General features: G+C 39.1%; 1 protein-coding gene across 3 annotated transcripts; it reads left to right on the top strand.

Annotated features, from left to right (window-relative positions):
* The first annotated feature begins 14121 nt into the window (after positions 1-14121).
* On the top strand, positions 14122-55759 carry USP18 (ubiquitin specific peptidase 18). Of its 3 annotated transcripts, XM_047743016.1 has the most exons (10): positions 14122-14377; positions 16438-16534; positions 23649-23794; positions 31149-31228; positions 31520-31666; positions 32030-32125; positions 32840-33007; positions 42372-42503; positions 43518-43567; positions 55139-55759. In XM_047743016.1, the coding sequence occupies exons 1-10, from the start codon at positions 14320-14322 to the stop codon at positions 55182-55184; spliced, it is 1020 nt and encodes a 339-aa protein (XP_047598972.1). In that variant the 5' UTR covers positions 14122-14319; the 3' UTR covers positions 55185-55759. The 3 variants fall into 3 exon arrangements, with proteins under 3 accessions (XP_047598972.1, XP_047598973.1, XP_047598974.1); XM_047743017.1 differs by lacking the exon at positions 32840-33007; XM_047743018.1 differs by lacking the exons at positions 42372-42503; positions 43518-43567.
* The last annotated feature ends 16330 nt before the right edge of the window (positions 55760-72089 follow it).

Raw genomic sequence — 72089 nt, 5'->3', positions numbered from 1 at the left:
GCATTCCCACCAACAGTGTAGGAGGGTTCCCCTTTCTCCGCATCCTCGCCAGCATCTGTCATTTCCTGACTTGTTAATTTTAGCCATTCTGACTGGTGTGAGGTGATATCTCATGGTGGTTTTGATTTGTATTTCCCTGATGCCGAGTGATATGGAGCACTTTTTCATGTGTCTGTTGGCCATCTGGATGTCTTCTTTGCAGAAATGTCTGTTCATGTCCTCTGCCCATTTCTTGATTGGATTATTTGTTCTTTGGGTGTTGAGTTTGCTAAGTTCTTTATAGATTTTGGACACTAGCCCTTTATCTGATATGTCATTTGCAAATATCTTCTCCCATTCTGTCAGTTGTCTTTTGGTTTTGTTAACTGTTTCCTTTGCTGTGCAGAAGCTTTTGATCTTGATAAAATCCCAAAAGTTCATTTTTGCCCTTGCTTCCCTTGCCTTTGGTGATGTTCCTAGGAAGATGTTGCTGCGGCTGAGGTCGAAGAGGTTGCTGCCTGTGTTCTCCTCGAGGATTTTGATGGATTCCTTTCTCACATTGAGGTCCTTCATCCATTTTGAGTCTATTTTCGTGTGTGGTGTAAGGAAATGATCCAATTTCATTTTTCTGCATGTGGCTGTCCAATTTTCCCAACACCATTTATTGAAGAGGCAGTCTTTTTTCCATTGGACATTCTTTCCTGCTTTGTCGAAGATGAGTTGACCATAGAGTTGAGGGTCCATTTCAGGGCTCTCTATTTTGTTCCATTGATCTATGTGTCTGTTTTTGTGCCAGTACCATGCTGTCTTGATGATGACAGCTTTGTAATAGAGCTGGAAGTCCGGAATTGTGATGCCACCAACTTTGGCTTTCTTTTTCAATATTCCTTTGGCTATTCGAGGTCTTTTCTGGTTCCATATAAATTTTAGGATTATTTGTTCCATTTCTTTGAAAAAAATGGATGGTACTTTGATAGGAATTGCATTAAATGTGTAGATTGCTTTAGGTAGCATAGACATTTTCACAATATTTATTCTTCCAATCCAGGAGCATGGAACATTTTTCCATTTCTTTGTGTCTTCCTCAATTTCTTTCATGAGTACTTTATAGTTTTCTGAGTATAGATTCTTAGTCCCTTTGGTTAGGTTTATTCCTAGGCATCTTATAGTTTTGGGTGCAACTGTAAATGGGATGGACTCCTTAATTTCTCTTTCTTCTGTCTTGTTGTTGGTGTAGAGAAATGCAACTGATTTCTGTGCATTGATTTTATATCTTGACACTTTACTGAATTCCTGTACAAGTTCTAGCAGTTTTGGAGTGGAGTCTTTTGGGTTTTCCACATAAGTATCATATCATCTGCAAAGAGTGATAGTTTGACTTCTTCTTTGCCGATTTGGATGCCTTTAATTTCCTTTTGTTGTCTGATTGCTGAGGCTAGGACTTCTAGTACTATGTTGAATAGCAGTGGTGATAACGGACATCCCTGCTGTGTTCCTGACCTTAGCGGAAAAGCTTTCAGTTTTTCTCCATTGAGAATGATATTTGCGGTGGGTTTTTCATAGATGGCTTTGATAATATTGAGGTATGTGCCGTCTACCCCTACACTTTGAAGAGTTTTGATCAGGAAGGGATGCTGTACTTTGTCAAATGCTTTTTCAGCATCTATGGAGAGTATCATATGGTTCTTGTTCTTTCTTTTATTAATGTGTTGTATCACATTGATTGATTTGTGGATGTTGAACCAACCTTGCAGCCCTGGAATAAATCCCACTTGGTCGTGGTGAATAATCCTTTTAATGTACTGTTGAATCCTATTGGCTAGTATTTTGGCGAGAATTTTTGCATCTGTGTTCATCAAGGATATTGGTCTGTAGTTCTCTTTTTTGTTGGGATCCTTGTCTGGTTTTGGGATCAAGGTGATGCTGGCCTCATAAAATGAGTTTGGAAGTTTTCCTTCTATTTCTATTTTTTGGAACAGTTTCAAGAGAATAGGAATTAGTTCTTCTTTAAATGTTTGGTAGAATTCCCACGGGAAGCCGTCTGGCCCTGGGCTTTTGTTTGTTTGGAGATTTTTGATGACTGTTTCAATCTCCTTAATGGTTATGGGTCTGTTGAGGCTTTCTATTTCTTCCTTGTTCAGTTGTGGTAGTTTATATGTCTCTAGGAATGCATCCATTTCTTCCAGATTGTCAAATTTGTTGGCGTAGAGTTGCTCATAATATGTTCTTATAATTGTCTGTATTTCTTTGGTGTTCGTTGTGATCTCTCCTCTTTCATTCATGATTTTATTTATTTGGGTCCTCTCTCTTTTCTTTTTGATAAGTCTGGCCAGGGGTTTATCAATCTTATTAATTCTTTCAAAGAACCAGCTCCTAGTTTCGTTGATTTGTTCTATTGTTTTTTTGGTTTCTATTTCATTGATTTCTGCTCTGATCTTTATGATTTCTCTTCTCCTGCTGGGTTTAGGCTATCTTTCTTGTTCTTTCTCCAGGTCCTTTAGGTGTAGGATTAGGTTGTGTACCTGAGACCTTTCTTGTTTCTTGAGAAAGGCTTGTACCGCTATATATTTTCCTCTCAGGACTGCCTTTGTTGTGTCCCACAGATTCTGAACCGTTGTGTTTTCATTATCATTTGTTTCCATGAATTTTTCAATTCTTCTTTAATTTCCTGGTTGACCCATTCATTCTTTAGAAGGATGCTGTTTAGTGGCCATGTATTTGGGTTCTTTCCAAATTTCCTCTTGTTATTGAGTTCTAGCTTTAGAGCATTGTGGTCTGAAAATATGCAGGGAATGATCCCAATCTTTTGATACCGTTGAGACTTGATTTAGGACCAAGAATGTGATCTCTTCTGGAGAATGTTCCATGTGCACTAGAGAAGAATGTGTATTCTGTTGCTTTGGGATGAAATGTTCTGAATATATCTGTGATGTCCATCTGGTCCAGTGTGTCATTTAAGGCCTTGATTTCCTTGTTGATCTTTTGCTTGGATGATCTGTCCATTTCAGTGAGGGGAGTGTTAAAATCCCCTACTATTATTGTGTTCTTGTCGATGTGTTTCTTTGATTTTGTTATTAATTGGTTTATATAGTTGGCTGCTCCCACATTAGGGGCATAGATATTTAAAATTGTTAGATCTTCTTGTTGGACAGTTCCTTTGAGTATGATATAGTGTCCTTCTCATCTCTTATTATAGTCTTTGGCTTAAAATCTAATTGATCTGATATAAGGATTGCCACTCCTGCTTTCTTCTGATGTCCATTAGCATGGTAAATTCTTTTCCACCCCCTCACTTTAAACCTGGAGGTGTCTTCGGGTTTAAGATGAGTTTCTTGTAGGCAACATATAGATGGGTTTTGTTTTTTTATCCATTCTGATACCCTGTGTCTTTTGATTGGGGCATTTAGCCCATTAACATTCAGGGTAAGTATCGAGAGATATGAATTTAGTGCCATTGTATTACCTGTAAGGTGACTGTTATTGTATATTGTCTCTGTTTCTTTCTGATCTACTACTTTGAGGGTCTCTCTTTGCTTAGAGGACCCCTTTCAATATTTCCTGTAGAGCTGGTTTGGTATTTGCAAATTCTTTCAGTTTTTGTTTGTCCTGGAAGCTTTTAATCTCTCCTTCTATTTTCAATGATAGCCTAGCTGGATATAGTATTCTTGGCTGCATGTTTTTCTCGTTTAGTGCTCTGAATATATCATGCCAGCTCTTTCTGGCCTGCCAGGTCTCTGTGGATAAGTCTGCTGCCAATCTAATATTTTTACCATTGTACGTTACAGACTTCTTTTCCCAGGCTGCTTTCAGGATTTTCTCTTTGTCACTAAGACTTGTAAATTTTACTATTAGGTGATGGGGTGTGGACCTATTCTTATTGATCTTGGGGGGGGGTTCTCTGAACCTCCTGGATTTTGATGCTTGTTCCCTTTGCCATATTGGGGAAATTCTCTCCAATAATTCTCTCCAATATACCTTCTGCTCCCCTCTCTGTTTCCTCTTCTTCTGGAATCCCAATTATTCTAATGTTGTTTCGTCATATGGTGTCACTTATCTCTCGAATTCTCCCCTCGTGGTCCAGTAGCTGTTTGTCCCTCTTTTGCTCAGCTTCTTTATTCTCTGTCATTTGGTCTTCTATATCGCTAATTCTTTCTTCTGCCTCATTTATCCTAGCAGTGAGAGCCTCCATTTTTGATTGCACCTCATTAATAGCTTTTTTGATTTCAACTTGGTTAGATTTTAGTTCTTTTATTTCTCCAGAAAGGGCTTTTATATCTCCCGAGAGGGTTGCTTTAATATCTTCCATGCCTTTTTCAAACCCGGCTAGAACCTTGAGAATCTTCATTCTGAACTCTAGATCTGACATATTACCAATGTCTGTATTGATTAGGTCCCTAGCCTTTGGTACTGCCTCTTGTTCTTTTTTTTGTTGTGAATTTTTCCGCCTTGTCATTTTGTCCAGATAAGAGTTTATGAAGGAGCAAGTAAAATACTAAAAGGGTGGCAACAACCCCAGGAAAATATGCTTTAGCCAAATCAGAAGAGATCCCGAATTGTGAGGGGGGAGAAAGGGGATAAAAAGGGGTTCAGAAAGAAAGAAAAAAAAAAAGAAACTATTAAAATAAAGAAAGCCGATAAAGAAAAAATATAAAAAGAGGAAAAAAAATATATATATTAGATAAACTATTTAAAAAACGTTAAAAAAGAAAACGGTAAAAGTTAAAAAAATTTAGCAGAAGAAGAGAAAAAGAAAAAAAAATTGAAAAAGAAAAAAACATTAAATTAACTGCAAGGCTAAAAAATCATGGGGAGAAAGCCATGAGTTCGGTGCTTTGCTTTCTTCTCCTCTGGAATTCCGCCGCTCTCCTTGGTATTGAAACTGCACTCCTTGGTAGGTGAACTTGGTCCTGGCTGGTTTCCCGTTGATCTTCTGGGGGAGGGGGCTGTTGTAGTGATTCTCAAGCGTCTTTGCCCCAGGCGGAGTTGCACCGCCCTTACCTGGGGCCGCGCTGAGTAATCCGCTCCGGTTTGCTTTCGGGAGCTTTTGCTCCCTGAGCGCTTTCCGTAGAGTTCCGGAACGGGAATGAAGATGGCGGCCTCCCGGTCTCCGGCCCGGAGGAGCCGAGAGCCCGGGGCCCCACTCCTCAGAGCGCCCTGAGAACAGCGCCCAATGACTCCCGTCACCCTGGCCTCCGGCCGCGCTCCGAGCTGACCGAGCCTTCGACCGGTTCAAGGCAACCCCGAGCTGAGAGTCACTCCTCGGCTCTGTCTCTGTAGCCGGCTTCCCCGTTCTAATACCGGTAAGCTCTGCGACATTCAGACACCCCCGATCCTTCTGCGACCCTGCGGGACCTGAGGCCGCGCTGACCCCGCCTGGGCTTCACCCCAGTTAAGCCTCTGGAGCGATGTCCCTCAGTGGAACAGACTTTTAAAAGTCCTGATTTTGCTCCGTTGCTCCGCCGCTCGCCGGGAGCCGGCCCCTCCCCCTGCGGTCTATCTTCCTGTCGCTTTGGATTCACTTTTCCGCCAGTCCTACCTTTCAGATAGTGGTTGATTTTCTGTTTCTAGAATTGCTGTTCTTCTCTTCAATCTCCCGTTGGATTTGTAGGTGTTTGCAATCTTTAGATAAGCTATTAAGCTGATCTCCTGCTACCCGAAGTAGTCTCAGCCTGCTACTTCTTCGCCATCTTGACTATACACCACTTTTTTATCCACTCATCTGTTGTTGGACATCTGGGCTCTTTCCATTGTTTGGCTATTGTGGACATTGCTGCTATAAATATTAGGGTGTATGTGCCCTTTTGAATCACTATGTTTGTATCCTTTGTATAAATACCTAGTAGTGTAATTGCTGGGTCATAGCGAGGGTAGCTCTATTTTCAACTTTTTAAGGAACCTCCACATTATTTTCTGGAGTTCTATACCGGCTTGCATAACCACCAAAGTGTGAGAAGGTTCCTCTTCTCTGCATCGTCACCAATATCTGTCATTTCCTGACTTGTTCATTTTAGCCATTCTGACAAATGTGAGGTAGTATCTCATTGAGGTTTTGATTTGTATTTCCCTGATGCTGAGTGATGTGGAGCATTGTTTCATGTGTCTGTTGGCCATTTGTATGTCTTCTTTGGAGAAATGACTGTTCATGTCTTCTGGCCATTACTTGACTGAATTATTTGTTTTTTGGGTGTTGAGTTCAGTAAGTTCTTTATGGATTTTGGATACTAACCATTTATCCAATTTGCCATTTGCAAATATCTTCTCCCATTCTGTAGGTTGTCTTTTAGTTTTGTTGTTTCCTTCACTGTGTAAAAGCTTTTTATCTTGATGAAGTCCCAAGAGTTCATTTTTGCCTTTGTTTCCCTTGCTTTTGGAGATGTGTCTATTAAGAATTTGCTGTGGACGAGGTCAAAGAGGTTGCTGCCTGTGTTCTCCTCTAGGTTTTTAATAGACTCCTGTAGAGACCTGCTTTTCAAGTAGCAAGATAAAAGACCAGGTGTTCCCAATATTTTAACAAAACAAAAAATCAGGACCTACCACCCTCAAAATAATAATTGTTATTTTAGTGTCCACTAATTGAGAAAACATATATTTTTTAAATTTTTTATTTTTTCAGCATAACAGTATTCATTATTTTTGCACCACACCCAGTGCTCCATGCAATCCGTGCCCTCTACAATACCCACCACCTGGTGCCCCCAACCTCCCACCCCCCACCCCTTCAAAATTCTCAGATCGTTTTTCAGAGTCCATAGTCTCTCATGGTTCACCTCCCCTTCCAATTTCCCTCAACTCCCTTCTCCTCTCCATCTCCCCTTGTCCTCCATGCTATTTGTTATGCTCCACAAATAAGTGAAACCATATGATAATTGACTCTCTCTGCTTGACTTATTTCACCATGAGACTGTTTTTATAGTCATGATGGCATCTGCCTACATTTTGGCACATTTTGACAGAACACTAAAAGGCTGAGTTTTATTTGGTTACAGTTCTGCCATCTGACCCCCATCTTTACTTAAATGCACACCAATTTCAGTATCTTCATTGGAATAGAAGGATGGGAATATCTTGCAGCAGGTATCAATGAGAAATATTTGGATTCTCAAGAGGACTTTTAGTTTGATTATTCCAGTAGGTTTCAGTGAACAAATCTGAGGGCATTTAAAGTTTGTAAACTATAGCATTAGGCTTTTTTGGTGTGGTTAGAGTAGTCTTCTAAGCACATAATGTCTATCATTCCATAGTGCTTGAACATCTCATGTGAGTACCCAACAGGACAATTCCAAAATCTCTTTCGTATCAAATAGTGTGTGTTTGACTGATGAAGAACTGCTGTCTTTCTCCTTTGGCCAGAATTTCTGTTACATTTTTCTGTGCTATAATTACTTTATGAATATATACTGAGCAAATCACTATATGCAGGACAGGCTACATAACTTGCCAGTCCTATGGTAAAGTAAAAATGTGGAACTCCTTGTTAAAAATTATTAAGAATTTCAAGTCTATAACAAGGCAAGCATTAAACCAAGCCTGGATCTCCCGAGCATATGTCTCTGGAACTACACAGTTTGTACACTCATGAAGCGGGCCATGACTGTATGTTCATGATTCCTAAACAACTCATAGCTTCCACCTTGTTTGTTCCACTGTTGATGGTATTGACATTTTAAAAACTGGTTTTTCAGTCCATAAATATTTCTTCAATCAGATTTGCAAGGAGAGAATCCTGGCTGAATTCAATATCCACCATGCTCTTAAATTTTAAAGACTCTGGTTGTTTCTACCTGTTCAAATAGATACCTGATGTACATGATATAGAAATGGTACATTTAAAATATCAATTTTTTTGTGTGTGGCCAACAGAATATAATTCAGGAAAATTATTTTTAGCAGAATATTTTCCAGAACAATGTTGTCCCTAAGATTCAAAGTTTGGACAATTCTTAAAAGTTTCATTTCCAACTATCAAATTGAGTGACAATCTAAAGCAATAATTTGGATAACAGTTTTTAGCTTTCATAAGTAGACTAAACACTAAAAGCGCTGTGTGCTTGATTCAGTTTGTGTAGTATATGATTTTTGAAGTATGACTAGTGAGAACAAACTCTGTTATGGGTATCCCATTAGTCTTTAAACTTTTCTTCTTTTTTTTCAGATTTTAAAATATTCTTTATCATACTTGGATTTAGGGATGATTTATTATTGACTTTTTAGTATATGTTTTTGGGATTTTTCACCTCATGATAATTTTAGGTTGTAAAGTTGACATTCTGTTTTTAATTCATCTTCACAAGATGTGAAGAATTTATAGATAGGATCTTTTTCTTGAAAGACTGTGGCATTGGGAATAAATTATTAAAATTTAAATACAGTTCTTAATAATAAGTAGTAAAGTGTAACAGTACCATTGGAAAGATGTAGCTGATTCTGATATGAAATGTAAAGGTGTATCAAAAATAAAAAAATGGGAGTGCCTGGGTGGCTTAGTCAGTTAAGCATCTGCCTTTGGCTCAGGTCATGATCCCAGGGTCCTGGGATCGAGTCCCACGTCAGTCTCTCTGCTCAGCTTGGAGCCTGCTTCTCCCTCTCCCTCTTCCTATAGCTCTGCCTGCTTGTGCATGCGTGCTCTCTCCCTCCCCCTCTGTCAAATCAATCAATTAAATATATGTATATATGTGGAGATGTGCTGTCACAAATCTCTTATTGTAGTGTCTTCTAATGGAAAAAATTAAAAAGCCAGACCAAGTTTGGGTATGTAGGCACTGTCCCCCCTGTGGAATATGTAAAGAATATCCAGGTAAAAATGAGCTGAAAAAAGACTACCACGCAGTGTACCAAGTAAATAAAAATGAACACATATTAAACAACATAAAATAAAAGACATAATATGAAAAACCTAAAACATGGAAATATCAGTCACTCGCACCTATGGCCAGGACATTCAATGAAAGTGGCACTGTATCCAGAGGAATTCTAACCATTACATGAAAACTTAAATTTTTTAGACGAAGTAGAAAAGCCTGAAAGTGTGGCTTCAGTGTCATTATACAGCCAACATCTGCTCCTTGGCTTCAATTCTGGCCCCAGTGTTTGAAAGTCCAATTAATAAAACACCACTTAAGTAGCATTTCTGGTGTTCTTGGACTTGTGCATGATCAAGTGATCACATTGGTTACAACGATGTGTAATCAGTGTGACAAAAGGGAGGTCACATGGATTAGCTGTTAATATCTGAGTACATGTAGTGGCAAATACTACACACATGATTGAGGGTAGAAAATCTCATATACTTTTATGTTGAAATATAAAAGCATAATTTTTAGTGCATAAGTTAAATGTTGCAATAATGGATAGTTTGGGCCATGCTTTTATGTATAAAACTATTATTTTAAAATCTTAAAAAAGAAATTGAAAATTAATACATAAAGAAAATAAATTTGCTAAATAGTGTATGAGGTATCTTTTTAAAAATTTTTTATTTTTTATTACATTTAACCACTGAGTCCTGATGGTTTGTTCACACTGCACTGTCATTGTATAAACTGGTACAAGGCATTTAGCATCAGTATTAAGAACCTTAAACTTTGGGGATGCCTGGGTGGCTCAGTTGGTTAAGCAGCTGCCTTTGGCTCAGGTCATGATCCCAGCATCCTGGGATCGAGTCCCACATCGAGCTCCTTGCTCGGCAGGGAGCCTGCTTCTCTCTCTATCTCTGCCTGCCACTCTGTCTGCCTGTGCTCACTCTCTCTGACAAATAAATAAACAAAATCTTTAAAAAAAGAACCTTAAACTTTGTACACTTTGACCTTATAATTACATTTCTTTTTTTAAATTTAAATTAAATTAGCCAACATGTCATACATCATTAGTTTCAGATGTAGTGTTCAATAATCCATCAGTTGTGTATAACACCCAATGCTCATCACATCCTGTGACCTCCTTAATGCCCATCACCCAATTACCCCATTGTAATTACATTTCTAAGAATCTGTTTTAACGTTTGATTTAACATCTGGTTGTTTCTTTGCTTTCTTTTTTTTTAACAGCTGGTTGTTTCTAATGGTCAAATAAATTGGAGGGCTGCAGAGTTACTGGCATGGAGTCAGGGAAACAACTGAGGAAACCTTTCATAAGTGCCTCTGAGTGGAGAGAAGGGAGACATAGAGAAGACAATATAATTTATGTTTCCCAGCTTAGACCTGGGCACGGACCTGGGCACAGAACCCTGGATAGAGAGCAGTTGTAGGTGGAAATATAAGCCCTTTCGGAAGGAGTTCAGTGAAATCAAAGGGCACAAGGCAGTTGGAGGAGCTGGGCATGTATCCCACTTCCACATCAAGCCCCTACTTGGAAAGAGGAGGGAACCTTAATTCATTAATTGTTTTACTTTGCATTGCCTTGCAGTACTCCGCGGATACTCTGGAGTGGTAGTGGCAGTGTACAATAATTGTCACTTGTTCCAGAACACGTAAGAGTCTCCTCCTGAGAGTCTAAAATATGCTCGGGAGCATTGACAGGTGGCTGAAATCTGTGTTGTCAGGAGAAAGTAAAAGAGTAGGGGATTTGCTTTATGTGGTTAATATGACCTCATTTATAGCTAAGTTTTATTGTGTCCATGGACCTTTAGTTTGTATGAGGGACATCAAATATAGAGAAAAGTTTTATGCCTAAAAATGTTCACTATAGTGTATTTGTTATAATTGTAAAAAATTGAAAGATAACCAGAATATCCCACAATGTTTTATTGCTACATCAGTCATCAAAAGGTATTTATAAAGAGCTTGGGAAAAGTTATGTTATAATGTGAAATGAGAAAAACAGTAAAATATCAGCCATGTCAAAAATATTTAGGAAAGAGGACACCTGGGTGGCTCAGTTGGTTAAGTATTTTGGTTCTTGATTTTGGCTCAGGTCATGATCTCAGGATTGTGTGACCAAGCCCTAAATGGAACTTGGCATTAACTGTGGAGCCTGCTTGGGGATTCCCTCTCCCTCTCCTATTCCTCTCCTGCTCTCTCTCTCTCTCAAAAAAAAAAAAATACACACACACACACATAAATAAATGTTTGTTTGTTTGTTTGTTTGCTTATTTATAGGAAAAAAGATTGTTACATACCAAGTAGTGGTTATCCTTAGGTCCTGGGACAATGAGTGATTAATGTTTTCTTCATTTTGTATTTCTTCATTTTACAAATATTCTTCATAAGTTAGCATTATTTGAGAAAAACAACCTTAAAAATTATAATGAAAATCTTAAAAAATACATATATTTCTTTCCTTGGTGGGCATTTGTGTATGTACAAGGGAACTGTTTTCTCTAGGAACAGCAGTGATTTCTCTTTCCAGCTGCCGTGGTAATTTTCCAGAATACATAATTCAGTGGGACATATTTGAATGCTTCCACTTGAATTAAAATGAATAACTAGAAAGAATCACAGGCTTCGGGTTTGGAAGGCAAACGAGATCTCACACGCCACCCACCCTTCAATTCCTTTCTGCACTCTCTCTTTCAAGGGCTAGCCCAGCTTCTGCTTACTGACAAATTACTGCTGCTGGAGTTGACTTTCTTTATTTTGAAATTAAGTCTATTTCTTAGTAGTTTTCACATTTTAGGTAGTTTGACCTCCTCCATCCTCATGCCCCAAAGACAAGAAATCTAAGTAAGTCTAATTATATCACTTCCACATGATAGCCTTTTAAGTATTTGAACACATTTCTTTGTTCCATACAAGTCCTTATTCTTTCATGTGTTCATTCATTCATTCAGTGGTTATTTACTGAATGCCCACAAAACTCTGTGCTAAGTGTAAAGGAAGCAGTTGAAGAAACACACTCCCTGCCTTCCAGATGCTCACAGTTTAGGGTCTCAGGTCAGATGCTGAAACTCTGAGATGGGTATGCAGGAGATTACTGGGGAGTACCCTTGGGAACAACATCTGGGAGACGTGAGCAAAGCAGGGAAAGACAGAGGGAAGGGCTGCCAAATAGTTGCAGCAGAGGCCTCAGCTGTTCTTAAGGGAACTCTGGGGCTGGCTGACCCTTCAAAGCTATTTCATCTTGAGGCAAGGTGGTAAGATTTTATACCTGCTATTGTCCATTCATTGTATAGGGATAAACTTCTTTTCAAGGGTAGATTATTGGACAGGGACTGAGTGGGGAGCTGTCAAGCTGTGTTCCTCTCAGCCTAAGAAATCATGTTGATCCTGCAGGAAGAGTGTGAGTGGTACATCACTGTCCAGAACAAGTGGAGAGATAGCTATTCCCCACAATAGAATATAGTGAACCAATTACTTGATTAGCTCTGAGTACAAGGTGTATGGACACACAGACAACATGTAGCCTTCATGTGAGGAGTCAGGACAGGCTTCCCAGGAAGTCAAGGGTATAGATAGCAAGGAGAGTGCTTGTGAGCGGCCTTTAGGTGGTGGAGTTGAACAGTCCTCGATGATTGTTTGGGCCAGGGAGTGAGGAGAAAGGAGACACCCAGGTTTCTGATCTGGACCCCCTTGGTTCATATTGTGCTATTTGCCAGAGTAGAGAACCTGTGGGAAAGAGTTATATGGCAGTCTGTTCTGAAGAAGAAAATGGAAACATGTGAGACAAAGGTAAGGAGTATCTAGCCTAGTTGTCATTTCTAGCCCTAGAGCTTTATAAGTCAAACATTTCTTTCCAAGACTTGTCTGTTTTTTTTTTTTTTTTTTTAATTTTGTTAGTTAACATACAGTGCAGTAGGGGCATCTCAGTGACTCAGTTGGTTAAGTGTCTGCCTTCAGCTCAGGTCATGATCCCAGAGTCCTGGGATTGAGCCCTGCATCAGGCTCCCTCCTCGTGGGGGACCTGCTTCTCCCTCTACCCCTCACCCCACTCTTGTGGTCTCTTTCTCACTCTGTTTAAAAAAAAACCAGACAGTGCAGTATTGGTTTTTGGAGTAGAATTCAGTGATTCTTTACTTACATATAACCCAGTGCTCATCACAAGTCAGCCCTTTTTTCCTCTCCCCCTCCTTCCCTCCCTTTCTAAAATTTTAATTTAAATTCCATTTAGTTAACATATAGTGTATTATTAGTTCAGGGGTAGAATGTGGTGATTCATCAGTTGTGTATAACACCCAGTGCTCATTATATCAAGTGCCCTTCTTAATGTCCATCACCCAGTTACCCCATCACCCCATCCACCTCCCCTCCAGCAACCTTGTTTGTTTCCTATAGCTAAGAGTCTCTTAAGGTTTGCGTCTCTCTCTGTTTTTTTTTTTTTTTAAAGATTTTATTTATTTATTTGACAGAGAGAAAACACAAGTAGGCAGAGAGGCAGGCAGAGAGAGAGGAGGAAGCAGGCTCCCTGCTGAGCAGAAAGCCCGATGCGGGGCTCGAACCCAGGACCTGGGATCATGACCTGAGCCGAAGGCAGCGGCTTAACCCACTGAGCCACCCAGGCGCCCCTCTCTGTTTTTTTTTTTTTAATTTAAGATTTTATTTAGTTATTTGCCAGAGAAAGAACAATCAGGGGGAGCTGCAGAGGGAGAGGAAGAAGCAGGCTCCTTGCTGAGCAGGAAACCAGATGTGGGGTCTGATCTCAGGACCTTGGGATCATGACCTGAGCTGAAGGCAGATGCCCAACCGACTGAGCCACCCAGGCACCCCCCCCCTCTGTTTCTATCTTATTTCATTTTTCCTTCCCTTATGTTCATCTGTTTTGTTTCTTAAATTCCACATATAAGTGAAAACATATGGTATTTTTCTTTCTCTGATTGCCTTATTTTAGTTATCATAATACCCTCTAGTTCCATCCATGTCGTTGCAGATAAGTGCCTTCTTTAACACCCATCACCCATCTAGCCCATCTCCCCCAAATCTCCCTCCATCAACCCTCAGTATGTTCTCTTCCCTTAAGAGTCACTTATTGCTTGTTTTCCTCTCTCCTTTTTCTCTTTTCCCCCTTCCCATATGTTCATCTACTTTCTTTCTTAAATTCCACATATGAGTGAGATCATATTTGTATTTGTCCTTCTCTGACTTATTTCACTTAGCATAATACACTAGAGTTCCATCTACATCCGACTTGTCTCTTTGGAATTAGAACTGATCACATGAGTATGCTTTCCCTCTTCCCTTATCCTTACCTACTTGTGGTGTGTTTTCACAGAACTCCCACCAACGCTGACTTATGTGAGCTCTTCCTGGAGTGTGCAGTCCTGAAGACAGGCTGGGCAGCCAGTGTCCTGGGGATTTTGGAGTGATCGCTAATGAGTCAGGTGCAGGAATCCCTGAGGAAATTTGCCAGTGCGTCCTGGCTGAGTCTCAGCATTTCTCAGCAGAACCCATTGAGAAGAAGGAAGAGAACAACATGAAGAGGAAGAAGGAGCAGCTAAAGGAGCGCCTCAGTGCCTGGGACTCTCCCCATGGTCATTAGATTCCTCACATTTTTCTCTTTTTGATTGCATAGAAATGCTTTGCTCACCCACTATACTCTGAAGTAGTAGATCTTTGTGGTTAAAGACTCCTGATTTCTTATGCCTCCATTTCTGCATCTGTAAAATGGGAATAATCATAGTACTGAGCACATAGGGTTGTTGGGAGGGGTAAGTGAGATAATCTGTGGAAAGTGCTTTGAGTTATAGCTTGGCATATAACAACAGCCAGCATTAGTTCTTGCCTTTACTCTTACACCTGTGTGCTAGGATATCTAGAGGCAAGGTTCTTCTTTCTGCTGATTCAGGAGCCAAAATCTGTGATTACTTGCTGTCCCTGGATTTTTTTCATCTTAATCACACACTCAAAACTACTTCCTCAGGAACTCTGAGATTAGTGGTATTCCCTCTCTCTTAAATTACTCACCTTGTGCGGTCAGCTGTGTCCAAGTTGAGTTGGGAAAAGAGAGGTTGGTTCCTAGTACATCAGAGAAATGCTGTCTTTTGGTTTTCTCACATCTTCATAAGTTCCTTTTGGCATCTGGCCTCTGGAAGTGAGCTTAGATTAGTGAATTTCCCCCAGAGCCTCCCCCCCCGCCCCGATTTCTTTCAGCCTTTCCACTGGAGTCTGAAATAGACTAGCTAGGAAATTACTTTTATCTATGAGCTCCATAGATGCTCATTCTGACTCAACTCTGTAGGGAACAGCTTGAGTGGGAAGAACTCAAAATGCTCCCAGTTATGCTTTCTGTAGTGTTTCTTTCTTTGTCTTTGCTCTTATAACAATTGCTTGTACTACTCATTTGACATTGCATAATACTGTTTCTTTTTTTAAATTTTATTTTATTTTTTCAGTGTTCCAAGATTCATTGTTTATGAACCACACCCAGTGCTCCATGCAATACTCGAACTCCTTAATACCCACCACCAGGCTCACCCATACCCCCACCTCCTCCGCTCTAAAACACTCAGTTTGTTTCTCAGAGTCCCCAGTCTCTCGTGGTTCGTCTCCCCCTCCGATTTCCCCCAATTCACTTTTCCTTTCCTTCTCCTAATGTCATCCATGTAATTCCTTATGTCCCACACTGCTGGTGGGAATGCAAGTTGGTGTAGCCACTGTGGAAAACAGTGTGGAGATTCCTCAAAAATTAAAAATAGAGCTACCTTGTGACCCTGTAATTGCACTACGGGTATTTACCCCAAAGATACAGATGCAGTGAAAAGAAGGGCCATATGTTCACTAATGTTTATAGTAGCAATGTCTCCAATCACCAAACTGTGGAAAGAGCTAAGATGCCTTTCAACAGACAAATGATAAAGATGTGGTCCATATATACAATGGAATATTACTCAGCCATCAGAAAGGATGAATGCCCAACTTTTCTGTCAACATGGACAGGACTGGAGAAGATTATGCTGCATGAAATAAGTGGAGCAGAGAAAGTCAATTATAATAGTGTTTCTTGTGACAACTCTCTTTTCCTAATGAATTATTAAAAGTTTTACTGCTGGATGTGAGGGTGATCTGGCTGTGAGGTCTGTCACCTCATTGATTTCCAGGGTTGATTTGGCTGATCTGGCTGTCAAGGCAGGTGTCCCCTTCCTCCCTCACCACTTCACATGCATCCCTCCTGAAGCTGCATGCTCAGTCCCAAGAGGACAACTTTCCCCGATACAGGAGGGCTGTTTTTCTGTCAAGGGTATACAAGTCACTGTGCTCCCCTTCTAGAACCTCCAAATAAGCTCTCCAGGTCTGTTTGTAGGAGAACATAAGGTAGTCAAGCTTCCGAGACTCCACAGACATCTAAATAAGGCACTGCAGGTGGCACTTTGACTTTCTTTAAAAAAGTTTTACTGCTATTTTGTTTTTCAGAATCGCATGCTTTATCTCTCCTCTCCAGTTTGTTTGCAAGCTCTTTTGTGAAGTCTTTGTACCTCTGAGAGTATTTTGCAGGATTTCATGACCTTGGTAGATCTTAGAAAACCATCTGATTTTTGTTAAGTCCCTTAGTTTGCCCTTGTCCTCAGTATGTTTTTTTCTTTTCCCCGTATAGGCCTGGTTGGTTTACACAACATTGGCCAGACCTGCTGTCTTAACTCCCTGATTCAGGTGTTAATTATGAATGTGGGCTTCACCAAGATATTGAAGAGGTAAGACTAACATGTATATTATTCTGCATTTTCATATGTCCAATTTTTCACAGTGACTTATACTTTAAAAAAATCTTCTTTGAATGGTTGCCAGAAAAAAGATCTTGTTCTAAACAATCTAGACTACACTCTGTAACCACCTAAGAAGTTTAAAAAGAAATATGAATACCTATTTCCACCACCAGATATTTGGTTTCGGTTGGTCTAGGGTGGGGTTCAGGTACTGGTACTTTTATTTTTTACTTTAACTAATTAATTTTTTGTTTTGTTTTTAAATTTAAAATCCATTTAATTAACGTATAGTTTATTACTAGTTTCAGAGGTAGAATTTCATGGTTCATCAGTTGCATATAATAGCTAGTGCTCACTTCATCAAGTGCCCCCTTTAATGCCCATCACCCAGTTACCCACCTACCTCCCCTCCAACAAACCTGTTTGTTTCCTATAGTTAAGAGTCTCTTATGGTTTGTCTCCCTCTCCAATTTTGTCTTATTTTATTTTTCCTTCCCTCCCCGCTATGTTCACCTGTTTTTCTTCTTTTATTTTTTTAATTTTTTATTATTATTGTTTTTTAATTTAAATTACTCTTACTATTTTTTAAATTTCTTTTCAGTGTTCCAGAATTCATTATTTATGCACTACACCCAGTGCTCCATGCAATATGTGCCCTCAACAATACCCACCACCAGGCTCATGCAATCTCCCGCCCTCCTCCCCTCCAAAACCCTCAGTTAGTTCCTCAGAGTCCACAGTTCTCTCATGGTTCATCTCCCCCTCCAATTTCCCCCAACTCCCTTCTCCTCTCCATCTTCCCATGGCCTCCGTGTTATTCCTTATGCTTCACAAATAAGTGAAACCATATGATAATTGACTCTCTCTGCTTGACTTATTTCACTCAGCATAATCTCTTCCAGTCCCGTCCATGTTGCTACAAAAGTTGGGTATTCATCCTTTCTGATGGAGGCATAATACTCCATAGTATAAATGCACCACATCTTTATCCATTCGTCCGTTGAAGGGCATCTTGGTTCTTTCCACAGTTTGGCGACTGTGGCCTTTGCTGCTATGAACATTGGGGTACAGATGGCCCTTCCTTTCACTACATCTGTGTCTTTGGGGTAAATACCCTGTAGTGCAATTGCAGGGTCATAGGGAAGTTCTATTTTTAATTTCTTAAGGAATCTCCACACTGGTTTCCAAAGTGGCTGCACCAACTTGCATTCCCACCAATAGTGTAAGAGGGTTCCCTTTGTCCACATCCTCTCCAACACATGTTGTTTACTGTCTTGTTAATTTTGGTCATTCTAACTGGTGTAAGGTGGTATCTCAATGTGGTTTTGATTTGAATCTCCCTGATGGCTAGTGATGATGAACATTTTTTCATGTGTCTTTTAGCCATTATTATTGTTTTTTACATTTTATTTTTTCAGTGTTCCAAGATTCCTTGTTTATGCACCACACCCAGTGCTGCATGAAATATCTGCCCTCCTTAAAACCCACCACAAGACTCACCCATCCCGCCACCCCCTTCCCTTCTAAAACCCTCAGTTTTTTTCTCAGGGTCCACAGTCTCTTCTGGTTCATCTCCCCCTCCGATTTCCCCCAATTCACTCTTCCTATTTTTCTCCTAATGTTGTCCGTGTTATTCCTTATGTTCCACAAGTAAGTGAAACCATATGATAATTGATTTCTCTTCCTGACTTATTTCACTCAGCATAATCTCCTCCAGTCCCATCCATGTTGATACAAAAGTTGAATGTTCATTTTTTCTGATGGAGGTGTAATATTCCATTGTATATATGAACCACATCTTCAACCATTCATCTGTTGAAGGGCATCTTGGCTCTTTCCACAGTTTGGTGATTGTGGCCATTGCTGCTACGAACATTGGGGTACATATGGTCCTTCTTTTCACTGCATCTGTATCTTTGGGTAAATACCCGGTAGTGCAATTGCAGGGTCATAGGGTAGTTCTATTTTTACTTTCTTAAAAAATCTCCACACTGTTTTTCACAGTGGCTACACCAACTTGCATTCCCACCAATACTGTAAGAGGGTTCCCCTTTCTCCACATCTTTGCCAACACTTGTTTCTTGTCTTATTAATTTTGGCCATTCTAACTGGTGTAAGGTGGTGTCTCAATATGGTTTTGATTTGAGTCTCCCTGATGGCTAATGATGATGAACATTTTTTCATGTGTCTGTTAGCCATTTGTATATCTTCTTTAGAGAAGTGTCTGTTCATGTCTTCTGCCCATTTTTGATATGTTTATCTGTTTTTAGGGTGTTGAGTTTTAGAATTTCTTTATAGATCTTGGATATCAGCCCTTTGTCTGTAGTGTCATTTGTGAGTATCTTCTCCCATTCCATTGGTTGCCTCTTTGTTTTGTTGACTGTTTCCTTTGCTGTGCCGAAGCTTTTTATCTTGTTTAAGTCCCAAAAGTCCATTTGTTTCTTTTGCCTTTGGAGACGTGTCTTGAAAGAAGTTGCTGTGTCTGATGTCAAAGAGGTTACTGCCTATGTTCTCCTGTAGGATTTTGATAGAATCCTGCCTCATGTTGAGGTCTTTTATCCATTTCAAGTTCATTATTGTGTAAGGTGTAAGAGAATGGTCGATTTTCATTCTTCTATACATAGCTGTCCAATTTTCCCAGCACCATTTATTGAAGAGGCTGTCTTTTTTTTTCCCCACTGGATATTTTTTTCCTGCTTTGTCAAAGATTATTTGACCATAGAGTTGCGGGTCCATATCTAGACTCTCTACTCTATTCCACTGGCCTGTGTATCTGTTTTTGTGCCAGTACCATGCTGTCTTGGTGATCACAGCTTTGTAATAAAGCTTGAAATCAGGCAACATGATGCCCCTGTTTTGTTTCTTAAATTCCACGTATGGGCACTGGTACTTTTAAAGACTCCCCAGATGATTTGAAACTACAGCCAGGATTGACAACCACTGATTTGGTTAAAACAGTGTTGGGACTAGATCAATATCAGAAATTTCAGAGAAGGAATAAATCAACAAGTAGGTCCCTGCATCTCTCCATTGATTTCTCTCAAACAGAACACACACACACACACACACACACACAGTGTATATATGTGTGTATATATATTTATACATGTACATACTTCATCACACATTCTTTTAAAAAATGTTTATTTACTTATTAATTGATTAAATTATTTTTAGTAAGTTTTTTTCTTGCCACTAGATTATTTTTTTAAGTTTTTAATAATTAATTAATTAATTTTAAAAATGTTTTTATTTATTTATTTGACAGACAGAGATCACAAGTAGGCAGAGAGGCAGGCATAGAGAGAGGAGGAAGCAGGCTCCCTGCTGAGCAGAGAGCCCAATGCAGGGCTTGATCCCAGGACCCCAGGATCATGACCTGAGCCGAAGGCAGAGGCTTTAACCCACTGAGCCACCCAGGCGCCCCTAAGTTTTTAATTTAAATGCCAATTAGTTAACACACCATGTAATATTAGTTTCAGGGGTTCAATATAGTGATTCAACACTTCCCTACATCACTTGGTGCCCACCACAAGTGCCCTCCTTAATCTGCGTCATATATTTCACCCATCCCCCTACCCACCTCCCTTCTAGTAACCAGCATTTTGTTCTCTGTAGTTAAGAGTCTGCTTCTTAGTTGACCCCTCTCTTTCTTTTTACCCCATGCTCATTTTTTTTTGTTTTTTAAATTCCATAAATTAGTGCAATCATATGGTATTTGTCTTTCTCTGACTGACTTATTTTCATTTAGGATATTATTACTTCCTCTATCTTTGTGGTTGCAAATGGCAAGAATTCATTCTTTTTTATGGCAAAGTAATATTCCATTATATCACACACATATGCACACCTCTTTGGTTAGGCTTATTCCTTGATATCTTATGGTTTTTGGTGCAATTGTAAAGGTGATTGATTCCTTTATTTCTCTTTCTTCTGCCTCCTTGTTAGTGTATAGAAATGCAACTGATTTTTGTGCATTGATTTTATATCTTGCCACTTTGCTGAGTTCCTGTATCCATTCTAGCAGTGTTTTGGTGGAGTCTTTTGGGTTTTCCACATAGAGTATCATGTCATCTGTGAAGTGTCAGTGTTTGACTTCTTTTCCTATTTGGATGCCTTTTATTTCTTTTTAAAGTTGCCTGATTGCTGAGGCTAGGACTTCTGGTACTATGTTGAACAGCAGTGATGAGAGTGTTCTGTCTCTGTCCTGTTCATGACCTTAGGGGAAAAGCTCTCAGGTTTTCTCCATTGAGGTTGATATTTTATTATGATAGACTGTCTTTTTTCATCTCTTATTACAGTCTTTGGTTTAAAATAGTTTGTCTGATACAAGGATGGCTACTCCAGCTTTGTTTGGGTGTCCATTGGCATCATAAATTTTTCTCCACTCCTTCACTTTCAATCTGGAGGTATCTTTGGGCCTAAAGTGAGTGTCTTGTAAGCAGCTTATTGATGGGTCTTGTGTTTTTATCCTTCCTGATACCCTGTATTTTTTTTTATTTTATTTATTTTCAGCATAACAGTATTCATTATTTTTGCACCACACCCAGTGCTCCATGCAATCCATGCCCTCTCTAATACCCACCACCTGGTTCCCCCAACCTCCCAACCCCTGCTGCTTCAAAACCCTCAGATTATTTTTCAGTCCATAGTCTCTCATGGTTCACCTCCCCTTTCAATTTCCCTCAACTCCCTTCTCCTCTCCATCTCCCCTTGTCCTCCATGCTATTTGTTATGCTCCACAAATAAGTGAAACCATATGATAATCTGATACCCTGTATTTTTATTGGAGCATTTAGTCCATTTATATTCAGAGTAATTATTGAAAGATATGAAGTGAGAGCCATTGTATTACCTGTACAGTTGCTGTTCGTGTAGATTGTCTCTGTTCCTTTCCGGTTTTTGTTACTTTTGGGCTCTCTGTTCACTCAAGGGATACCCTTTGATAATTCTTGTAGGGCTGGTTTAATGTTCACAAATTCTTTTAGTTTTTGTTTGTCCTAGAAACTCTTATAGCTATTTTATTCTTAAATAAATTTTCTGTCCCCTGTTCTCCCTCTTCTTCTGGGACTCCTATAAAACAAATGTTATTACACTTAATAACTCAGTTCCTGAGTTCTGTAAGTCTATTCTCATGTTACATAATTCTTTTTTCTTTCTTTTGTTCAGCTTCATTGCTTTCCATTACTTTGTTTTCTAAGTCATTAATTCATTCCTCTGGTTCTTCCAGTCTGCTGTTCATTGCGTCAGACAGGTTTCTAATTTCATTTATTGCACTCTTCATCTTTGTTTTTTTTCTTTAACTCTTTTATCTCTGTGATAAGGGTCTCACTGATGTCTTTCATTCTTTTCTCAAGCCCAATGAGTATCCTTATGATCATTGCTTTAAGTTTTCCCTCAGACATGTTACTTGTATCTGTTTCATTCAGATCTCTAGCTATGGCCTTACCTTGTTCTTTCATGTGGGATAAATTCCTGTGTCTTCCTGTTGTGTCTAAGTCTCTGCCTGCTTCTCTGTATTAGAAAAGTCAGTTGTGTCTCCTCTTCCTGAAAGTAATGACCTAATAAAGAGAGGTCCCATAATGTCCAGGGCCTGCTGCTTCAGGGAGTGTCTCCTGTGTGTGCTGTATGTGCTCTGTTGTTTTGGTTGCCCTATCCTTCAGGCCAGTCATTTAAAGAAGCTCTCCTTGCCTGCTGTGATCAGTGTTTTATCTCTGGCCTGAATTTTAACTAGGTGGTGAGTTTTAACTAGATGTGCCCTGGTTTGCTTGTGAAATGAGACCTGTCACCACCTCCTCCACAACTGAGGTCCTGCAGGACTCTCTGGTTGGGAGGTGTGCTATGGGCAGGGGTTTGTGGTGGTCTTCTGGGGGAGGGGCTCACCACTCTGGGACTTAGAGAAGCATGACTGAGAAGGGTTGTTTTACTGGAGCTCAGAGGTATGGGTCTTGGTGTACGTAAGTTAGGCAGCCAGTGTTGATACACCTGCTTCCCACAGGTGGCTCTGTGTTCATGCTGAAGGGTAGGGGAGGGAAATGGTGCCACCTGGCTCTTTTATTCCTGAGTGATGTCCCTGTACATGCTTCCTCTCAGGAATGTGCTCTGAGAGGAGCAAATAATCTCCCCACTGTGTGCCCCAGGCATACTTTAAATCCCTGTTTCCATGCTGTCTGCCCCACAGGTTGTTTCCTGCCTTCTCTCCATGAACAGCACAGTGACCTCTAGGCTCTATCCCAGTCAAGCCCTCTGATCTTGGCTCTGGCCCTCTGATCTCTGGCTGTGGTTCCAGATGCTGATTGCAAGAACTCATGAAATTTTACCCCTATCATTTTCTAAACCAATGGCTTTGGGGAAATGTTCTCCTTGTGTGTTCTCCTGTGTACTCCTCTCTTTCTTCCCCTTCTCCATGACCATGGCTCCCTTCCCTCTGCAGCACCTGCAGTCTTTTTCTCCCCTAAACCACACCTCTGCACTTTCTACATTCTTTGATGTGGCCTCTTCTTTCCCTTTAGTTGTGGAGTTTGTTCTGTCTTCAGGTCTACTTGATAGTTATCTAGTTGTGTTCCCGGGACTAGTTGTGTTCCTCCTTCTATTGGCTTGGGCAATGAGAGATGCCTATAATTAAATAAGTTATTTAAAAAAACCCTGACATTCCTTCATGTCCTTTATTGCCAGGACCTAAATTGGTATTTGCCTTTTCACTTCGGAGTACTTCAGCCTGGACATTTTGCTGTATTACCACATTGATGTGGACCCAGGACTCTCTTCATTTGCCCTTCATTTAAGTGTGATTATTGGGCAGAGTTGGGAGAGGGGTAAGGCAAGAGTTGTCTTATCCCCTCCTTGAAAAGATACTCTCCATAGCCAGTTAGCTAATTTGGTGCTTCTCAACCTTGTATATATTTAAATCATCTGGGAAACAAAAATTCTGATAACTGCGCCCCACCATCAGAAATGCTGACTAAAAAACATTCTGATTTTGTTAGTCTCCCAAGTGGCCTGGACATGGAGAGTTTTGGAAGTTCCCCCAAGTGATTCCAGTATGCATCTAGCATTGGGAACTGTGGGGATAAGGAGGTTCATGGATGTTCTTATTTGGCAGGATAACAGTACCAAGGGGAACAGAAGAGCAGAGGAGAAGTGTCCCTTTCCAGTTGCTCTTACTACTGGAGAAGATGCAGGACAGCCGGCAGAAAGCAGTGCAACCTATGGAGCTTGCCTACTGTCTCCAGAAGTACAATGTTCCAAGTAAGATAGCCTTCTCAGCTCTGAAAGAGAGGGAGTGGGAAGAAGTTAGGAAGGGGAAGGAGGGGGAATGCTTCAACGAATGAGTCAGCTGCTGTTACCTCTTCTTTGTTTTGGAAGCATTTGTGAAGGTATAGGTATTAGTTCTTTAGGTGTTTGGTAGAATTAAGCCAATTCTGGACCTACGCTTTTCTTTGTAAGAAGTTTCAAAATGACTGATTCAGTCATTTTCCTTTTTACAGTTAGGGTCCTTTCTTTGGGTTAAACTGAACTCCCTTTAGCAATTTCTTGTAAGGCAAGTGTAGTGGTGATGAACTTCCTCAGCATTTGTTTGGGTAAGTCTTTATCTCGCTCTCATTTCTAAAGTAAATTTTTCTTGACTGGCAGTGTTTTCCTTTTATCACTTTGAATATGTCATTCCACTGTCTCTTGACATGTAAGGTTTGTGCTAAAAATTCCAATGATAGCCTTATGGGAGCTTCCCTTGTAAGTGATAAGGTCCCTTTCTCATAATGATTTTAATGCTTGTCATTGATTTTTTATTAAGTTCAATTAGCCAACATATAGTAAGTACATCATTAATTTTTGATGTAGTATTCAATGATTCATTAGTTGCTTGTCACTGATTTTTAAAAGTTTTGCTATTGATGTGTCTTGGAGAATATCTGTTTGAGTTGAATGTGTCTGGGGACCTAAGAGCTTCATGAACTTTGATGTCTAAATCTCTCCCTAGATTTGGGAAGTCTCAGCCACTATTTCTTTATTTTTTAAAATTTTATTTACATTCAGTTAATTAACATATAGTTTATTATTAGTTTCAAAAGCAGGCTCATCAGTTGTGTATAACATCCAATGCTCATTATATTGGACATTTCCACCCCTTCTCTTCCAACAACCCTGGGTGTTTCTAGTTAAGACTCTTTTATGGTTTATCTCCCTTTCTGACTTAATCTTTTGTTATATTTTCCCCTCCCTCCCTCTATACTCCTCCATTTTCTTTTTTTTTTTTTTTTGTTCTTAGGTGTTTTATGATTTTGTCACTTTTTAAAAAATTTTATTTTATTTTTTCAGTGTTCCAAGATTCATTGTTTATACCCCACACCCAGTGCTCCATGCAATATGTGCCCTCCTTTAATACCCACCACCCGGCTCACCCCCCCCACCCCCTCCCTTCCCAAACCCTCAGTTTGTTTCTCAGCATCCATAGTACTCTCATGGTTCATCTCCCCCTTCCATTTCTCCCAGTTCACTTTTCCTTTCCTTCTTCTAATGTCCTCCATGTTATTCTCTATGCTCTACAAGTAAGTGAAACCATATGATAATTGACTTTCTCTGCTTGACTTATTTCACTCAGCATAATCTCTTCCTGTCCCGTCCATATTGATACAAAAGTTGGGTATTCATCCTTTCTGATGGAGGTGTAATATCCCTTTGTATATATGGACCATATCTTCTTTATCCACTCATCTGTTGAAGGGCATCTTGGTTTTTTTCCACAGTTTGGTGACTGGTCATTGCTGCTGTGATCACTGGGGTACAGATGGCCCTTCTTTTCACTACATCTGTATCTTTGGGGTAAATACCCAGTAGTGTAATTTCAGGGTCATATGGTAGCTCTATATTTAATTTCTTAAGGAATCTCCACACTGTTTTCCAAAGTGGTTGCACCAACTTGCATTCCCACCAACAGTGTAAGAGGGTTTCCCTTTCTCCACATCCTTTCCAGCACTTGTTGTTTCTTGTCTTGTTAATTTCAGCTATTCTAACTGGTGTAAGGTGATATCTCAGTGTGGTTTTGATTTGAATTTCCCTGATGGCTAATGGTGTTGAACATTTTTTTCATGAAGGAAAACTTCCAGACTCTTTCTATGATGCCAGCATTACCCAGTCCCCACCCAGGCAAAGACCCCATCGAAAAGGAGAATCTCAGACCAATATCCCTGATGAATATGTTTTAGTTCTTCTTTGCCAATTTGAATGTTATTTCTTTCTGTTGTCTGAAAAATGAGGCTAGGACTTCTAGTACTATGTTGGTGTTTTAAATTTTGGCCATTCTTATAGGTTTGTAGAGGTATCTCATTATTTTAATTTGCAATTTCTCTTTTTTATTATTTTTTCATTTATATTAAATTAGCCAAATATAGTACATCATTTGGTTTGATATAATATTCAATGATTCATTAATTCACTATGACACCCAGTGCTCATTATATCACCTGCCCTCTTTAATTCTCTTTAACATATGCCATGCACTACTTCATGTGCTTATTTGCCATTTGTATATCGTCTTTCATGGGATGTCTATTCATGTTTCTTATCCATTTTTTATTTAGGTTTTTTTTTTTTTGACTTATTGTTGAGTTTGAAGAATTGTGTATTTTGGGTAACAGTCCTTTGTAAGATATGCCTTTTGGAAATATTTTCTCTCAGTCTGTGGCTTGTTGTCTCATGCTTTTGATAGTATCTTTCACAGAGCAGAAATGTTTATTTTTAATGAGGTCAGTATACCACTTCTCCCTTTTGTTGCTTGTACATTGGAGTTGCATTAAAAAGTAATCATCAGGGGCGCCTGGGTGGCTCAGTGGGTTAAAGCCTCTGCCTTCAGCTCCGGTCATGATCCTGGGGTCCTGGGATCGAGCCCCGCATCGGGCTCTCTGTTAAACGGGGAGCCTGCTTCCTCCTCCTCTCTCTCTCTCTCTCTCTGCCTGCCTCTCTGCCTACTTGTGATCTCTCTCTGTCAAATAAATAAATAAAATCTTTAAAAAAAAAAAGTAATCATCAAACACAAGTTCTTCTAGATTTTCTCCCATATTATATTTAGGACCTCTATAGTTTTGCATTTTACATTTAAGTTTATTACACATTTTGAATTTGTTTTCTTAAGGGATTTAAGTTCTGTGTATAGATTCATTTGTTTGCATGTGGATATTCTGGGTCTTTGCCTCTCCAAATAGACTTTAGAATCACTTTGTCAATATACATGGAATAAATTGCTGGGATCTTGACTGAAGTTACAATGAGTCTATAGATCAAGATGTGAGAATTGGCACCTTGACAATATTGAATCCTTCTTTCCATGAACATGGGATATCTCTCCATTTATGTAATTCTTCTGATTTCTGTCATCAGAGTTTATAGTTTTTCTCATATAGATCTTGTACATATTTGGTTAGATTTATATCTAGGCATTTCATTTTCATGGTTTCTAACATAAACAATATTATGCTTTTAATTTAAAATTCCCCTTAATAAAAAACTAATGATGTTCTATATGTTGACTAGTTGAGCATAATAATAAAAAAAGGAAAAAATCCCCAGTTCATTGCTGATATATATTTACCTGTATCCTTACCTTTATATATTTAACTTGTATCGAAGTTAGTTCCAGTTGTATCCAACTCCTAGTTCCAGGAGTTTTTTGTTGATTCTTCTGAATTTTCTACATAGATGATCATGTCACCTGCAAATAAGGACACTCTTAATTTTTCTTTCCAATCAGTATACCCTTTATTTCCTCTCATTGTCTTACTGCATTAACTAGGACTTCCAATTCCACATTGAAAGGAGTGGTGATAAGGGACACTATTGTCTTTTTCCTGATCTTAGCAGAAAAATTTCTCACCATTAAGTGTGATGTTGGCTGTAGGCTTTTTTGAAGGTGTCCCTATCAAATTTAGGAAGCTCCTTTCAGTTTATAGTTGGCTGAGAGTTTTTATCATGAATGAATGTTGGATTTTGTCAGATGCTTTTTTGGCATCTATTAATAAAATCATTTGAATTTTGTTTTTAGTGTATTGATGTGATGGATTACATTAATTAGTTTTCAGATGTTGGGCTAGTCTTGCATACCTGGGGTAAATCTCACTTGGTTGTTGTATATAATTTTTATATTTTGTTGGATTCTATTTGCTAATATTTTCTTGTGGATTTTTGTATCTATGTTCATGAGAGATATTGACCTGTAGTATTCTTTCTTGCAATGTCTTTGTCTGGTTGTTGTATTAGGAGAATGGTGACCTTATAGAGCAAATTCCTCTGTTTCTATCTTGTGAAGAGTTTTTTTGAGAACTGGTATAATTTATTCCATAAATGTTTGGTAGAATTCATCATTGAGCCTATTGGTGCTCTGTACATTTATCCTCATTCATTTTCCTTTTTATTCCTCAGACTGTATGACTTCATTGACCTGTTTTCAAGTTTGATAATTCTTTTTTTCTGCCAGATCAAATCTGCTACTGACCACTTCTTGAAAACTCTTCATTTCTGTTACTGTATTTTTTAGTTCAAGAATTTCTATTTGGATTTTTAAAATAATTTTTTCTTTACTGATATTCTGTGTTTGGTGAGACATTGCTTTGATATTTAGTTATTTTGATATTGTTTTATTTAGTTCTTTGAATAAATTACAACTAATCTAAATTCTAGTGAGACTAAAGTGCCTGGGTGGTTCAGTCATTAAGCATCTGTTTTGGGCTCAGGTCATGATCTCAGGGTCCTTGGATAGAGCCCTGCATCCGGCTCCCTTCTCAGTGGTGAGCCGGATTCTCCCTTTCCCACTCCCCCTGTGTTCCCTCTCTCACTGTCTCTCTCTCTCTGTAAATAAATAAATAAAATATTAAAAAAAATTAAAGTCTAGTGAAACTAATATCTGGATCTTCTCAGTGATAGTTTCTACTGATTGCTATTTGTGTGTATGTGTACCACACTTTTCTGCTTCATTGTGTGTCTTGTACTTTTTTGTTAAAAACTAAACATTTTAGATAATATAATGTGGCAACAGTGGAAATCAGAAACTGACGATGAGGTTGTTGCTCTTGTTTTGTTGTTGCTATTTGTTTAATGACTCTCCTGGACTAATTCTGTAAGGCTATGCTTCCTATTGTGTGTGGCCATTAAAGATTCTGTTTGGTTAGTTTAATGTCACCTAATGATTGGTCAGGGATTTCTTTAAAGGCCTACAAATGGCCTTCCAGATCACCAAGAATATGTCAGAGATTTTAGAAGTCCACTATGGACATCTCAGTACTCAGATCCATCTTTTAAGTTTCAGCTGGTCTCTTTTTTTTTTTTTGCCCCATCTGTTATTACAATCTTAGGCAATCACAATATTAACTATCATTGATTTCTTTTGACAAATATCCTGGGGATAGGATTTTAAGCTCTGAGTTAGGTCAGACAATAATGACAACCTCCATCACAGGGTGCTTTTCCATAAAGCTGCAAGACAAGTCAAATAATAAAAATGCTCTTCAACTTTTTGAGGAACTCCCGTCCCACTCTGTCTCTTTCTTGGTTGCAAGGCTTCTGGTTTTCACAGCTTCTATGATTGCAGGTTTTCTTGTTTTCAAAGCTACTACAGAGCTGGGAAGAAGGAAATGGGAATAGGCCAAGTTGAAAAGTCTGAAATCCTGTTCTTCTTATGTAGGTTCTGCTGTGTTTGTTGAATAAATATTCCTAAGATTTTTTAAACCTTTGGGTAATTTTTAGAGTTCTGAAAAAATGATTTTTATAATTTTTTTGCCAGGATTTTCATTGCTTTTCTGGAGGATTAGATTTATAGAGCTCTTCACTCCATCATTCCAGTTGTATTTTCACTTTTATATCAATTTTCATAGCAGTTTGATTACCTTCGGTAATTTTTCTTATTCTTTAAATTATGACTTTGTGGATACTTGTCCTCCACTAGAATATAGGTTTCTTGGGGATAGTAACTTTCTCTAGCATGTGCAATGCCTTTTACATAGCAGGTGTTAACTAAATTATGGGTTGGGCAGATATCCCTGTATTTTTTAGGCAAATCAGGACTCTTGGCTCTGGTATGATCAGAAGAGGCAAAATGTCTTCACATGACAAGGAGATCTATCTTTATGTCCAGTGTTGGCTTCATGGCAGGCAGTCTTCTGTAAAGAATTCCCTGGAGACAGCATAGTTCAACCCTAGTTCCTCTCTGTTTGTCTTTAGGTTTTGGGGTTATTACCTTAAAATATGGATTAATTAATTCATTCAGCTCATAGATAGTGTTCACCTATTATGTGCCAGCTATTGTGCAAGTGTTGCAGATAAGGGAATAGACTGATAGGGTCTTTGCTTCCATGGAGCTTATAATCTTGAGAAGAGACAGGCCAAAACAAAAGTCAAACAAAACAAAATGAAATAAAGAATGTTAAGTACAAACTGTGATAAGTATAATAAAGGAAATAAAAAGGTGTTGAGATAGCTGATATGAATATTTAATACATTTACAATAACTACCTTTTCTTGCAGTGTCTTTGCATGTTGGCAGACATATATTCTTTTGTAAAATAGTCCTCAGTGTGTTTTTCATGTTCTTTGTATTCCTAGGTTTCTTTTAAACAATAGAAATTCATTTATATCTGTCTTTTAGGCTTCTTACATAACATATGGAAAATCTACTGTTTAATTCCTGTTTCCTCTTAGCCAGCATCATCTAACACTGAGACAGTTCTTTCCTTTCTTGTCCTCCCAGATACCTTTGGGGAAGACCTGGGTCAGATATGAGCATTGGAAAACTGCTCAATTTATGGGGAATGAAAAAGAAATTAAATAAAAAGAAAGAGAAATGAATGGTCATTAGAGTCCAAATAAGGTGTTGGCTTGGCTTGGAAATTGGAAAGAATCCACTATGGAATATTGGTTTTATGTGGCTGGGTCCCCCAGTAGAGGCCAGTAAGTGTGGATGGCTCAGAGAAAAGGAAACTTCTGTGATGCAGTCAGACTGGATTTTGAATTTTAAGAGGAGTTGTGAATACCCAACTTTTGTATCAACATGGATGGGACTGGAAGAGATTATGCTGAATGAAATATGTCAAGCAGAGAGAGTCAATTATCATATGGTTTCACTTATTTGTGGAGCATAAGAAATAACATGGAGGACATGGGGAGATGGAGAGGAGAGAAGGGAGTTGGGGGAAATTGGAGGGGGAGATGAACCATTGAGAGACTATGGACTCTGAAAAACAATCTGAGGGTTTTGGAGGGGCGGGGGGGTGGGAGGTTCGGTGAGCCTAGTGGTGGTTATTATGGAGGGCACGTATTGAATGGAGCACTGGGTGTGGTGCATAAACAATGAATTCTGGTACACTGAAAAGAAATTTAAAAAATAAAAAATTAAAAAAAATAAACAAAGAATATTTACTGAGTTCCTAAAAAAATAAACAAGCTTATTTTTCACTTTTAGTGCCTCACTAAAGTGGGGGTTGGTGGTGATGTTGAGGGCTCGGAGAGGACAAAATGGTGAATGTTCATGTACATGTAGGTAGCTAGGGCACAAGGGCATCCATGAGAATTGTCCCTTGGTGACCTCACTGATTGGGCTGTTACTTTTCTCTTTGTCCAGTGTTTGTCCAGCATGATGCTGCTCAACTCTACCTCACGGTCTGGAACCTAATTAAGGACCAAATCACAGATGTGGACCTGGTGAGATCCTAGAACCAGAGAACTCAGAAGTTTAAGATGCTGCTCATTTAGCTCATCCAGCAATCAATATAATGTATAGAGAGGATTAAAAGAGAAATCCACGTATGATGCTTATCACAATTCCATAATATTATTACTGTTATTATTTTGCACCTTTTTGAAGAGCAAAGAGCATCAGTGACTACCATTTTTGGAGCTTCTATTTGATGGCTACAATTTCTGGAAATTGACTTGACTTGTTTTGTTTATGACTTTGTACCCTTCTTTCCTCTCACCTTCTCTCTCTTACAGGTAGAGAGGCTGCAGGCCCTGTATACAATCCGGATGATGGAGTCCTTGGTTTGCCTTGAATGTACTGTGGAAAGAAGCAGAAACAGTAGCATGTTGACCCTCCCCCTTCCTCTTTTTGATATGGACTCAAAACCCCTGAAAACACTGGTAAAGGATTTCTTTTGGTGAATTTTCTGTTCCCATAAACCCGGTGCTGCCAGAGTGCCCTTACTTCTTTAATCCACCATTGCCTTTTAAAAAGTAATTTCTATTTCCTTTGCACAGTTCTGTTTCTCCTTTGATTTGGTGAAAAAAATTTTGTTTCCTTTTACTTTATTTCCTCACACTGCTACCTTAACAAGTGCTCCCTCTTATTTATCAATCCAGTCACTAGGTCTTTTTGGAGATCCTGCCACATGGACCACACTGGGCCAGGGGGGAGGACACAGAGAGAACCAGAAGAAAAACTTTTATCCTCATCTGTAGGGTGGTAAATAGTAACTCTGATTTTTCTTTGATCTTCTGAAACAGGAGGATGCCCTTCGATGTTTCTTCCAACCCAGGGAATTATCAGGCAAAAGCAAATGTTTCTGTGAGAAATGTGGGAAAAAGACTTGTGGGAAACAGGTACTCACTCTCTGAAACCAGATGCTGCCATAGTTTGGGGTTGCCTTTAGTGGATTTTCTGATAGAGCCTTCATAGAGGGTACCATGTGTTGGTTGAGGGAGGGAATCTATATTCTGGCTAGTATCTGGGATCTGGGGATCCTGATTTTCAGAGGCCCATCACTGAGAGGGCCAGAGCCTTTTAAAAGATAAGAGAAGGGATGCCTGGGTGGCTCAGTTGGTTAAGCATCTGCCTTCAGCTCTGGTCATGATCCCAGGGTCCTGGGATTGAGTCCTGCTTTGGGCTTCTTGCTCGTCGGGGAGTCTTCTTCTCCTTTGCCTATCATGCCCCCTGCTCAGATCTCTCTTTGCCTGCTGCTCCCCCTGCTTGTGCGCACTCTCTCTCTCTGACAAAATAAATAAATAAAATCTTAAAAAAAAAAAAGATAAAAGAAAGTCCAAAAGCAGCAGGCAGTTTTCCATGCAGAGTTAGACTAGCTCTCTAGAGCAGACTCTAGTTCCTGTGGTTCCTGGTTCTTGTGCAGAACCCTATGGCTGCTCATGATTTCTGTGTAGAGCTCAACAGATTCAGCAGATGGGAGCCCTTAATTCTGTATTATATCATTCTGATACATTTTGGAGAAGAAGAACGCACCATCGGCCCTGGTATTTCTCTAAATCTACCCATTTCAAGTGCCTTAGGACTTCATCTCCATAGTAATTTTGCTTTTTCAGGTCTTGAAGCTGACCCATTTGCCCCAGACCTTGACAATCCACCTCTTGCGGTTCTCCGTCAGGAATTCTCAGACAGAAAAGATTTGCCACTCACTCTATTTCCCCCAGACCTTGGATTTAAGTCAGGTCCTTGTGATTGAAGAAGGCCTCTGTAATGCTGAGGAACAGGTGAGAAGCTCCTTAATGCCCTTCCATTCTCCATCTCTTCAGACCCCTTGTCTGCTTGATTTTGCCTTGCCTAAGATGCTTAAAGTCACACACTCAACAGACATAGCACTTTTGGTCCTCTCATCTTTGCCATTATAGCATCTCATAAATCACAGCCTATGTTGGACATGCTTGGGGCACACAAAGGGAGGAAAACTCACCAGCAGCTGCTTGGTGTGATTTATAGAAACATTCATACGTTAAGAAACATTTATTTTTTTAAAACAGTATTTTAATGATGGAAACCTATGTGTTCTTAAATTAAAAAATGATGGCTTGTTATTACCATACTACTGTCACCAACATTTGCTGTATGTGTTATAAGATTCAAAATATTTCTGTCAATGGACATCTGAGTTCTTTCCCTAGTTTGGCTATTGTGGACATTTCTGCTATAAACTTTGGGGTGCTGGTGCCAGATGAATGGATAAAGAAGATGTGGTACATATATATAATGCTATATTACTCGGCCATAAAAAAATATGAAATCTTACCATTTGCAACAATATGGATGGAACTAGAGGGTATTATAGTAAGTGAAATAAGTCAGAGAAAGACAATTATATAATTTCACTCACATGTGGAATTAAGAAACAAAACAGGTGAACATAGGGGAAGGGAGGGAAAAATAAAACAAGACATAATCAGAGGGAAACAAACCATAAATGACTCTTTTTTTTTTTTAAAGATTTTATTCATTTCATTTGACAGACAGAGATCACAAGTAGGCAGAGAGGCAGGCAGAGAGAGAGAGGAGGAAGCAGGCTCCCTGCCGAGCAGAGAGCCCGATGTGGGGCTCGATCCCAGGACCCTGGGATCATGACCTGAGCCGAAAGCAGAGGCTTTAACCCACTGAGCCACCCAGGCGCCCCCATAAATGACTCTTAACCACAGGAAATAAACTGAGGGTTGGTGGAGGGTGGGAGGTGGTGAGGGGATGAGGTGACAGGGTGATGGGCATTAAAGAGGGCATGTGATGTAATGAGCACTAAGTGTTATATACAACTGAAGAATCACTGAACTCTACCTCTGAAACTAATAATATATGTTAATTAATTGAATTTATATAAAAAAGACTCAAAACATTATTTCTTTTTTTTAAAACTGTATTTTATTTTTTCAGTGTTCCAAGATTCATTGTTTATGCATCACATCCAGTGCTCTATGCAATACGTGCCCTCCTTAATACCCACCACCATGTTCACCACTTCCCTCAAAAACCCTCAGTTTGTTTCTCAGAATCCACAGTCTTTCATGGTTCATCTCCCCACTCCAATTATTTCTAAGTATTGGACTTTGTTCATAACCCTCACAGCACTAAAGAAGGGGAGGAACCCATAATTCAGGGCCTTCTCCTAAATGAAGTATATAATACATATATACATAAGTAAATGCAAGATCTTGGGTTCTAAACATAATACCAACCTTTCTTTTTAAAACAGCTTATACCCACTTTGAGGATAGTAACAAAAGAGCCAGTTCATTGGGCCAAATTTAATTAGAGTAAAGTTGAATTCAATTTTCCTGAGCTAATAACTTACTGGGAAATTCTGAGAAAAAATATAACATAAATATCCTTTTTTAGGTTTGAAATGTTACATTTAGTAAATTCTATATTGCTACATATATATGTAGCAATATAGAATTATATATACATATAGTGTATATATATGGACTGTTTTTTTTCATGCTCTTTACTATTCATGCTGTAGAAACTGGTATCTTCAAAATGACTTATATGGACTGTTTTTTTTTCATGCTCTTTACTATTTATTCCTGCTGTAGAAACATGGTATCTTAAAAATGAGGCCTACAACAGACACATGAAAAAAATGTTCCACATCACTCAGCATCAGGGAAATACAAATCAAAACCTCAATGAGATACCAGCTCACACCAGTCAGAATGGTTAAAATGAACAAGTCGGAAACAACAGATGTTAGTGAGGATGTGGGGGCAGGTTTGGTGGGAATGCAAGCTGGTGCAGGCACTCTGGAGAACAGTATGGAGGTTCCCCAAAAAGTTAAAAACAAAGCCACCCTATGGCCCAGCAATTGCACTATTAGGTATTTACCCAAAGGACACAAACATCATGATCTGAAGGGGCATTTGCACCCCAATGTTTATAGCAACAATGTTCACAATAGCCAAACTATGGAAAGAGCTGAGATTCCATTGACAGATGAATAGATAAGGAAGAGAGAGATATATATCTATCAATTTATTTTTTTTAAAGATTTTATTTATTTATTTGACAGAGAGAAATCACAAGTAGGCAGAGAGGCAGGCAGAGAGAGAGGAGGAAGCAGGCTCCCTGCTGAGCAGAAAGCCCGATGTGGGGCTCGAACCCAGGACCTGGGATCATGACCTGAGCCGAAGGCAGCGGCTTAACCCACTGAGCCACCCAGGCGCCCCTATCTATCAATTTAAATTAAAAAAATTTCACTATACCAGAAACTAATGATGTGCTATATATTGGCTAACTGAACACAATGAGAAATTTAAATTGAAAAAATAAAAAATAAAAACTGAGGCCTAATAATATAATAGCTCCTATATACATGGTTTCTTTACCTATTTAGTGCATATATGTTTCATAAGATTCTCATTTTCTGTTCTTTGAGTTTTCCTTATTTCTATTTGTATACTATGAAGTATATCATAATGAAATATCCTTCCAGAAAATTATTTAAATACAATGGAGTTTACATATACTGTATTATTAGTTTCAGGGGTAGAGTTTAGTAATTGGTAAATTGCATATAACTCCCAGTGTGCATTACATCAAGTGCCCTCCTTAATGCCCACCACCCAATTACCCCTTCCTCCAACCCACCTCCCCTCCAGCAACCCTCCATTTGTTTCCTGGAATTAAGTGTCTCTTATGGTTGGCTCCCTATTTTCATCTTATTTTATTTTTCTTTCCTTTCCCGTATGTTCATCTAGAAGGAACTAGAGGGTATTATGCTAAGCAAAATAAGTCAGGGAAAGACAATGCCTTATGATTTCACTTGTATGTGGCATTTAATAAGAAACAAAACAGATGAAATAACATCTTAAAATTTTCAACTAATGAATCATCAAATGTTCTATCAAAAACTAATGATGTACTACACCTTGGGTAATTAAATTAATTAATTAAAAAGATTTTATCCATTTATCTGACAGAGAGAGACACAGAAAGAGAGGGAACGTAAGCAGGCAGAGTGCGAGAGGGAGAAGCAGGCTTCCTGCTGAGCAGGCAGCCCGATAGGGGGCTCAATCCCAGGACCTGGGACTATGACCTGACCTGAAGGCAAGTGCTTAATGAGTGAGCCACCCAGGTGCCCCAGCTAATTGAATTTAAGATTTTTTTTTTATTTATTTATTTGACAGAGAGAGATCACAAGTAGACGGAGAGGCAGGCAGAGAGAGAGAGAGAGAGAGAGAGAAGCAGGCTCCCTGCTAAGCAGAGAGCCCGATGCGGGACTCGATCCCAGGACCCCGAGATCATGACCTGAGCCGAAGGCAGCGGCTTAACGCTAATTGAATTTAAATAAAAATTTTTTTCCACTTAAAAAGACATTGTGATTGAAAATCTTGAATATATACCAAAATAGCAAAGAATTATACAGCGAATTCCCATGTCCATCAAGCAGTTTAAACGTTATCAAAACCCATGACCAATCTAGCTTTACCAACATCCTCACCCTCTTCTTTCTCCAACCCCCTACTGGATTATTCTGAAGCAAGTCCCAGACTCTGCCCTTTCATTTGAAGTATTTCATTATGTCTTTCTAAAGACTAAGCTCTCTTTCTCTAGATGTAACCAATTCTATCTCATAATTCTTTTTTATCATTTAAAATTTTAAATTTTAATTCCAGTATAGTATACTATACAGTATATATATTATATTCCAGTATAATAATATACAGTATTATATTATATATTATACATACAATTACATAATATATATATATTTTATATATATATATATAAAATCCAGGTGTATGATATAGTGATTTAACAATTCTATACATTACTCAGTGCTCATGGTGATAAGTGTACTCTTTTTTTAAAGGTTTTATTTATTTGACAGAGAGCACAAGCAGGGGAGCGGGAGAGGGAGAAGCAGACTCCCCACTGAATAGGGAGCCCAATGTGGGGCTCGATCCCAGGACCTTGGGATCATAACCCAAGCTGAAGGCAGTCACTTAACCAACTGAGCCACCCAGGAGCCCCAAGTGTACTCTTCAAAAAATTTTTTTTGATAAGAGTATTCTTAATCCTCATCACCTCTTTCAACCGTTTCCCACCTACCCACCTACCAACCTACCCAAACCATATGTTTGTTCTCCATGGTTAAGAGTTTATTTCTTGGTTTGTCTCTTTCCTATTTTTTTCTTTGTTCATTTGTTTTGTTTCTTAAATTCCACATATCATTTTTATTATTTTATTTTATTTTATCTTATTTTTATTTTTTCAGTGTTCCAGAATTCATTGTTTATGTACCACACCCAGTGCTCCATGCAATATGTGCCCTCCTTAATACCCACCACCAGGCTCACCCACCCTCCTCTCTAAAACCCTCAGTTTGTTTCATATGAGTAAAATCATGTGGTATTTGTCATTCTCTGACTGACTTATTTCACTTAGCATTATACTCTCTTGCTCTATCCATATTGTTGCAAATGGCAAAATTTCATTCTTTTTTTTTTTTAAAGATTTTATTTATTTATTTGAGAGAGAAAGTATGAGAAGGGGGAGGGTCAGAGGGAGAAGCAGACTCCCTGCCAAGCAGGGAGCCCGATGTGGGACTCGATCCCAGGACTCCAGGATCATGACCTGAGCCGAAGGCAGCCGCTCAACCAACTGAGCCACCCAGGCGCCTGCAAAATTTCATTCTTTTAATGGCTGAATAAGATTCCATTGTGTATGTATGTGTGTGTATATCACATCTTTATCCATTCATCAATTGATGGATACTTGGGCTGTTTCTATATCTTGGCTATTGTAAATAATGTTGCTATAATCGTCAGGGGGAATATACCACTTTGAATTAGTGTTTTGTATTTTTTTGGGTGAATACCCAGTAATGTGATTATCGGATTGTAGAGTAGCTCCATTTTTAACTTTTTGGGGGAATCTCCATACTGTTTACCACAGTGGCTGTAACAGTTTTCACTCCCACCAACAGTGCATCTCATAATTTCATAATATCATTGATGACCAGCCAATATTTAGATTTGTTTGCTTTTTAAAATTTTATCTATTTATTTATTTATTTGAGGGAGGAAGAGAGAGAGAGAGATAGCATGAGCAGAGGGAAGGGAAGAGGGAGAGAGAATCTCAAGCAGACTCCCTGCTGAGCACAGAGAAGGACGTGGGGTTCTTTCAAGACCCTGAGATCATAACCTGAGCCAAAATCACTAGTCATGCATTCAACCAACTGAGCCACCCAGGCACTTCATAACCAATTATTTTTGAAAAAAATTATTTTTACCCAGTGTCAAAACTCACGGTGGTTTTTTCCCTTTTTTAAAATTTTTTATTATTATTTTTATTATGTTATGTTAGCCACCATACTGTATGTAATTAGTTTTTGATGTAGTGTTCCAAGATTCATTGTTTACATATAAGACCCATGCAATATGTGCCCTCCTTAGTACCCATCACTGGGTTACTCAATCCCCAAGCCCTTCCCTTCTGTAATCTCAGTTGGTTCCTGGCATCCAGAGTCTCTCATGGTTTGTCTCCTTCTCTGATTTCTTCCCATTCAGTTTCCCCTTTCTTCCCCTGTGGTCCTCCATGCTATTCCTTATGTTCCACTTATGAATGAAACCGTAAGGTAATTTTCTTTCTCTGCTTGACTTATTTCACTTAATATAATCCCCTCTAGCTCCATCCATGTCGATGCAAATAGGGGGTATTCATCCTTTCTGATGGCTGAGTAATATTCCATTGTATATATGAAATACATCATCTTTATCTATTCATCTGTTGAAGGGCATCTCAGTTCCTTTCACAGTTTGGCTATTGTGGACATTGCTGCTATGAACATTGGGGTACATGTGCACCTTCTTTTCACTATGTCTGTATCTTTGGGGTAAATACCTAGTAGTTCAATTGCTGGGTCATAGGGTAGCTCTATTTTTAACATCTTGAGGAATCTCTATACTGTTTTCCAGAGTGGCTGTATTAAGCATGCATTCTCATCAACAGTGTAAAAGGGTCCCCCTTTCTCCACATCCTTGCCCACACTTTTTTCTTGTCTTGTTGATTTTTTCCATTCTATCTGGTGTAAAGTGATATCTCAGTGTAGTTTAGATTTGTATTTCCCTGAGGGCTAGTGATGTTGAACACTTTCATGTTTCTGTTAGCCATTTGTATGCCTTCTTTGGAGAAGTGTATGTTCATGTCTTTGTCTATTTTTGACTGGATTATTTGTTTTTTTGGGTGTTGAGCTTGAGAAGTTCTTTATAGATCTTGGATACCAGCCCTTCATGTCATTTGCAAATATTTATGTCATTTTCAAATATCTTCTTCCATTCCTGAATTGCCTCTTAGTTTTGTTGACTGTTTCCTTTACTGTGCAGAAGATTTTTATCTTGATGAAGTCCCCAAAGTTCATTTTTGCCTTTGTTTTCCTTGCCTCTGGGGATGTGTCTGCAAGAAGTTGCAGAAGAAGTTGGCTGCAGCCAAGGTCAAAGAGGTTGCTGCCTGTGCTCTCCTCTAGGATTTTAATGGATTCCTGTCTCAAATTAGGTCTTCCTTCCACCTTGAGCTCATCTTTGCATGTGGTGTAAGAGAATGGTCCAGTTTCATTCTTCTGCATGTGATTGTCCAATGTTCCTGGCACCATTTATGGAAGAGACTCTCTTTTTTTCCATTGGATATACTTTCCTGCTTTGTTGAAGATTAGTTGACTATAGAGATGAGGGTCCATTTCTGGGATCTCTATTCTGTGCCATTGATCTATATGCTTGTTTTTGTGCCCATACCATGCTGTCTTGTATATCAGTTTTGTAAGACAGCTTGAAGTCGGTCATCGTGATGTCACCAGCTTTGGCTTTCTTTTTCAACATTTCTCTGGGAATTCGGGGTCTTTTCTGGTTCCATACAAATTTAAGAATTATTTGTTCCTGCTCTGTGAAAAATGTCAATGGTGTTTTAATAGGAAATACCCTGAAAGTGTAGATTGTTCTAGGTAGCACAGACCTTCTCACAATGTTTATTTTTCCAATCCATGAGCATGGACTATTTTTCCAACTCTTTGTGTCTTGCTCAATTTCTTTCACAAGTATTCGGTAGTTTCTAGAATTTAGATCCTTTACCTCCTTGGTTAGATTTATTCCCAGGTATCTTATGGTTTTGGGTGCTATTGTAAATGGAATCAATTCCCTAATTCCTCTTTTGTTCATTCACTTTGTTAGTGTATATAAATGCAGTTGATTTCCGTGCCACATTGCTGAATTGCTGTATCAGTTCTAGTAATTTAGGGGTGGAGTTTTTTTGATTTTCCACAAAAAGTATCATGTCATCTCTGAAGAGAGAGAGTTTGACTTCTTTGCCAATTTGAGTGCCTTTTATTTCTTTTTATTATCTGATTGCTGAGGCTAGGACTTATAGTACTGTGTTGAACAAAAGTGGTGACAGTGGCCCTCCCTGTCATGTTTCTGACCTTAAGGGGAAAGGTCTCAGGTTTTTCTCCATTGAGAATGATGTGTGCAGTGGGCTTTTCATAGATGGCTTTATGACGTTGAGGTATGTTCCCTCTATCCCTGTATTTTTAAGAGGTTTCATCAGGAAAGGATGTTGTATTTTGTGAAATGCGTTTTCTGCATCAGTTGAGAGGATAATATGGTTCTTGTCTCTTCTTTTGTTAATATGATCTATCACATTGATTGATTTGTGAATGTTGAACCACCCTTGCATACCAGGAATAAATCCCACCAGATCATGGTGAATAATCCTTTCATGTGCTGTTGGATCCTATTGGCTCGATCTTCAGTATTTTTGCATCCATGTTCATCAGGGATATTGGTCTATAATTCTCTTTTTTGATGGGGTCTTTGTCTGGTTTTGGGATCAGGGTAATACAGGCCTCATAGAGGAAGTTTGGAAGTTTTCTTCCCATTTCTATTTTTTTGGAACAGCTTCACGAGAATAGGTATGATTTCTTCTTTAAATGTTTGGTAGAATTCCCCTGGGAATCCATTTGGCTCTGGACTCTCACTTTTTGGGAGGTTTTTGATTACTATTTCAATTTCCTTGCTAGTTATTGGTCTGTTTAGATTGTCTATGTCTTCCTGTTCCACTCTTGGTAGTTTATAAGTTTCCAGGAATGCATCCATTCCTTCCAGATTGCCTAGTTTGTTGGCATATAACTGCTGATAATAAGTCTAATAATTTTCTCTATTTCCTTGGTATTGGTCATTATTTCTCACCTTTCATTCATGATTTTATTAATTTGGGTCCTTTGTCTTTTCTTTAGATTAAGTCTGGCCTGACATTTATCAATTTTCTTAATTCTTTCATAGAATCAGCGTCTAGTTTAATTGATCTGTTCTGCTCTTCTAGTTTCTATTTCACTGATTTCTGCTCTATATTATTTCTCTTCTCCTGCTTGGCTTAGGCTTTATTTACTGTTTCTTCACTATATCCTTTCTGTGTGACTAACCGGAATTTAAATAAAAATTCTAAAGTATAAAAAAAATAAAGTTTTAATTCTTTTTTTAAAAAAGATTTTATTTATTTACATGAGTGAGAGAGAGAAAGCACGAGCAGGGGGAGGGGCAGAGAGAGAAGCAGGCTTCCCACTGAGCAGGGAGCCTGACACAGGGCTAGATCCCAGGACCCCTGGATCATGACCTAAACCAAAGACAGACACTTAACCAACTGAGCCACCTAGGTGCCCCTAAAGTTCTAATTCTTGACTTGACCTTTGTAACCACATATCTTGTGACTTCCCAGCACCCTCCATGCCTCCCATTTCCTCAATATGCTCTGTTGTGCTGTGCTGCCAAGTCTTTGGAATTTTGGGGCCTATTTGAGGATACCCCCTACTTAGAACTTGTCTGCTAGTCTTGTTTATCCTTCAAGATCAATTCAAGCATGTCTTCTCTGGGGAGCTTTTCTCAGATGATTATTTCTTCTCCTTTTTTGGTGCATGACATTATAATTGTGGCTTAATTAATCGTGAGATTTTTTAGTTCAAACACTATTTTCTAGCCCCCTTGAAGTACTAGTGCCTGCAATGTGATGAAATAATGTTTCTTTATTCTAGACTACAGTTAGAAAAGGAGGCGTGATGGGTGAATAATTTTGTACCTTATGTCCTTCCAGCTTGGAAGACAGTATGAGCTCTTTGCTGTGATTGCCCACGTGGGGGCAGCTGACTTTGGTCATTACTGTGCCTATATCCAGAATTCTGTGGATGGAAAATGGTTCTGCTTCAACGATTCCAATGTTTCTTGGGTGAGAACATTGTCCAAAATTTCCTCTTGTCCTGGATTAGCCACCTGTAATAAATTTTGACAGGACTAGATGGGTCCTCAAGGTCAACACACATTGTGGACCAGTTCTCTCTTTGCTTAGGGCCTTTAAACAGTCCTTTTCTTTATAAAAAGCTTTTTAAAATTAAGTACAGTTGACACCATGTTACCTTAGTTCCAGATGTACAATATGGTCATTCAACAAGTTCATACACTATGCTGTGCTCACTGCAAGTGTAGCTACCATCTGTCACTGTACAATGCTATCATAGTATCACTGACAATATTTCTTATGCTGTACTTTTTTCTTTTTAAGAAAAGAGAGAGGAAGAGAGAGAGATAGGAAGAAAGAGAGAGCAAGTGGGTGGGGCATAGGGAGAGAATCCCAAGCAGGCTCTGCACAGAGCCCTTATGTGGGGCTTGACCTCATGACCCTGAGAATATGACATGAGCTGAAATCAAGAGTCAAATGCTTAACTGACTGAGAAACACAGGTGCCCTATACTGTGCCTTTTATTCCTGTGACTTACTCATTCCATAACTGGAAGCCTGTATCTTCCGCTCCCTTTTACCTCTCTTGCCCATCCCTGCCTCTCCCCTGGCAACCATCGGTTTGTTCAATTTTAGGTCTGATTCTGCCTAAAATCCTTTTCTGCATGAAGTACCCATTCGGTGTATAGCCCTCTGAGAGTTCACTTAGCTCAGTGTCTAGGTTTTTGGTGTCTTCATGCTTTGTGGGAGACTTAAGAAAAGTAAGAAGAGTTAGATATATGTAAGTTAGAACCAAGCACAATCAAGTTTAAATAGAGGGAACAGGGTACTAAAAGTGCCTTCGTAAACATGGCGTCCTATCACTGAATGATCTAGGCCTTGAGAGGTACTTAGGGGTGGGTTTGTCTGGATGAGTGAGGAAGGATACATTGTAGCACCCCGTACTCTCTGGGTGCTTAACATATGCTAGCTGGATGCTTCATTTCATCTATTTATGTACTTCCAGGTATCCTGGGAAGACATCCAGTGTACTTATGGAAATCATAACTACCGCTGGTAAGAGAAGTGTTTGAGTGATGGAAACCAAATGAGTTTATGCAGGGTTCTTTTACTGTATGAAACTTATGGATTTAGCTTCCACTTGTATTCGGATATCTCCCCAGTGACTGTTCAGCCTCATCTCTCATTACATCTCACTGTACCATGCATTTTTCACAATTTAGATGCTAATAATACTAAAGTATAACTAGCTCACCAGCATCATATCCTCCAATGGCTTGCACTTGCAGTTCCTGATCTGTTTTTCCCTCTCTTAATTTATTATTGGGGCAATCACCCACTTATGCTTTAATATCTCTGCTCATGGCTTTTCCTACTCTGTAAAGCATTCACTGATTGATGCTGGATTTGTAGGGTTTTCTCATATGCTTGTCCTGCACTTTTAGCATATGTCCTTTATAACAAACAAACCCTGTTTGTAACTGTTCATATGTATAACTTTATTTTATATTAGACCATGAACTATTTGGGATTAAGGATCTTTCTTCTCTTTTTCTTTGGCCAATATAGTGGCTTGCATTTAGTAAATAGCTATAAATGTATTTTTAAAAATCAATGACTACAGAGGGGCAGCTAGAGGAAAACTGGATTAAGTTTTTTTTTAAAGATTTTTAAAATTTATTTGAGAGAGAGAGAGCACAAGCATGGGGAGTAGCTGGCAGAGGGAGAAGCAGAATCTCCACTGAGCAGGGAGCCTGATGCAGGGCTTGATCCCAGGACACTGGGATCATGACCTGAGCTGAAGGCAGACACTTAACTGACTGAGCCACCCAGGTGCCACAGGATGAAAGTTTTATTATTTTTCATCTTTTTAAAAATTAGGTTCAGTTAGCCACTACATAGTACTTCATTAGTTTTTGATGTAGTGTTCAGATTCACTAGTTGCATATAATACCCATTGCTCATCACAACATGTGCCCTCCTTAATGCCCATCACCCAGCTTACCCCTCTTCCCTCTGAAACCCTCAGATTGTTTTCCAGAGTCCAGAGTCTCTAATGATTTGTCTCTCTTTCTGATCTCTCCCCCTTCAGTTTTCCTTCCCTTTCCCTATGGTCCTCAGTGCTATTCCATATGTTCCACATCTGACTGAAACCATATATTTATATTTTATAATATATAATTTACTTATATATATTCATATATAATATATATTATATTATATTTTATGTTATTTATATATTATATAATTGACTTTCTTTGCTTGACTTATTTCACTTAGCATAATCCCCTCCAGTTGCATCCATGTCAATACAAATGGCAGGTATTCCTCCTTTTCGATGTCTGAATAATATTCCATGGTATATATGAACCACATCTTCTTTTTATTTATTTATTTATTTTTAATTTCAGTGTTCCAGAATTCATCGTTTATGCACCACACCCAGTGCTCCATGCAATACGTGCCCTCCATAATACCCACCACCAGGCTCTCCCAACCTCCTACTCCTCTCCCCTCAAAAACCCTTTGTTTCTAAGAGTCCACAATCTCTCATGGTTCATCTCCCTCTCATTTCTCCCAATTCACTTTTCCTTTCCTTCTCCTAATGTCCTCCATGTTTATTCTCTATGATCTACAGGTAAGTAAAACCATATGATAATTGACTCTCTCTGCTTGACTTATCTCACTTAGCATAATCTCTTCCAGTCCCATTTATGTTGATAGAAAAGTTGGGTATTCATCCTTTCTGATGGAGGCATAATACTCCATAGTATGTATGGACCATATCTTCTTTATCCACTCATCTGTTGAAGGGCATCTTGTTTTTTTCCCACAGTTTGGTGACTGGCCATTGCTGCTGTGATCACTGGGGTACAGATGGCCCTTCTTTTCACTACATCTGTATCTTTGTGGTAAATACCCAGTAGTGTAATTGCAGGGTCATATGGTAGCTCTATATTTAATTTCTTAAGGAATCTCCACACTGTTTTCCAAAGTGGTTACACCAACTTGCATTCCAACCAACAGTGTAAGAGGTGAACCACATCTTCTTTATCCACTCATCTGTTGAAGGGCATCACAGCTCCTTCCGCATATTGTGGACATTGCTGCTATGAACACTGGGGTGCAGATGTCCTTCTTTTCACGGTGTCTGTATCTTTGGGGTAAATACCTAGTAGTTCAATTGCTGGGTTGGTGGGTAGCTCTATTTTTAACATCTTGAAGAACCTCCATACTGTTTTCCAGAGTTAGGGTACTAGTTTGCATTCCCACCAACAGTGTAAGAGAGTTCCCCTTTCTCCACATCCTTGCCAACATTTGTTGTTTCGTGCCTTGTTGATTTTTGCCATTCTAACTGGTGTAAGATGGTTATCTCAGTGTGGTTTTGATTTGAATTTCCCTGATGGCTAGTGATGTTGAACGTTTTTCATGTGTCTGTTAGCCATTTGTATGTCTTCTTTGGAGAGATGTCTGTTCATATATACTTCTGTCTATTTTTTGACTGGATTATTTGGTTTTGGGGTGTTAAGTTTGAGAAGTTCTTTATAGATCTTGGATACTAGCCCTTTATCTGTAATGTGATTTGCAAACATCTTTTCCCATTCCGTGGGCTGCCTCTTTGTTTTGTTGACTGTTTCCTTTGCTGTGCAGAAGCTTTTTATCTTGAAGAAGTCCCCAAAGTTCATTTTTGCCTTTGTTTTCTTTGCCTCTGGGGACATGTCTGCAAGAAGTTATTGCAGCCGAGGTCAAAGATGTTCCAGTCTGTGTTCTCCTCTAGGATTTTGGTGGATTCTTGTCTCACATCAGGTCTTCCACCCACATTGAGTTTATCTTTGCATATGATGTAAGAGAATGGTCCAGTTTCATTCTTCTGCATGTGACTGTCCAATGTTCCTGGCACCATATGGAAGAGACTTTTTTTTTTTCCCATTGGGTATTTGTTCTTGCTTTGTCAAAGATTGGTTGACCATAGAGATAAGGGTCCTTTTCTAGGTTCTCTATTCTGTTCCATTGGTCTATGTGTCTATTTTTGTGCCAATAAAATATTGTCTTGATGATTATGGCTTTGTAAGATAGCTTGAAATCCAGCCTGTGATGCCACCAGCTTTGGTTTTCTTTTTCAACATTCCTCTGGCTATTCAGGGTCTTTTCTGGTTCCATACCCATTTTAGGATTATTTGTTCCCACTCTGTGAGAAATGCTGGTGGCATTTTGATAGGATTTGCACTGAATGGATGGATTTCTCTGGGTAGCATATACATTTTAACAGTATTTGTTTTTCCGGTCTGTGAGCACAGAACATTTTTTTTTTTTAAATTTTTAATTTTTTCAGCATAACAGTATTCATTATTTTTGCACCACACCCAGTGCTCCATGCAATCTGTGCCCTCTACAATACCCACCACCTGGTGCCCCCAACCTCCCACCCCCCACCCCTTCAAAATTCTCAGATCGTTTTTCAGAGTCCATAGTCTCTCATGGTTCACCTCCCCTTCTAATTTCCCTCAACTCCCTTCTCCTCTCCATCTCCCCTTGTCCTCCATGCTATTTGTTATGCTACACAAATAAGTGAAACCATATGATAATTGACTCTCTCTGCTTGACTTATTTCACTCAGCATAATCTCTTCCAGTCCCGTCCATGTTGCTACAAAACTTGGGTATTCATCCTTTCTTTTTTTTTTTTTTTACAGCTTTATAAACATATATTTTTATCCCCAGGGGTACAGGTCTGCGAATCGCCAGGTTTACACACTTCACAGCACTCACCATAGCACATACCCTCCCCAATATCCATAACCCCACCCCCCTCTCCCAACCCCCTCCCCCCATCAACCCTCAGTTTGTTTTGTGAGATTAAGAGTCACTTATGGTTTGTCTCCCTCCCAATCCCATCTTGTTTCAGCACAGAACATTTTTCCATGTCTTTGTTTCTTCCTTAATTTCATTCATAAGTGTTCCATAGTTTTCATAGTACAAATCCTTTACCTCTTTGGTTAAGTTTTTCCTAGGTATCTTATCTGGTTTTGGTGCAATTGGAAATGGGATAGATTCCTTGGTTTCCCTTTCTGCTGCCTCATTACTACTGTACAAAGTTGCAATGAATTTTTGTGCATTTTTTAAAAATTCTGCCACTTTGCTGAATTCCCATATCAGTTCTAGCAGTTTTTTGGTGGAATCTTTTGGACTTTTCACATAAAGTATTCTGCCATCTGTGACGAGTGAAAGTTTGACTTCTTTGGTGTTTTGGATGCCTTTTATTTTATTTTATTTTATTTTATTTTATTTTTGTTTTCTGATTGCTGATGCTAGAACTTTTAGTACTATGTTGAAAAACAGTGGTGAGAGTGGACATCTCTGTCATATTCCTGACCATGGGGGAAAAGCTCTTAGTTTTTTCCCCATTGAGGATGATGGTCAATGTGGGCTCTTTACAGATGGCTTTTATTTTTTTTATATAATTTTTTAATTTTTTTATAAACATATAATGTATTATTAGCCCCAGGGGTACAGGTCTGTGAATTGCCATACAGATAGCTTTTATGATATTGTGAGGTCTGTTCTCTCTATCCCTATACTGTGAGGAGTTTTAATTTTAATATAGAAATGATAATGTATTTTGTCAGATGCGTTTTCTGCATCAATTGAGAGAATTATATCATTCTTTTCCTTTCTTTTATTAATGTGGTATATCAACTGACTGATTTGCAGATATTGAACCACCCTTGCAGCCCAGGAATAAATCCCACTTTGTCCTGGTGAATAATCCTTTGAATGTACTCTTGGATCCTATTGGCTAGTATCTTGGTGAGAATTTTTGCATCCATCTTCATCAGGGATATTGGTCAGTAATTCTCCTTTTTGATGGGGTCTTTGGTTTGGGGCTCAATATAATGCTGGCCTCTTATAGTGAGTTTGGAAGTTTCCCTACATTTCCATTTTTTGAAACAGAAGAATAATGATTTCTTCTTTAAATGTTTGGTAGAATTTGCCTGGGAAGCCATCCAGCCCCGGACTCAGTTATTTGGGAAGTTTTTTTCATTACTGCATTAATTTCCTTGCTCGTTATGGGTCCGATCAGTTTTTTTTTTTTTTATTTCTTCCTGTTTCAGTTTTGGTAATTTATATGTTTGTAGGAATGCATCCTTTTCTTCCAGATTGCCTAATTTGTTGGCATATCATTGCTCTGTATTCTTAAAATTGTATTTATTTTGTGTTGGTTGTGATCTCTCCTATTTCATTCATGATTTTCTTAATTTGGGGCCTCTCTCGTTCTCTTTCTCTCTCTCTCTTTTGATAAGTCTGGCTTTGGGTTTGTCAATCTTATTAATCCTTTTAAAGAACCAGTTCCTGATTTCACTTACCTGTTTTACTGTTTTGTTTTTTTTAAATCTCTGTATCATTGATTTTTTTTTTTTTTTGGCAGTAACACACAACAAGATTTATTGGGTGTGGCTCAAACAGGATTGCTTGTGAGGGGAAGAACCTCACAGCATGAGACCATCCAGAAGCTTACAGCTTGGGAACTACCCTCAGAAGGGGAGGGGACAAGGGAACTCAGAGAGCAGGGGGGCAAGAACATTGGAAAGGGGGCTTGCATGTCTGGGTTGTATCATTGATTTCTGCTCTAATCTTTATTACTTCTCTTCTCCAGCTGGTTTTAGACTTTATTTTGCAGTTCTTTCTCTAGCTTCTTTAGGTGTACATTTAGCGTGTATATGTGAGACTTTTCTTGTTTCTTGAGAAAGGTCTGTATTGCTATGTACTTTTCTCTAGGACTGTCTTTGCTACATCCCAAAGATTTGAGCAGTTGTATTTTCATTTTCACTTGTTTCCATGAATTTTAAAAAATTCTTTAATTTTCTGATTGACCCATTAATAATATTTAGTAGGATACTCTTTAACTTCCATGTACTTGTGTACCTTCCAAATTTTCTGGAGTTCAAGTTTTAAAGCACTGTGGTCTGAAAATATGAAGGGAATAATCCCAGTCTTTTGTACTGGTTGAAACCTGATTTGTGAACCAATATGTGATCTCTTCTGGAGAATGTTCCAGAATGTGTATTCTGTTGCTTGAGGATGGAATGCTCTCTATATATCAGTGACATCCATCTGGTCCAGTGTGTTATTAAAATCCCTTGTTTTCTGGTTGATCTTTTGCTTAGATGATATGCCCATTACCGTGAGTGGGGTGTTAAAGTCGCATATTATTGTTATTATTGTGTTTCTTTAATTTTGTTATTAATTGGCTGCTCCAAGCTGGGGCATAAATATTTACAGTTGCTAGATCTTCTTGTTAGATATACCCTTTGATTATGATATAGTGTCCTTCTTCATCACTTATTATGTCTTTGGTCTAAAATCTAGTTTGATATGAGGATGACTACTCCAGCTTTTTTGGATTTCCATTATCATGATGAATGGCTCTCCACTTCCTCACTTATTTAAATTTTTAAATTTTTTATAATTTATTTAAATTTTCAGTGTTCCAAAATTTGTTGTTTAATGTACTACACCCAGTGCTCCATGAAATACGTCCTCTCCTTAATACCTACCACCAGGCTCATCCATCCCCCTACCCCATCCCCTCTAAAACCCTCAGTTTGTTTCTCAGAGTCCATAGTCTCTCCTGGTTCATCTCCCCCTCCAGTTTCCCCCAATTCACTTTTCCCTTCCTTCTCCTAATGTCCCCCATGTTATTTCTTATGTTCCACAAGTAAGTGAAACCATATAATTGACTTTCTCTGCTTGACTTATTTCACTCAACATAATCTCCTCCAGTCCCGTCCATGTTGATACAAAAGTTGGGTATTCATCCTTTCTGATGGAGGCATAATATTCCATTGTATTTATGGACCACATCTTCTTTATCCATTTGTCCATTGAAGGGCATCTTGGCTCTTTCTACAGTTTGGCAATTGTGGCCATTGCTGCTATGGACATTGGGGTACAGTTGGCCCTTCTTTTCACTACATCTATATCTTTGTGGTAAATACCCAGTAGTGCAATTGCTGGGTCATAGGGCAGATGTATTTTTAATTTTTTGAGGAATCTCCACACTGTTTTCCAAAGTGGCTGCACTAACTTGCATCCCCACCAACAGTGTAAGAGGGTTCCCCTTTCTCTACATCCTCTCCAACATTTGTTGTTTCCTGTCTTGTTAATTTTGGCCATTCTAACTGGTGTAAGGTGGTATCTCAGTGTGGCTTTTATTTGAATTTCCCTGATGGTACTTAAGAAAAAAAGATTAAAAAAAAATTTTTTTTAAAGATTTTATTTATTTGACAGAGAGAGAGAGAGAGATCACAAGTAGGCGGAGAGGCAGGCAGAGAGAGAGAGAGAGAGAGAGAGAGAGGAGGAAGCAGGCTCCCCACTGAGCAGAGAGCCCCATAGGGGCTTGATCCCAGGACCCTGGGATCACGACCTGAGCTGAAGGCAGAGGCTTTAACCCACTGAGCCAACCAGGTGCCCCAGAAAAAAAGATTTTTATTTATTTATTTGACAGAGAGAGAGAGAGAGAGAACAAGAACACAAACTGGGGGAGTGGGAGAGGGAGAAGCAGGCTTCCCACTGAGCAGGGAGCCTGATATAAGGCTCGATCCCAGGGCCCTGGGATCATGACCTGATCCGAAGGCAGATGCTTAATGTCTGAGCCACCCCGGTGCCCCTCCACTTCCTCACTTTTAATCTGGAGGTGTTTTTGGGTCTAAAATTTGTCTTTTATAGACAGCATTTTGATGGGTCTTGTGGTTTTTTTTTTCTTTCTGATTCCCTTTGTCTTTTGATTGGAGCATTTAGTCCATTTACATTGGGAATAATTATTGAAAGATACGAAGTTAGTGCCAATGTATTACCTATAAAGTTGCTGTTTCTCTAGATTATCTTTCCTTTCTGGTGTATGTTACTTTTGGGCTCTCTCTTTGCTTAAGTTATCCCCTTTAATGATTCTTGCAGGGCAGGTTTAGTGATTCTTTTGGTTTTTGTTTGTCCTGGCTCTTTTTTTTTTTTTGTCCTGACTCTTTATCACTTCTTCCACTCTGAATGACTTGCTGGATAAAGTATTCTTGGCTGCATATTTTTCCCCTTTAGCATGTTGAATGTATCATTCCATTCCTTTCTGGCCTGCTGGATCTGAGGATAGGTCTGCTGCCAGCCTTATGTTTCTACCCTTGTAGATTAAGCATCTGTTGTCTTAAGCTGCATTCAGGGTTTTCTGTTTGTCTCTGAAATTTGCAAGCTTCATTATTATATATTAAGATGTTGACTTATTTTTGTTGGTTTTTGAGGGGAATTCTCCATGCCTCCTGGACTTGAATGCCTGTTTCCTTTCAAGTTAGAGAAGTTCTCCTCTATATTTTGCTCAAGTAAACCTTCTTCCCCCTTTCTGTCTCTTTTTCCTCTGGGACCCCAATTATTATAGTATTGTTTTTCTCTGTGGTGTCACTTATCTCTTGAATTCTTCCCTTGTGATCCAATAGTTGTTTATCTCTCTTTTTTTCAGCTTTTTTATTCTCCATAATTTTGTCTTCTTTATCACTGACTCTCTCTTCTGCCTCATTTATCCTAGCAGTTAGAGCCTCCATTTTATATTGCATCTCAGTAATACCTTTTTTGATTTCAATCTGATTAGATTTTAATTCTTTTGTTTCTCCAGAAAGAGATTTTCTGATATCTTCTTTGCTTTTTTCAAGACCCATAGTATCTTTATTATCATTCTAGTTCTGTTTTATTATCAGATTCTGATTCTGACATCTTAAATCTCTGGCGGTGAGTACTGTCTATTGTTCTCTTTTTTGGTTGAGTTCTGCATTGTCATATGTCTAGAGAAGAATAGATGAAAGAGACCAGAAAAGGTAAAAATAGCAACAGTGATTCCAGAAAGATATACACTAAACAAATCAGAAGAAATTAGAAACCAAAAAAGAGAAAAGAAAAAGGAAATATTTTTTCATGTGTCTGTTAGCCATGTGTATGTCTTCTTTGGAGAAGCGTCTGTTCATGTCTGCTGCCCATTTTCTGACGTGATTGTCTGTTTTTTGAGTGTTGAGTTTGAGGAGTTCTTTATAGATTTTCCCAGCACCATTTATTGAAGAGACTGTCTTTTTTCTACTGGTTATTTTTTTTTTTTTGCTTTGTTGAAGATTATTTGACTATAGAGTTGTGGGTCTATATCTGGGCTCTCTTAAGGAGGGCACATATTGCATGGAGCACTGGGTGTGGTGCATAAATAATGGATCTTGGAACACTGAAAAAATAAAATTAAAAAAATAAAAATAATAAACAATAAAATTAAACAGAAGGTGAACAGAACAGAATAATAAACTAGATCCTGGGTGTATTTTGGTCTGTTTGTCAGAAAAAACTAGATCCCAAGATTGTAAAGAAAGAAAAAAAAATATATACACAAATAAAGTTGAATACAATGAAAGCAGTCAAAAATGATAAATATATATGATGTAACTGTAAAAATATCAATTAAAAAAGACCTAGAAAAAGAGTTAATAAATTAAGAAATTAGGTAAAAAGGAAAAAATTTAAAACTGAAAAACTAAAGAATCATGAGAAAAACCCATGAATTCTAAATACTGTTTTCTCCTAACACTGCAGTTTTGCAGTTCTGTATGATAAGTAAAGTTGGTATTAGCCAGATGTTCTTGGTGATATTCTGGGGGAGGGACATTTTGCACTGACTCTCATGTGTCTTTGCTTGGGTGGTATTGTGCCCCCTTGCAAAGGGGGCTAGGCTCAGTATAAATAGTTCTGGATTGCTCTATGTGGGATTTTTTCTCCTGAAGGCTTCAATGCTGATTGGGGGGATGACAATGAAAACTACAGCAACCTGATCTCCAGCCTTGGAGCTGAAAATTGCACCCCCTACTCCCCAGTGCACCATCAGGGAAAAGCAATCACTCTTGTCTCCCTGGTTTCTGTCTGCAGTGCTCACCTAACCTGTGATGGAGCATTTTAATCTCAGACATGTGACCCCTCTCCAAACTTCACAGATTCCTGTGGTACACACATATGCTGCTCCTCCCAGGACAGGGAGGGGTGGTCTTGCTGCAGTTCTGCCTTTTTCTGGGCTCCTGCTTTGAGAATGGCCCCCCAGCCATGCAGTGGTTCAAGGTTTATGGCAACACCAAGCAGAAAAACCACTCCTGGGCTCGCTGTTTGAAGCCAGGTTCCCTGCTGCAATGCTTGGAACTCTGCCACACTCAGGCTCCCTGTTCTTTCTGTGACCCTAGGGATCATGAGACCATATTGTCTGACCTGGGATTCTGCCTGGCTTTGCCTCCTGAGCACCTTTCAGCAGGGATATCTCCCAGTGGACCAGACCTTCTAAAAATTCTGATTTTACACACTGTTGCTTATTTAACTTTTTTTAAAAAAGATTTTATTTAATTATTTGACAGAGAGAGAGAGATCACAAGCAGGCAGAGAGGCCGGCAGAGAGAGAGGGGGAAGCAGGCTCCCTGCTGAGCAGAGAGCCCGATGTGGGCCTCGATCCCAGGACCCTGAGATCATGACCTGAGCTGAAGGCAGAGGCTTTAACCCACTGAGCCATCCAGGTGCCCTGCTTATTTAACTTTTTGGTAGCCAGCTTATGGAGGCTCCCTTCCCCTGGGGTTTATCTTCCCATATATTGCCTCAGATTCACTTCTCTGCTCCTCCTACCTTGCAAAAACGTGGTCACTTTTCTATTTGTAGAATTGCAGCACTTCTTTTCTTAGATCTCCAGTTGAGTTCACAGGTGTTTAGAATGATTTGATGAGCCCTGGGTGTCATACTGAACTGATGAATCCCTGAACATTTTATCAAAAACCAATGATGTACCATACCTTTGCTAATTGAATTTAAATTAAAAAAAAAAAAAGAGAATGATTTGATAGCTCTTTAGCTGAATTCCAAGGACTGGATCAAATTAGGGCCCCCTACTCCTCTGCCTCCAGATGAAGTTAAAGCAGAGAGACTTTGTAAGTTTTTCCATTGAGTTTCTGGATTTGGGGTGACATTATATACTAGAGGTGGTATTTGAAATGATTTCAGCTGTAGTAGTGGACCTTATCACTTGAAAAATAATGAATTAGGTGAAATTTTTGTTTGAAATCCTCTCACAATCTTCTACTTTTTATCTTTGTCTTTTCTTTCTTCTGAACAGCTCCTTTTGGTTCCCATTCTTTATCTCTTTCTGGTTGTCAGTGATTCTCTCATTATTTAGATCAGGGTTTGGCAAAATGTTTCTGTAAAGGACAGGATAGTAAACATTTTGGGTTTTGTGAGCCATATAGTCTCTGTTGCAACTACTCAACTCTGATCTTGTATCACAAAAACAGCCACAGACAATACATGAATGAATGAGTGTGGCTGTGTTCTAGTTAAACTTACTTGCAAGAACAGGGTTAGATCTGGCTTGTGGCCTGATAGTTTGTCAACCCCGATACAGATATCAACTAATAGAAGCTTAGTTGCTATTTTCCCAGGTTACCCATTTTTTCCCCTCTGTGGTGATGGATAGATGAAGACTTGATTCAACAACCAGAAACTTCTGATGCTTGTCCTATCATGAATTAGTAATGTGTCAATTAACTATGTTTCATTTCTGTTATGTTGTTGCATTTTTTTCTTCTAGGAGAGAAACTGCTTATCTTCTGGTTTACATGAAGATTGAGTCCTAATGGATGTACCCTAAAACTTCAGAGACTGACAGAATTTCATTTTCCTCTCTATCCCTGGATCTGTTGACTCTTCCATGAAATTTTGCAGTGAGAAGCCTCATTTTCAAATTGTGTAAATTGTTTATAATAAGGGGTAATTTAACAGTAACTTTGCAGGGTTCTTGATCAGTCAGAATAGATATTTCCACCTCTAGACCGTTGGCCATATGGCTGGGGAAGAGAGTGCTCTTTGCTGTGGAAGATATTAATTCTTTAGTTAGGGTAGTGTGGGAGTCCAGATGCTCCTAGGGGAGGAGAAACCAGGCCTACAATGGCAGTGGGAGGCATTCAGGGGGCAAGGGGCAATGTTAGGGAGGTATTTCAGTATTTTACAGCTACTGTGACAGTACTGGTATGTACTGGTAGAATATGATTTTTGTTTATAATTTAAAACTATTTTAGAACACATATCAATTCTATAAAAGTCAAATGTTTTGTCACTGCTATTCATTTATGTGACAAATACATACTGATCACCTACTCTCCTTAAAATAGCGTGCTAGGCACCATTGTGAATAAAGTTCTTTTTCTCAAAAGGAGTTTGCAGTTTAATGGGGGGGGTGATTAATATACATTAAATACAGAGGGTTTGTGCTTCAGGAGTTAAAGGACTGAAATACTTCTATTGTGGGGCCATGGGAGAAGCGATGAATCTGGAAAGGGGGTTAGGATGGAGGATAGTTCATGTATATGGGTAAGCATACACAATGGCATGGCTGAAAAAGGCAAGGCTCAAGGTTCAAAGATTATCCACAAACCTGGCTTCCCTCTACCAAGGAAGCAGTGGAGATTGATAAGCCTAGGTGGTAGGTGATGCTCAGAATATAGTAGGTCTTAAACTGCTAAGAAGTTTGGATTCAATTTAATAGGTAATGAGGAAACATTGATGGGTTTCAAAAAGGAAAGGAATATTTAGTGGTGTTTTTGGTAAAATGAATCTGCTAGAGCCTGGCAACAGGAATTAGAGACAGAGATGGTAGTGTAGATGGTAAAGTCTCTAGAGCCATTTTGGGGGAGAAATGGATGTGGACAATGAGACAAAAAGGGTCCATGGGGACTCCAGTACCACCCTGGAAGGTGAGGAGGGTAGATGTTACTATCCCCATTTTATAAAAGAAACAGTTGAGACATTCATATGTTTAATGACACACTCAAGATTTCATACTTGATAAATGGCAGAGTCAAAAATTCCAATATAAAATGTAGGTTATTTATTTTTATTGTCCAAATAATTAGCTATGCAATAACAAATTCTCACTGTAAAATATTCAAACAATATAGAAATATATAGAATCTCTTCCGTAGAGCTAACCATTATTAAACAGGTGTAAATTAGCTTCCTAGCACTGCCACAGCAAATTATCACAAAATGGGTGGCTTAAGACTACAAATTTTTCTCTCTCATGGTTCAAGGAGACCAGAAGTTCAAAGTAAGGTGTTGGCAAGGTTGATTCCTTCTGGAGTCTCGGAGGGAGAATCTGCTCCACGCTTCTTTCCTAGTTTCTGGTGGTTACCAGCAGTCCTTGTTGTTCATTGACCTGTAGCTAATGTCAACTCTCTGTCTCCGTCTTCACATGATCTTCTTTCCTGTATGTCTTCATATGACATTTGTATAAGTATACCAGTCATTGGATTTATGTCCCACCCTAATTCACTGTGACCTCATTTTTACTTGGTTAATTATATCTGTGAAGACTCTATTTCCAAATAAGTTTACATTCTAGGGTTCTAGAAAGACATGAATTTTTGTGTGACACTATTCAGTGCAATGCAAGGTGTGTATGTCACTAGGCTGTTTTCTATGCATTTGCATACATATATCACATACATAATTTTTACATAATAAGTTATTCACTTAATGTCCTAGAAAATCTTCTTGGGAAAGTTGAATTTAATTCCATAGATAGGTATACTATATTTTTTAGATTCTCATATTGGTGAATGTTAAGGGCATTTCAATTTCTTCAGTATTTAAGAAATGCAGAATGAATGACCTCTTTTAAACATGTTTTGTATATGTATAAATATTTCTGCAGGTACTGAGAAGTAAAATTAGGTCAAGGCATGGGTTTCTAAAATAGTATTAGATACTGATAAATTGACTCCAATTAACACCAATAACTTATGTTAGGCTGCTGCTTTTTTTTTTTTTTTAAAGTAGGCTCCGTGCCCAGCAATGGAGCCCACCATGGAGCTTGAACTCATGACTCTGAGATCTAGACCTGAGCGGAGATTGAGTCAGATGCTTAACAGACTGAGCCACCTAGGTGCCTCTAGGCTTCTTTTCCCCCCAAGTTTTTTCTTTTTTAATTTTTTATTTATTTTAAACATTTCTTTTCAGTGTACCAGAATTCATTGTTTATGTACCACACCCACTGTACCATGCAATAAGTGCTCTCCATTCACCCACCACCAGGCTCACCCAACCTCCCACCCCCCACCCCTCCAAAATCCTCAGATTGTTTTTCAGAGTCCATAGTCTCTCATGGCTCGTCTCCCCCTCCAAATTCCCTCAACTCCCTTCTCTCCATCTCCCCATGACCTCCATGTTATACCCTATTCTACACAAATAAATGAAACCATATGATAATTGACTCTCTGGTTGACTTATTTCACTCAGCATAATCTCTTCCAGTCCCGTCCATGTTGATACAAAAGTTGGGTATTCATCCTTTCTGATGGAGGCATAATACTCCATTGTATAAATGCACCACATCTTTATCCATTCTTCCGTTGAAAGGGCATCTTTGTTCTTGCCACAGTTCGGCGACTGTGGCCATTGCTGCTATGAACATTGGGGTACAGATGGCCTTTCTTTTCACTACATCTGTATCTTTGTGGTAAATACCAGTAGTGCAATTGCAGGGTCATAGGGAAGCTCTATTTTTGATTTCTTAAGGAATCTCCACACTGTTTTCCAAAGTGGCTGTACCAACTTGCATTCCAAACAGTGTAAGAAGGTTCCCCTTTGTCCACATCCTCTCCAACACACGTTGTTTACTATCTTAATTTTGGCCTTTCTAACTGGTGGTATCTCAATGTGGTTTTGATTTGAATCTCCCTGATGGCTAGTGATGATGAACATTTTTTCATGTGTTTGTTAGCCATTTGTATGTTTTCATTGTAGAAGTGTCTGTTCATGTATTCTGCCCATTTTTTGACATGATTATCTGTTTGTGTGTGTTGAGTTTGAGGAGTTCTTTATAGATCCTGGATATCCCCCCCAAGTTTTAATTGACATTCCACTTAACATACAATGTGGTATTAGTTTCAGGTGTAGAATTGAGTGATTCATCACTTACATTCAACACTCAGTGCTCATTACAAGTTTCCTCCTTAATGCCAATCATCCATTTAACCCCCCCCCCCCCACTTCCCCTCCAACAACCCTTGGTTTGTTCTTTATAGTTAAGAGTCTGTTTTCTGGTTTGCCCCTCTTTTTTCCCATTTGTTCATCTGTTTTATTTTTTTTTCCCCTTAAATTCCACACATGAGAGAAATAATATGATATTTGTCTTTCTTTGACTTATTTTACTTAACATAATACTCTGTAGCTCCCTCCACATTATTGCAAATGGCAAGATTTCATTCTTTTTTTTTTATGGCTGAGTAAAAATCTTTATATATACCCAAACTTCTTTATCCATTCATCAGTTGATGGACATTTGGACTCTTTCTATAATTTGGATATTGTTGATAACATTGGGGTGCATGTATCCCTTTGAGTCAGTATTTTTGTAACCTTTGCATAAATATCTAGTAGTGCAATTGCTGGATTGAGGGTAGTTTTGTTTTGTTTTGTTTTTGTTTTTTTAACTTTCAAGGACCCTCCACATTGCTTTCCAGGGTGGTTGCACCAGTTTGAATTCTCACCATTTCCTTACATCCTTGCCAAACGGTATTATTTCCTATGTTGTTAGTTTTAGCATTCTAACAAGTGTGAGGTGATACCTCATTGTAGTTTTTATTTGTGTTTCCCTGATGATGAGTGATATTGATCATCTTTTCATGTGTCTGTTAGCCATCTGTATATCTTCTTTGGAAAAATGTCTATTTATGTCTTCCACCCACTTACAAACTGGATTGCTTTTTGGGTATCGAGTTTTACAACTTCTTTACAATTACCCCTGCAAATGACATATTTGACAAAGGGTTAGTAACACCAGATTTCAAGTTTTATCTTTTGTCATTCTGAAGAATCTGGATTGAATTTGATCTTTATAGATTAAGACAGTTAAACTTCTCTCCATGTTTATTGACCATTTATTTTTCTTCTGTGAATTTCTTGTGATGTCCTTTGTCCTTTCCTTTTTATATAAAGATTTTTTGCTTTATTTTATTATTATTTTTAACTGATAAGCATTTTATTTTCGTTTTATGGTGTGTATTTGTAGAATGCAACTTTTAAAAAATTATGTTCAATTAGCCAACATATAGTACATTAGTTTTTGATATAGTGTTCAACTTTTCAAATTTTAGAGAGAGGAAAGTGAGAATGGCAGGGGTGAGGGGTAGAAGAAGAGCAAGAGAGACAGTTCTTAAGCAGACTCCCTGCTGAATACAGAGTCCAGTGTGAGGTTCAATCTCAGGTCCCTGAGATCATGCCCTGAGCATGATCAAGTCAGTTGCTTAATCAACTGAGCTACCCAGGCTCCCCAAGAAGTTTGCTATTTTTATTTTAACTCTTTTCTTCCCAGATTTATTGAAATTCAATTTAGTTAACATATAGTATAGTATTAGTTTCAGGAATAGAATTTAGTGACTCTTCACTTATATATAATAGCCAGTGCTCATCAAAACAAGTGCCCTCCCATCACCCATTTACACCATCTTCCCACCCACCTCCCCTGCAGCAACCCTGTCTATTCTCTATAGTTGAGTCTCTTATGGTTTGCCTCCCTCTCTTTTTTTATCTTATTTTTTCCTTCCCTTCCCCTATGTTCATCTGTTTTTTTTCCTAAATTCCACATATGAGTGAAATTGAATGATATTTGTCTTTCTCTTACTTCGCTTAGCATAATACCTTCTAGTTCCATCCATGTCATTGCAAATAGCAAGATTTCACTCTTTTTGATGGCTGAGTAATATTCAGTTGTATATCTACACCACATCTTCTTTATCCATTCATCTGTTGTTGGACATCTGGGCTCTTTCCAAATTTTGCTATTATGGACATTGCTGCTAAAAACATTGAGGTGCATGTGCCCTCTTTGATTCACTATGTTTATATCTTTTGGATAGATATCTTGTAGTGCAATTGCTGTGTCATAGGATAGTTCTACTTTTTACTTTTTGAGGAACGTCTATACTGTTTTCTGGAGTGGCTGTACCAGTTTCCATTCCTACCAACACTCTAAGAGGGTTCCCTTTTCTCTGCCCTCACCAACATCTGCTGCTTCCTAAGTTGTTAATTTTAGCCATTCTGATAGATGAGAGGAGAAATCCCATTGTGGTTTTAAAAATTATTTTATTTTAAAAATTCTTTTAAATTTAATTTAGTTAACATATACTGTATTATTAGTTACCAGTGTAGAATTTAGTGATTCATTATTTGCATATAATACCAGTGCTCATTACATTACATTACATTACATCAAGTGTCCTACTTAATGCCCATCACCCAACTACCTCTTTCCTCCACCCACCTACCCTCCAGCAATCCTAGTTTGTTTCTTAGAGTTCAGTGTCTCTTATGGTATTCCTCCCTCTGTATTTTCATCTTATTTTGTTTTTCCTTCCTTCCCCTATGTTTATCTATTTGTTTCTTAAGTTCCACATATGAGTCTCTTGTAAGCAGCATTTCAATGGGTCTCGTTTTGTTTTTATCCATTCTGATACTCTGTATCTTTCAATTGAGCATTTAGTCCATTTAGATTCAGAGTAATTATTGAATGATATGAAGTTAGTGTCATTTTATTGCCTGTAAAGTCTCTGTTCCTGTAGCTTCTCTCTGTTCTTTGTTACTTTTGGGCTCTCTCTCGGTTCAAGGGATCCCCTTAAATATTTCTTGCAGGGCTGGTTTAGTGTTCACAAATTCCTTTGTTTTTGTTTGTCCTGGAGACTATCTCTCCTTATTTTCTGAATGACAGTCTTGCTGAAAAAAGTATTCGTGGCTACATATATTTCCCCTTTAGCATGTTGAATATATCATGCCAGTCCTTTCTGGCCTTCCAGGTCTCTGTGGGCAGGTTTGTTGCCAGGCTTATGTTTCTACCCTTGTAGGTTAAGGACCTGTGGTCCTGAGCCCCTCTCAGGATTTTCTATTTGTCTCTGATATTTGCAAGCTTCACTATTATAAGTTGAGGTGTTGACTGATTTTTACTGATTTTGAAGGGGGTTCTCTTGCTTCCTGGACTTGAATGCCTGCTTCCTTTCCAGATGAGGGATGTTCTCAGCTATATTTCGTTCAAATAGGGGCGCCTGGATGGCTCAGTTGGTTAGGCGACTGCCTTTGGCTCAGGTCGTGATCCTGGAGTCCTGGGTTAGAGTCCCATATCAGGATCCCTGCTCAGCAGGTAGTCTGCTTCTCCCGCTGACCTCTCTCCTCTCATGTTCTCTCTCTCTCTCTCAAATAAATAAATAAATAAATATCTTTATAATTTGTTCAAATAAACCTTCTGCCCCCATCTTCTGGGACCCCTATTATTTGAATATTATTTTGCTTTATGGAATCACTGAGTTCTCAAAGTTTCCCTTCCTGATCCAGTAGCTGTCATTCTCTCTTCAGCTTTTTAAAAAATTTCCCATCATTTTTTTAAAAAGTTTTTGTTTGTGTGTTTTTAAAAAGATTTTATTTATTTATTTGACAGACAGAGATTACAAGTAGGCAGAGAGGCAGTCAGAGAGAGGAGGGAAGCAGGCTCCCTGCTGAGCAGAGAGCCCGATGTGGGGCTTGATCCCAGGACCCTGAGATCATGACCTGAGCCAAAGGCAGAGGCTTTAACCCACTGAGCCACCCAGGCGCCCTCCCATCATTTTCTGTATCAATTATTCTCTTCTGCCTTGTTTATCCATGCTTTAGAGCCTCCAATTGGGACTGCATCTCAGTAATAGCCTTTTAAATTTTGGCCTGCTTAGATTTTAGTTCTTTTATCTCTATATGAGGGATTCTATAGTGTCTTCTATGATTTTTTCCAAGTCCAGCTAGTATCTTTATAATCGTTAAATTCTAATTCAGATATCTTAGTTATATCCATGTTGATTAAATCATTGTCAGTAAGTACTAGCTCCTGTTCTTTCTTTTGGTGTGAATTACTCTGTTTCATCATTCTGTCTGGGAAAAAATAGAAGAAAGAGAAGAAGAGAACAAAGAGAACAATAACAGCAAAAACAGAAAAAGAAAACAAATCAGAAGAAAACAAAAACAAAAGAAAATTAAAAAATCAAAGAAGAAACAAAACAAAACAAAAAAACTAGTAATGGTTTTATTTTGGTCTGCTTGTTAAAGAAAACTAAATCCAAAAATAAGAAAGAAAGAAATACATATACAAAAATAAAATATAATGAAAGGAAACTAAAATTTAAAAAACATGTATATATAAAAATAAAAGTTAAGGAATAAAAAAGAAAAAAGAAAAAATAAGAAAATTCCTGAAAAAATTAAAACTGAAAGATTAAAAAAGATGCAGAAAAATGAAACTGGATCACTTTCTTACACCATACACACATACAAAAAAACCTTAAAATGGGGGACAAGTTAACATGGCAGAGTATTAGGGGGACCCTGAGCTTGCCACATTCTTTGAATACAACTAGATCAACATTCAACTATTTTGAACAACTAGGAAGAGGATCAGAGGAGTAAGGAATCAACCTGCACAGTTTGAGCTAAAGAATTTGGTAGAGGAGAGTTTCAGAGCCCTGGATTAGGGGATTAGGAAGCTAAGTGGCTAGGAAGGGGAAGGAGACAGGCTCGCAAAGCAAAGTCAGGAAGAGGGATAAAGTTGGAAAGAACTGAGGCAGAGTAAAGATGGCGGGGAAATAGGAGGAGGCGCCTTTTCAACCTGTGCCTTAAAGTGAGCTGATTACCTACCAAAGAACTCTGGTCAGGGGCGCCTGGGTGGCTCAGTGGGTTAAGCTGCTGCCTTCGGCTCAGGTCATGATCTCAGGGTCCTGGGATTGAGTCCCACATCGGGCTCTCTGCTCGGCAGGGAGCCTGCTTCCCTCTCTCTCTCTGCCTGCCTCTCTGTCTACTTGTGATCTCTGTCTGTCAAATAAGTAAATAAAATCTTTAAAAAAAAAAAAAAGAACTCCGGTCACCCATGAAATCAGCCTGAGATCAGTATTATATATGTCTGGATCTCTACAGGGGCAGAAGACTCCAGTGGGCAGGTAAAGCAGAGTGGGAACGTCGGACTGATATCAGAAGATAAACAAAAGGGGGAGGGAGCCATCAGAGGCGACCGGTTGGAAAGTAATACCCCTAATATGAGAGTGCCCTTCATCTGGGGACCAGCATTAACTTAGAGACTGGTTGAAAGCACTCAAAGAGAGCAAAGGATCGTGGTGGGGGAAAGTGTGGGAATCGGGGTGGCTAGGGACAGGGGCTTAAGTCCCTGGACCCAGCACAGCCTCCCCTGGTGCTGAGCTAGAGAGAGTGTGGCAGAGAAACCAGGTCTTGGTCCCTGAGCTGCCAGCGCGCCTCAGGTTGCATGGGGTCCGGCTCCTCTGAGGGGCTGGGAGCCTCGCCAGACGGCAGAACACCGAGTCGTGCTACAGAACCTGAGAAACGCGAGCCCCTCAACCTCCCCTGAGAGAGATGTGCGAAGGCCCACCCGGTGCTCTTAGACCTGCACCATTGTTTCAGAGCCTGAGACGCGCGCATGCCCAAAACTCTCCCCTGAGAGAGGTGCACGAAGGCCCAGCCTGGTGCTCTTGGACCCGCACCTTGCTATCAGAGCCTGAGATGCGCGCGTGAACCACAGCCCCCACTGAGAGAGATGTGCGCAAGCCTGGTGCTCTAAGACCCAGAAAGACCAGGCACTCCCAGCCCAGGCTAGCAGGAAAATCTCAGTGTGCGATCACTGCTTGGAACCTCTCTGGCGGTCTGGAGCTGCCCAGACAGCCACCGCTGCCGTGGTTTTGGGTACAAGCAGAAGATCCTGTGTCCTCAGGGACCACGACTTGGAACCTGCTCTTCCAGGGGCCAAGGGGGAATTTATTTGGGCTCTGTAGCACCCACAGGAGAGCAGACTGAGGCTTCTCTCTGAGAGGGAGGTCAGGGTGCAGTTTGCTTTCCTCTAAACCTACAAAAACCATCAAAAGCGGTCAAGGTGAGAGAAAAAAGTGAACAAACATAAAAGCCTCCAGAGAACAAAAACCTGAAAAAACTGGTTTCCTCAGAGCCCACCCCCTTGAGGGGGGTGGGAGGACTTAACTCAGGGAACATCATTGACTGAAAACCCACGTGGCAGGCCCCTCCCCAGAAAACCAACCAGGAAAGAAAAAAAAAAAAAAAGAAAGGAAGAAAGAAAAAAAAGGAAAAAAAAAAGACTACAAGAGTACAACCATCACTACTTCATAGGACAACTTTTATTTTTTTATTTTTTAAATTTTATTTTTTATAAACATATATTTTTATCCCCAGGGGTACAGGTCTGTGAATCGCCAGGTTTACACATTTCACAGCACTCACCATAGCACATACCCTCCCCAATGTCCATAACCCCACTCCCCTCCCAACCCCCCTCCCCCCATCAACCTTCAGTTTGTTTTGTGAGATTAAGAGTCACTTATGGTTTGTCTCCCTCCCAATCCCATCTTGATTCATTTACTCTTCTCCTACCCCCTTAACCCCCCATGTTGCATCTCCTCTCCCTCATATCAGGGAGATCATATGATAGTTGTCTTTCACCGATTGACTTATTTCGCTAAGCATGATACCCTCTAGTTCCATCCACATCGTTGCAAATGGCAAGATTTCATTTCTTTTGATGGCTGCGTAGTATTCCATTGTGTATATATACCACATCTTCTTTATCCATTCATCTGTTGATGGACATCTAGGTTCTTTCCATAGTTTGGCTATTGTAGACATTGCTGCTATAAACATTTGGGTGCACGTGCCCCTTCGGATCACTATGTTTGTATCTTTAGGGTAAATACCCAGTAGTGCAATCGCTGGGTCATAGGGTAGTTCTATTTTCAACATTTTGAGGAACCTCCATGCTGTTTTCCAGAGTGGTTGCACCAGCTTGCATTCCCACCAACGGTGTAGGAGGGTTCTTCTTTCTCCGCATCCTCGCCAGCATCTGTCATTTCCTGACTTGTTAATTTTAGCCATTCTGACTGGTGTGAGGTGATATCTCATGGTGGTTTTGATTTGTATTTCCCTGATGCCGAGTGATATGGAGCACTTTTTCATGTGTCTGTTGGCCATCTGGATGTCTTCTTTGCAGAAATGTCTGTTCATGTCTTCTGCCCATTTCTTGATTGGATTATTTGTTCTTTGGGTGTTGAGTTAGCTAAGTTCTTTATAGATTTTGGACACTAGCCCTTTATCTGATATGTTGCTTGCAAATATCTTCTCCCATTCTGTCAATTGTCTTTTGGTTTTGTTAACTGTTTCCTTTGCTGTGCAAAAGCTTTTGATCTTGATGAAATCCCAATAGTTCATTTGTGCCCTTGCTTCCCTTGCCTTTGGCGATGTTCCTAGGAAGATGTTGCTGTGGCTGAGGTTGAAGAGGTTGCTACCTGTGTTCTCCTCAAGGATTTTGATGGATTCCTTTCTCACATTGAGGTCCTTCATCCATTTTGAGTCTATTTTCGTGTGTGGTGTAAGGAAATGATCCAATTTCATTTTTCTGCATGTGGCTGTCCAATTTTCCCAACACCATTTATTGAAGAGGCTGTCTTTTTTCCATTGAACATTCTTTCCTGCTTTGTAGAAGATGAGTTGACCATAGAGTTTAGGGTCCATTTCTGGGCTCTCTATTCTGTTCCATTGATCTATGTGTCTGTTTTTGTGCCAGTACCATGCTGTCTTGATGATGACAGCTTTGTAATAGAGCTTGAAGTCCGGAATTGTGATGCCACCAACTTTGGCTTTCTTTTTCAATATTCCTTTGGCTATTCGAGGTCTTTTCTGGCTCCATATAAATTTTAGGATTATATGTTCCATTTCTTTGAAAAAAAAAAAATGGATGTTACTTTGATAGGAATTGCATTAAATGTAGATTGCTTTAGGTAGCATAGACATTTTCACAATATTTATTCTTCCAATCCAGGAGCATGGAACATTTTTCCATTTCTTTGTGTCTTCCTCAATTTCTTTCATGAGTACTTTATTGTTTTCTGTGTATAGATTCTTAGTCTCTTTGGTTAGGTTTATTCCTAGGTATCTTATAGTTTTGGGTGCAACTGTAAATGGGATTGACTCCTTAATTTCTCTTTCTTCTGTCTTGTTGTTGGTGTAGAGAAATGCAACTGATTTCTGTGCATTGATTTTATATCCTGACACTTTACTGAATTCCTGTACAAGTTCTAGCAGTTTTGGAGTGGAATCTTTTGGGTTTTCCACATATAGTATCATATCATCTGTGAAGAGTGATAGTTTGACTTCTTCTTTGCCGATTTGGATGCCTTTAATTTCCTTTTGTTGTCTGATTGCTGAGGCTAGGACTTCTAGTCCTATGTGAATAGCATTGGTGATAATGGACATCCCTGCCGTGTTCCTGACCTTAGTGGAAAAGCTTTCAGTTTTTCTCCATTGAAAATGATATTTGCGGTGGGTTTTTCATAGATGGCTTTGACAATATTGAGGTATGTGCCCTCTATCCCTACACTTTGAAGAGTTTTGATCAGGAAGGGATGCTGTACTTTGTCAAATGCTTTTTCAGCATCTATTGAGAGTATCATATGGTTCTTGTTCTTTCTTTTATTAATGTGTTGTATCACATTGATTGATTTGTGGATGTTGAACCAACCTTGCAGCCCTGGAATAAATCCCACTTGGTCGTGGTGAATAATCCTTTTAATGTACTGTTGAATCCTATTGGCTAGTATTTTGGCGAGAATTTTTGCATCTGTGTTCATCAAGGATATTGGTCTGTAGTTCTCTTTTTTGATGGGATCCTTGTCTGGTTTTGGGATCAAGGTGATGCTGGCCTCATAAAATGAGTTTGGAAATTTTCCTTCCATTTCTATTTTTTGGAACAATTTCAGGAGAATAGGAATTAGTTCTTCTTTAAATGTTTGGTAGAATTCCCCCGGGAAGCCGTCTGGCCCTGGGCTATTGTTCGTTTGGAGATTTTTGATGACTGTTTCAATCTCCTTACTGGTTATGGGTCTGTTTAGGCTTTCTACTTCTTCCTGGTTCAGTTGTGGTAGTTTATATGTCTCTAGGAATGCATCCATTTCTTCCAGATTGTCAAATTTGTTGGCGTAGAGTTGCTCATAGTATGTTCTTATAATTGTCTGTATTTCTTTGGTGTTAGTTGTGATCTCTCCTCTTTCATTCATGATTTTATTTATTTGGGTCCTTTCTCTTTTCTTTTGGATAAGTCTGGCCAGGGGTTTATCAATCTTATTAATTCTTTCAAAGAACCAGCTCCTACTTTCATTGATTTGTTCTATTGTTTTTTTGGTTTCTATTTCATTGATTTCTGCTCTGATCTTTATTATTTCTCTTCTCCTGCTGGGTTTAGGCTATCTTTCTTGTTCTTTCTCCAGGTCCTTTAGGTGTAGGGTTAGGTTGTGTACCTGAGACCTTCCTTGTTTCTTGAGAAAGACTTGTACTGCTATATATTTTCCTCTCAGAACTGCCTTTGCTGTGTCCCACAGATTTTGAACCGTTGTGTTTTCATTATCATTTGTTTCCATGATTTTTTTCAATTCTTCTTTAATTTCCTGGTTGACCCATTCATTCTTTAGAAGGATGCTGTTTAGTCTCCATGTACTTGGGTTCTTTCCAAATTTCCTCTTGTGATTAAGTTCTAGCTTCAGAGCATTGTGGTCTGAAAATATGCAGGGAATGATCCCAATCTTTTGATATACCGGTTGAGACCTGATTTATGACCTAGGAGGTGATCTATTCTGGAGAATGTTCCATGTGCACTAGAGAAGAATGTGTATTCTGTTGCTTTGGGATGAAATGTTCTGAATATATCTGTGATGTCCATCTGGTCCAGTGTGTCATTTAAGGCCTTGATTTCCTTGTTGATCTTTTGCTTGGATGATCTGTCCATTTCAGTGAGGGGAGTGTTAAAATCCCCTACTATTATTGTATTCTTGTCGATGTGTTTCTTTGATTTTGTTATTAATTGGTTTATATAGTTGGCTGCTCCCACGTTAGGGGCATAGATATTTAAAATTTTTAGATCTTCTTGTTGGACAGATCCTTTGAGTATGATATAGAGTCTTTCCTCATCTCTTATTATAGTCTTTGGCTTAAAATCTAATTGATCTGATATAAGGATTGCCACTCCTGCTTTCTTCTGATGTCCATTAGCATGGTAAATTCTTTTCCACCCCCTCACTTTAAATCTGGAGGTGTCTTCGGGTCTAAAATGAGTTTCTTGTAGGCAACATATAGATGGGTTTTGTTTTTTTATCCATTCTGATACCCTGTGTCTTTTGATTGGGGCATTTAGCCCATTAACACTCAGGGTAACTATTGAGAGATATGAATTTAGTGCCATTGTATTGCCTGTAAGGTGACTGTTATTGTATATTGTCTCTGTTTCTTTCTGATCTACTACTTTGAGGGTCTCTCTTTGCTTAGAGGACCCCTTTCAATATTTCCTGTAGAGCTGGTTTGGTGTTTGCAAATTCTTTCACAGGTTTTGTTTGTCCTGGAAGCTTTTTATCTCTCCTTCTATTTTCAATGATAGCCTAGCTGGATATAGTATTCTTGTCTGCATGTTTTTCTCGTTTAGTGCTCTGAATATATCATGCCAGCTCTTTCTGGCCTACCAGGTCTCTGTGGATAAGTCTGCTACCAATCTAATATTTTTACCATTGTATGTTACAGACTTCTTTTCCTGGGCTGCTTTCAGGATTTTTTCTTTGTCACTAAGACTTGTAAATTTTACTATTAGGTGACGGGGTGTGGACCTATTCTTATTGATTTTGAGGGGGGTTCTCTGAACCTCCTGGATTTTATGCTTGTTCCCTTTGCCATATTGGGGAAATTCTCTCCAACAATTCTCTCCAATATACTTTCTGCTCCCCTCTCTCTTTCTTCTTCTTCTGGAATCCCGATTATCCTAATGTTGTTTCGTCTTATGGTGTCACTTATCTCTTGAGTTCTCCCCTCGTGGTCCAGTAGCTGTTTGTCCCTCTTTTGCTCAGCTTCTTTACTCTGTCATTTGGTCTTCTATATCGCTAATTCTTTCTTCTGCCTCATTTATCCTAGCAGTGAGAGCCTCCATTTTTGATTGAACCTCACTAATAGCTTTTTTGATTTCAACTTGGTTAGATTTTAGTTCTTTTATTTCTCCAGAAAGGGCTTTTATATCTCCCGAGAGGTTTTCTCTAATATCTTCCATGCCTTTTTCGAGCCTGGCTAGAACGTTGAGAATCATCATTCTGAACTCTAGATCTGACATATTACCAATGTCTGTATTGATTAGGTCCCTAGCCTTTGGTACTGCCTCTTGTTCTTTTTTTTGTGGTGAAATTTTCCGCCTTGTCATTTTGTCCAGATAAGAGTATATGAAGGAGCAAGTAAAATACTAAAAGGGTGGCAACAACCCCAGGAAAATATGCTTTAACCAAATCAGAAGAGATCCCAAATTGTGAGGGGGGAGAAAGGGGATAAAAAGAGGTTCAGAAAAAAAAAACAAAAGAAGAAAATGAATAAAGAAAAAATATAAAAAGGAAAAAATATATATATTAGATAAACTAGTTAAAAAACGTTAAAAAAGAAAAGGGGAAAAGTTAAAAAAATTTAGCAGAAGAAGAGAAAAAAATTGAAAAAGAAAAAAAAATTAAATTAACTCCAAGGCTAAAGAATCATGGGGAGAAAACCATGAGTTCCGTGCTTTGCTTTCTCTTCCTCTGGAATTCCGCTGCTCTCCTTGGTATTGAAACTGCACTCCTTGGTAGGTATACTTGGTCCTGGCTGGATTTCTTGTTGATCTTCTGGGGGAGGAGCCTGTTGTAGTGATTCTCAAGTGTTTTTTGCCCCAGGCGGAGTTGCACCGCCCTTACCAGGGGCCGGGCTGAGTAATCTGCTCGGGTTGCTTTCAGGAGCTTTTGTTCCCTGAGCGCTTTCCATAGAATTCTGGAGGACAGGAATGAAGATTGCGGCCTCCCAGTCTCTGGCCCGGAGGAGCCGAGAGCCCAGGGCCCCACTCCTCAGTGAGCCCTCAGAGAACAGCGCCCAATTACTCCCATCACCATGGCCTCTGGCTGCGCTCCGAGCTGACCGAGTCTGTGACCGGTTCAAGGTAACCCCGAGTTTAGAGCTCACTCCTCGGCTCTGTCTCTGTAGCCGGCTTCCCCATTCTAATACCTGTAAGCTCTGCGACACTCAGACACCCCTGATCCTTCTGTGACCCTGCGGGACCTGAGGCCACGCTGACCCCGCATGGGCTTCACCCCGGTTAAGCCTCTGGAGCGATGTCCCTCAGCAGAACAGACTTTTAAAAGTCCTGATTTTGTGCTCCGGGGCTCCACTGCTTGCTGGGAGCCGGCCCCTCTCCCCGCAGTCTATCTTCCCGTAGCTTTGGATTCACTTCTCCGCCAGTCCTACCTTTCAGAAAGTGGTTGATTTTCTGTTTCTAGAATTGCTGTTCTTCTTCTCTTCGATCTCCCGTTGGATTTGTAGGTGTTTGCAATCTTTAGATAAGCTATCTAGCTGATCTTCCGCTACCTGAAGTAGTCTCAGCCTGCTACTTCTCCGCCATCTTGACTCCTCCCTCCACAACTTTTATTTTTAATTCGTTCCCACTATTCTGGCTCATTTTTTAAATATAGATAATTTTTTAACCTATTTACCATCACAGTGAGATGTCCAGTACATCAAATTCCATAATAACCTTCTAAACTGAACTTTTTGATACATACACCTGTGTTTTTCTTTTGCATTTCTTTTTTTAAATTTTAGTTTAGTTTAGTCTAGTTTATTCATTTTAAATTTTTATTTTCTAATATTCATATAGAGTTAAACTTCAAGGTAATCCCTTTTCCCCAATCAATACTACCCCTATAGGTAAACCAATTTTTAATCCCCCTTTATCTTAGGAAACGTGAGTCCTTTAACAAAGATATCAAGATACATCCAGGAAGAATCAAAACAAACTTCCTCACCCACACTGAGAATTTATAACCACTCTCCCATCTTTTTCTTCCACCAGGGTTTCTATGTTTTTGTGTTTGTCCTGATAGTATATAAATCTTACACTTGGGGTTGTTTTTGACAAGGTTCTTCCTTTATTTGCATATATATATATATATATATATATATATATATATATATATATATATTTTCCCCTCTTGTCATATACTGTTATCAGTCTTTTTGTCTGTTTTTGTTTGTATACTTCATAAATCTTACCTTGGGGCCCTTTTGGGCTGAACTTTCTCTTTTATCTTCCTTTTCTTTCCTGTCTCTCTCTCTCTCTTTTTTTTCCTTTTTCTTTTCTTTTTTCTCTCGTTTGGGTGGGGAATCCTGATTGCTCAGAAGCGTTCCAGGGTGCACCTTGACTGCACCACAGTCGATACATCCAGCTACATCCGTTCAGTCATCTCTCACCAAAATGACTAGGAGGAGGAATGTCCAACAGAAGAAAAATAGAGGATGGACCTTCTGCCACAGAGATAACGGCTATCAACATAGACAATATGTCAGGAAGAGAATTCAGGCTAACAATTATCCAGGCAATAGCTAAGTTGGAGAAAGCCATGGATGACCAAACAGAATTG

The sequence above is a fragment of the Lutra lutra genome, chromosome 8 (assembly GCF_902655055.1).
Source record: "Lutra lutra chromosome 8, mLutLut1.2, whole genome shotgun sequence".
Taxonomy (NCBI): Eukaryota; Metazoa; Chordata; class Mammalia; order Carnivora; family Mustelidae; genus Lutra; species Lutra lutra.
This window is presented reverse-complemented; position numbering and strand designations above follow the sequence as displayed.

Coding starts and splice junctions, on each gene's coding strand:
- USP18 (XM_047743016.1), top strand. CDS start 14,320: ATGAAGAGGAAGAAGGAGCAGCTAAAGGAGCGCCTCAGTGCCTGGGAC. Junction 23,795..31,148: donor CCAGAAGTACAATGTTCCAA/GTAAGATAGCCT, acceptor CTCTTTGTCCAG/TGTTTGTCCAGCATGATGCT. Junction 43,568..55,138: donor GGAAATCATAACTACCGCTG/GTAAGAGAAGTG, acceptor TTTTTCTTCTAG/GAGAGAAACTGCTTATCTTC.